General features: G+C 37.0%; 3 protein-coding genes across 3 annotated transcripts; all 3 read left to right on the top strand.

Moving 5' to 3' along the window:
- Window positions 1-10,082: 10,082 nt before the first annotated feature.
- LOC142174575 (uncharacterized) lies at window positions 10,083-10,811 on the top strand. Its single transcript, XM_075240395.1, has one exon. The coding sequence runs from the start codon at window positions 10,083-10,085 to the stop codon at window positions 10,809-10,811; it is 729 nt and encodes a 242-aa protein (XP_075096496.1).
- A 6,458-nt stretch (window positions 10,812-17,269) lies between these two features.
- On the top strand, window positions 17,270-34,727 carry LOC107806763 (putative cytochrome c oxidase subunit 5b-like). The gene is made up of 6 exons (XM_075240543.1): window positions 17,270-17,569; window positions 17,781-17,863; window positions 17,991-18,041; window positions 33,654-33,720; window positions 33,875-33,954; window positions 34,372-34,727. Exons 1-6 carry the CDS (start codon window positions 17,407-17,409, stop codon window positions 34,435-34,437), a joined length of 510 nt encoding a protein of 169 aa, XP_075096644.1. The 5' UTR covers window positions 17,270-17,406; the 3' UTR covers window positions 34,438-34,727.
- A 33,087-nt stretch (window positions 34,728-67,814) lies between these two features.
- Window positions 67,815-68,680, top strand: LOC142174867 (zinc finger BED domain-containing protein RICESLEEPER 2-like). Its single transcript, XM_075241253.1, has 2 exons — window positions 67,815-68,439; window positions 68,530-68,680. Exons 1-2 carry the CDS (start codon window positions 67,815-67,817, stop codon window positions 68,565-68,567), a joined length of 663 nt encoding a protein of 220 aa, XP_075097354.1. The 3' UTR covers window positions 68,568-68,680.
- Window positions 68,681-72,089: the final 3,409 nt, after the last annotated feature.

Raw genomic sequence — 72,089 nt, 5'->3', positions numbered from 1 at the left:
GGCATAACGAATTAAAAAGTAGTGATAGTTCAATTGCCAACCCCATAAGAAGAAAACTTAATGTATAACATCGTTTTTTTGCAGTTAAAGTGTTAAACCAAGAGTTGTAGCAGTAATATTTTATATGATATGTTATTAATTTCTCAAACTTCATGGTGGCATCTAAAATCTTCTTATCAGATTTATGACATAAATTTGCTATCTGTAACAAAAGAAAGATAAGGTGAAAGTAAGTTATTGACTTGAGATTAAATACCATCAGCGCAATGGTGAAAGCCTATTAATTGTAGGCAATTGCAACTATAAATATGAAATTTTATCTTCTAGAGGAGTCACAATTTTAACTGAAGTTGAGTGAACCGTGTTGTTGTTCCAAAAGGATGCAAACTTGTAAACCACTTGAAAGACAACAAGAGCACACATAATTCTACTGCAACTTGGAGGCTGAAATATTTATTTTGAGCAAACCAATTTGAGAAGATGAATCCTTGATGGAATTGAATATAATTAATGTAAGAGTACTAATGTCTTTCTAATAGAAGTCCTAAAACAAACTTAGTTTGAATAGAAACGATTTCAATTCATGGTTGAGGCTGATCCGCCGAAATTTGAGCATACACTTGTACTTTATATTAAATTAGGTAAAGTTGAATATTATAATTTTATCTAATATGAATTATGTTTTGGAAGAAATAATTAAGGTTTTAGGGGCATAAAAGACTGTTGATATTTTAAGGATATATTCGTCAACTAACATTTAACGTTTTAACATTCATGCTTTTAGGGGCATAAAAGTCTATGAACGTGCGTTGCTGACAAGAGGAGCAAATATTCAGTCAATAATTGATATTTCTCATTGGAGATTTATATTTTTATAATAATTATTATTATAAATAATATAACTGCATGTAAATATGTGTCAATTATATGAAGTGCATATTGATAGTAATAAACTTGCAACTGCATAGATATTCTAAATTGTTATCAAATGTATAGGAGATTCAAAAACATGTTTCGTAAAATAAAAGAAAGAATATATTATATAAATAAAACTAATTCATTGATAAATCAGGGGAGAGACAATATCTTCTTCTTTGTTTAGTTTTTTTAACAAACAACATAAAAATAAAAATAAACCAAATAAACATACAAAAGAATATCATATTATATATTTTGAAACCAAAAAAGATAATATTAAAAAATCAAGAAAAGTTCACGTACAAAACTCACGTAAGATTTAATTATTCTCTCCGAAAACCTCTAAGTCAAGAGGATATTGTTTTTTCTAAAAAAATCAAAAGTGAAAAAGAACACTCTTAATTAAGAAAATACCATTTTCTTTTTTTAATTCTTCAAAAAACTATATATGTAGATGAATATCACATTATATTAATTTATTACTTTAGTTGTTTTGTGAAAAATTGGTTTGAAAAATAATAATGGTTGGACAACAACGTTAAATTACGTAGATATGTTGGCGGCTTTACCTTAAAATATTGTAGCTATGGTTGTTTCGAGTAAAGAAAAATATATAATAGGTAAGTTGGCGATCTTATCTTGAAATTTTACAGCCACTTTACTTGCAATGGTTATTCCGATTTATAATTTAAAGTATAGACGATTCTTTAGAAGTAATTCTTTTTGGACAATGACAACTCACTACTAACATGCATAATTAAGAGGATAGAATTCTAATTCTATTTGGACAAATATAACTACTCCTACTACATTAGATAAGTAATATTTGGATAATTTGCTACTCACCGTCGGTCTATATAACCGAGAAATGTATTTGCAATATTGGTAGAACCTTTTACCGTATAGAATCAACTTTGTAGGTGGTGTAGGTATAGTTTAAATCAAAAAGAATTTTAGTCTTAGGTAATTTACAATTATATCCTTAAATTATATAAATGTTTAAGGTTATAAAAGTCGATCAATGTTTCAGGCATATTTTAGTTATTCAATATTTAGTATAAATTATTTGTGCTTTTATAATAACTAGTCTCTATACTCGTGCGTTGCACGAATATCTCAAGCCAACTATGACATAACTTTGTAAAAGATAATAAAATTTTAATTGCAATGAATTTAATATAGACTTGTTAGAATTTAAAAAATGGAACTAATTAATAAATTATCATTGTTTAAAGCGTAATTGGCTATTGCTTGTCTGTAACGACTCGATCGGTCGTTTTGAGCCCTAGCGCGTCGTTCAGCAGTTTGAGGCCATGAGCAGCTTCACTTCAGGTATTATGATTTGTGCACACGATCGGAATTGAATTCCGGGAAGTTCGGAGTTGATTTGGAAAGAGAATTCTCATTTCGGAAGCTTTAAGTTGAAAGAATTGACTAAGGTTGGATTTTTGAGTAAACGACATCGGAATCGGGATTCGAAGGTTCTAGCAGGTTTATATGATGATTTCGGACTTGGGCGTATGTCCGGACTGGGTTTTGGAAGACCCGGGAATGTTTCGGCGCCTATTGTGGAAGTTAGCATTTTGAAAGAATTTCATAAGTTTGGGTTGAAGTGCATTTCAGTGTTATCGATGTCCGTTTGGGATTCCGAGTCTGGGAATAGCTCTGTATGGTGATTCTGGTATTGGGAGCGCGATCGGAAGTGAATTCGGAGGTCCGTGGGTCATTTTGGAGTCATTTGGCTAAAGATAGAAATTTGAAGGTTTTTTAGGAGTTTGACCGGAAGTGGACTTTTTGATATCGGGGTCGGATTTCGATTCCGGAAGTTAGAGTAGGTCCGTAATGTCGAATATGACTTGTGTGCAAAATTTGAGGTCAATCAAACGTGATTTGATAGGTTTCGACATCGAATGTAGAAGTTTGAAATTCTAAAATTCATTAAGCTTGAATTGGAGGGTGATTCATGATTTTAGCATTGTTTGATATGATTTGAGGCCTCGAGCAAGTCCGTAATGTGTTTGGGACTGGTTGGTATGATTGGTTTGGGTCCCGGGGGTCTTGGGTGGATTCCGGATGGTTAACGGATCAAATTTGGAATTTGAAGAAGGGCTTAAGGAGCTGGTATCTGGTGTAACCGCACCTGCGAGGTTTTGGCCGCAGGTGTGGAGCCGCAGAAGCGGCTAGGAGGGACGCAGATACGCTGCTGGGCTAGAAGTGAAGAGACTGCAGATGCGGTCATGTAGCCGCAGAGGCGGGACCACACCTGCGGTGGTTGAGGCGCAGAAGCGGAAAGGGCGGCCTGGTGAGAAACCGCAGAAGCGGGTAGTGGGTCGCACCTGCGGAACCGCAGAAGCGGTCAAGTGACCATAGGTGCAGAAATGCTGGAGGAAGTAAGGTTCTTTTAAATCGGGGGTTGGGTTCATTTCAACCGCATTTCTTCCATTGGAGCCGATTTTGGAGCAACTGTGAGGTGCCATTTTCATCACCAAGTATGAGGTAAGTGGATTCTACTAGTTTTGAGTTAATACATTGATTATGTGCGGACTTGAGCATGAAAATTTGGTAGAAACTTGGGGTTTGAGGGGAAACTTAGAAATTTGATATTCTTGGATTTTGACCACGATTTTGGGTATGAAATTAAGAGAAAATCATATATTTGAGTTCGTGAGTTCATGGGTAAACTTTATCTTCGAAAATTTCGGAATCCGGGCACGTGGGCTCGAGGGCAATTTTGTCAACTTTTCGATCGGAGTTAGGAATTGTTATAAATTGAATTTGTAATGAGTAATTGAACATATATTAATGGGTTTGCATAATTATTGGCTAGTTTTGGAGCATTGTGCATCAATTCGAGTCTTCGGAAGGGCGTGGAATGCCGGTTATGGATCTTCGGAGCGATGTGAGTCTCCTTTCTAACCTTGTAAGAGGGAATTATCCCCATATGTGAAATAATTGGTTATGTGCTCCTATTTATGGGGGCTACGTATGCACGAGGTGCTGAGAGTCCGTGCGTAGCTACTATTATGTGTAAGTCTGGGTAGTTTAGGATCCAAAAGCATGCTATACTTGGAATATTTATAACCTTATTGATAGATGAATTGTTTAAATCCTATCGAATTGGTAAATGAATTTCTAAAAGAATTAAACTTGATTTTTATAAAATTGTTAAGAGAGAATGGGCTTTTCTTTGGATGATTGTCCCCTGTTGACTTCTTGATTGACTGTCTGTATGTGTTTAATTTCGAAGCGGGCTGAACGCCTCTGTAGATTAAATAGATGCATCTATGGTTCGCGTCATTCGACCCTCTGGCAATGCACAGTTTAAATATTGTTGGATTGGGTCGTACGACCTTGGAATGAGTTGAGCATGCTTGCATTGCTTGCCGTGAGAATTATAGATGTTGATAATTGTTCTCCCTGTCCTGAGATAAATGCTTAATTGATGAAATTGAATCTGGAAATTTCCCATTAATGAAAGAACTGTTTATTTGCCTCATGCTATTGATTTAGAGTCATTTTATGAATATTCTTGATTCACTACGTTATTGGTATACTATTATTGGATCACTAGCAAGTGTCGAAGTCGATCTCTCGTCTCTACTTCTTCGAGATTAGACGGGATACTTGCTAAGTAAACGTTGTTTTCGTACTCATGCTACACTTGTTGTGCATTTTTGTTGCACACATGCATCTCTAGTGGCCTAGTGGGCGTAGCACGGTTGATACAGAGACTTAGGTGAGCTGCACATTCGAGACGACCCGCAGCTAGCAGAGTTTCTTTCAGATTATTGTATTTACTTTCTGTCCAATTTGTATTCTGGACGGTTGTTGTATTATATTGCTTCCTAGAGATAGCTCATGCACCACCGGGTTCTGGGAGGGTTACGAGGTTGTTCAATATTAAATTGGTTAATGACATTACCTTATTTCAGTGAATTTCATTATTGTTGTTTAAAGTATAACATGAACGATTTCAACAAGTCCTAAAACGAGAATTTAATTCCACTGAGGGTCGTGACACTATCCCTCCAAAGAGTTACAATTAAAATGAGTTACATATAATTTGTAATTGCATTACCTTTAGTTATAAGGTCCAAATATGTTATTTGGTCATATATTTCTTAATATTTTTCTATTTTGGGTATATCAGTAGATGCTCTTTCATTGGTATCTCTAAGATGCTGCAACTCGTTAGTATTAGGTGATAAATCTAATATTTTACTTTGGCTATTTTGCAGGATTTACACTCTCGTAACTGCTCTTTAATTTGATGTTCTTCGTGTATACTTTAAACGTCTATTAATATATAGAACAATAGGAGAGACAACATCTTCACTTTTTATTCCTCACAACTTTAACCTATTACACATTTAAAACTTAAATATATTGCTAATGCAATTTACATTGGGACTCGTACTGTATATTGAACAAATACATAACTCATTCAAACTATAGTTACTTCAAAAATGTCTTCTGTTCCTCCTTTGTTAATCCTTCGTGGAAGAAAAAGGTCTCGTTCCTATTGGCGGTGATATTTTTTGGCAAAAAAACAGAAGAAAAAATTATCCACAAGTTAATACTTCAGTTAGATGCCCTATTCCTCTTATATTATTTAAATATAAATCTTAATAGCATTGTCATCCTTACAACACAATATCAAAGTATTAAATTATACATATATTCAAAAAATCTATCTATAATTAAAAGCAGAAGACAAAAGCACCTCATGAAGCCAAATGACAGAATAATAGAATGACACATGACATAATTAGTTATTGGTTATTCTTTTAATTTAAATATATCTAAAAAATGAAAATAATTAAAAAAACTACCATATATATCTATCTATAATTAAAAGCAGAAGACAAAAGCAGCTCATGAAGCCAAATGGCAGAACAATAGAATGACACATGGCATAATTAGTTATTAAATTAGTTATTGGTTATTCTTTTTAATTTAAATATATTTAAAAAATGAAAATAATTAAAAAAACTACCATATATATGTATGTGTGTGTATGTATATATATATATATATATATATATATATATATATATATATATATATATATATATATAATTGGTTATATATATATTAATTGGTTACTTTAATTTAATTAATAAATATAGATTTCTTATCTATATCTATATTAATAATTAACTATAATAAAAAATAATAATAAACAAATATATAAAAAAATAACTACCCATTCAAATTGGGTAGGAGTAGTTTCAAGTTGGAATTTTTAAATTATTTTAAAATCAAAAAGCAAAAAAAAATCTATCTATAATTAAAAGCAGAAGACAAAAGCACCTCATGAAGCCAAATGGCAGAACAATAGAATGACACATGACATAATTAGTTATTGGTTATTCTTTTTAATTTAAATATATATCTAAAAAATGAAAATAATTAAAAAAACTACCATATATATCTATCTATAATTAAAAGCAGAAGACAAAAGCACCTCATGAAGTCAAATGGCAGAACAATAGAATGACACATGGCATAATTAGTTATTAAATTAGTTATTGGTTATTCTTTTTAATTTAAATATATCTAAAAAATGAAAATAATTAAAAAAACTACCATATATATATGTATGTATATATATATATATATATATATATATATATATATATATATATATTAATTGGTTACTTTAATTTAATTAATAAATATAGATTTCTTATCTATATCTATATTAATAATTAACTATAATAAAAAAAATAAAAAACAAATATATAAAAAAATAACTACCCATTCAAATTGGGTAGGAGTAGTTTCAAGTTGGAATTTTTAAATTATTTTAAAATCAAAAAGCAAAAAAAATAAAGGTATAAAATAAAAAAGTAACTACCCGTTCAAATTGGGTGGGAGTAGTTTCAAGTTGGAGTTTTTAAATTATTTTAAAATAAAAAAGCTATAAAAAACGAAAAAAAGAGAAAAAAACTACCCATTCAAATTGGGGAGTAGTTCAAGTTGGAATTTTAATATAATTTTAATTTAATATACAAAACAAAATTAAAAAAATAATAAATTACCAATTCAAATTGGGGAGTAGTTTTAAGTTGGAGTTTTAAAATTATTTAAAAATAAAAAAACAAATCTATCTATAATTAAAAGCAGAAGACAAAAACACCTCATGAAGCCAAATGGCAGAACAATAGAATGACACATGACATAATTAGTTATTAGTTATTCTTTTTAATTTAAATATATCTAAAAATAAAAATAATTAAAAAAAACTACCTTATATATGTATGTGTATATATATATATATATATATATTAATTGGTTACTTTAATTTAATTAATAAATATAGATTTCTTATCTATATCTATATTAATAATTAATTATAATAAAAAATAATAATAAACAAATATATAAAAAAATAACTACCCATTCAAATTGGGTAGGAGTAGTTTCAAGTTGGAATTTTTAAATTATTTTAAAATCAAAAAGCAAAAAAAAAAATAAAGCTATAAAATAAAAAAGTAACTACCCGTTCAAATTGGGTGAGAGTTGTTTCAAGTTGGAATTTTTAAATTATTTTAAAATTAAAAAGCTATAAAAACGAAAAAAAAGAGAAAAAAAACTACCCATTCAAATTGGGGAGTAGTTCAAGTTGGAATTTTAATATAATTTTAATATAAAAAACAAAATTAAAAAAACAATAAATTACCAATTCAAATTGGGGAGTAGTTTTAAGTTGGAGTTTTAAAATTATTTAAAAATAAAAAAACAAAAATAAAGTAATAAAATTTTTTTTAGAGAAAAATATTAAATAACGTAATATGCTAATGAAACTTTCTATTAACAAAGTAATAGTATTAAATATTGAAAGATATAATAAAGAAAAATACATAACAAAAACGTTATTCGATGCGCTGCCTGTATAAGTCCCGTTAGTTTAACATAGATTTTATTCACTAAAATTTAGATAATATTATTAAGAACAACAGAATAAAATTTAAAATAAAAAAAAAATCAATAGTAATAAATTATATATCTTCTCATATATTACAAAAAGAAAGCGAATACTAAATATTGTTTAATATAATAAAGAAAAATAGAACAAAAAAGTTATTCACTGACTATATAAGTACGTTTGATTTAATAGAGATTTCATTATTGGGTATATCGTATTGACAAACAAGATGACAATTGAATTTTATTAAAGCAATACGATCTAATAGGATCAAACAAGCCTGATCATAATTTAATTTAATTAATATTGACCGCGCATCGCGCGAGTACGACTACTAGTACCAGTTAATAGTCAAGAATAGAAAATATACATAATGTTATCTTCGAATACTCTAGAACGAAACGGACTCCAACAACCTATCAGCATTAATTAAGAATAACAGATAGCTAGAAAAGATGACAAACACTAAAAAATGTTAATATCTCTATAATTTGAAATTTTCACAAATTGATAGAGCATAGAACATACAAATTAGTAGTAAATTACCAGTAAAGGCAAAGAAAAACTAATAACGGACCCAATGCAAAGAATCTGGCTAAGGTTAAAGATGCTGAAGAGAAACCTCAAAGGCTTGAATACTTATATGGCTTCCTACAAACATCAACTGAACCATGCTAGGCACAACCTTGAAGTTATTCCATCACTTGGATCAAGATTTGATTGAACAAGAAAGGAGGGCTTTGGCAGAGGCTGAAAAATGGAGCAATATAGAGGAACAGGTACTTAAGCAGAAGTCCAGAGCAAACTGGATTACATGTGGTGATTCAAACTCTAAGTACTTTCATGCTCAATGGAAGCTAAGGATAAGTAAGAATGCAATTATGTCAATCTATAAAGATGATGGAGCAAAGGTAACTGATCCTATACAGGTAGAGAATGAGTTCATCTCCTTTTTCACTAAGCTCATTTTTCACTAAGCTCATGGGTAAGAGGGGTAGTGTTCATAGATGTCCAAATACAACAGTTATACGCCAAGGTCCATGTCTTACTCTTCAGCAGAAAGAGGAACTAATCCAAGAGGTTACATTGGTGGAGATCCAAAATGCAATAAAAGACATGCCTCATGAAAAGGCCCCTGGTGTGGATGGATTTCCAATTGAGTTCTTTACTAAACACTAGCAGGAAGTGGGAGATGAGGTTTCTGATGTTGTCAAACAGTTTTTTGTAACTGGGAAGATGCATAAAGGAATTAGTAGTACTGCTGTGACATTAATTCCTAAGGTGCAAAATCCTAGTCATGTTAAAAACTACAGACCAATAGCATACTGTACAACCTTATACAAGATTATTACTAAGGTTATCACATCAAGAATAAAGAAGGTAATTGGAGGACTGGTAGGGGAGTCACAATCAGCTTTTATAGAAGGCAGATATATCACAGATAATATTTTCTTCACGCACGAGTTATTCAAAGGTTACAACAGGAAAGGTATTTCTCCAAGGTGTGTTTTAAAAGTTGATTAGGAAAGCTTATGACATACTAGAATGGACATTCCTGAAAAGGGTTCTGTTAGACATGGGTTTTCCTTATAAGTTCACAAGTTGGATTATGGAATGCATCTCTTCAGTAACTTATTATTTGAATATGAATGGTGGGTTAACTAGGCCTTTTAAAAGAAGAAGGGGGATAAGACAGAGAGACCCAATGTCACCCTATTTTTTGGTGTTGGCTATGGAATACTTACAGAGGGAATTTACACAGCTGATAAAAAATAAAAATTTCAAGTTTCATCCCAGATGTCAAATGTTTGGAGTGGTGCATATTTGTTTTGCTGACGACCTGCTCATGTTTTGCAGGGCTGACTTGCAATCCATTAGATTGTTAAGGCAGACTTTCCAAAAGTTTGTTGAAGCCTCAGGTCTTCAAGCAAATGCAAAGAAGAGTGCAGTCTACTTAGCAGGTGTTTCAACAACCCAGAAACAAGATATATTACAAGAATTGGGGTTCTCTGAAGGGATATTACCATTTAAATATTTGGGGGTCCCTTTGGCATCAAAGAAACTTTGAGTTATTCAATGCTGGCCTTTAGTAGAGAAGATCACACAGAGGATCAATTGCTGGACATCAAGACTTTTATCCTATGCAAGGCGAGTGCAACTGATCAAGTCAATACTATTTGGAATACAGTCATACTGGGCACAAACTTTTCTACTACCAAAGAAAGTAATGAAGATGGTTGAAGCTATCTGCAGGTCATTTCTGTGGACAGGTTCATCAACGGTGTCAAAAAAGGCTTTGGTTTCCTGGGAAAAAATTTGCTTACCACAAGGAGTAGGTGGTCTAAATGTGATAAATTTGGTGTTCTGGAATAGAGCTGCTGTAGCAAAGCACCTGTGGACAGTGGCAAAAAAGAAAGATTGCTTATGGATCAAGTGGATTCATACATTCTATATAAAACATCACACGTTAGAGCAAATGTCAATACCCAAGAATGCAGCTTGGGTGGTCAGAAAAATTCTGGAGTCAAGGAAATTCATTGGTGATGTTCAGGGTATCCAAAGTGATCTTATGAGCAAGTTGGATCAGCTACAAAAAGGTAATTCCTTTAGCATTAGGAAGTTGTATCGACTGCAATTCCCTCAACTCCCAAAGGTTCCTTGGAAAGGCATTGTGTTGCAACCAAAAATGCATCCCGGATTTAAGTTCATACTATGGTTAGCATTACAAAGGAGACTAGCTACAGTGGACACACTGTTGAAGTTTAGTGTTCAAATTCCTCAACAGTGTATCCTCTGTAAGCTTACTGATGAAACCTTCGATCATCTATTTTTTGAGTGCTCTGTGACGAATGAATCGTGGTCGAGGCTATTGAAATGGCTGGGACATTGCAAAACTATTCGAGATTGGCAAAGTGAGGTGGCATGGATAAGTCATATTGCCACAAAAAAGAGTGGACACTAAGAAATTGTTACTTGTATTTTTGGTATGATGATTTATACCATATGGAGGGAAAGGAACAAAAATCGATTCCAGGGGGATATAGTAAACGTGAATAGCGTGTGCAGAAAGATAACAGTTCATATACACATGAGAGGGCAAGAAATACAACATTGGAAATGAGCTCTTACAACTCTCAATTAGTATCCGTAATAGGGACATTTTATCCTTTGATGTATTCTTGTTTTGATGTATTAGATTTAATCCGCTGTTAGTTTTGTTGGGTCACTTAGATATAGTAATGAATTCACTTAGTCTATAGGCTCAGGCTGTGTATTTAGGGATGTAGATGGTCTGCATCTACCTGTTTTGTAAAGTTTTTTTTGGAATAAAATAGATAAGCTATTTACCAAAAAAAAAAAAAACTAATAAAAGTATAAGTATCACCTTATTCTTGAAAATCCAAAACTAAAACATGAAAAATAAAGCAACTTAAAGAAGCATGCTTTGATCGAGATTTGAGATACAAAATTAGCACCGACGAGCTAAGGAAGAAAGTATCATCTTTGGTGAATAGATATGACAACAACCAAATACACAACAAATTGAGCCCTTTTTATAAATTCACTAGTATTACGATGCGCGCGTTGCGCGTGTACTCTATCTTAATAACTATAATTTTCTTAATTATATAAATATTGTATTAGAATTATATTTAAACTAAAAAGGTAAACAATATTTTGCAATGCATTTTAAAAATTATTATTAAATAAAATAAAACTAAAAAGGTGTGAGTTCTTAAAAATGATTAATATTGATTGGATTAGATAGAAAAAAATTCAGACATACAGGATTCATATAGATAGAAAAAAATTCTGACATACAGAATTCACAGACATATAATGTAAACATTAATAGAAAAAAAATTTAAAATAAAGATTTAAATATAAATATAAATAACACATACATTTAACCCATATTTAGATCAACACATACCTTCTTCCTTCACGTCTCACAAGAATGTTATAATCAATTCAAATATGAAGAGACATAGTACATCACTAATCTATTAAATTTTAAGTGGAAACAACTCTACTTGAATTCAAAGATCACTATAAGCTAAAACCTAAATATTAGTAGAACAACTAATTATTTTTCTTGCCTAAAAATTATATCGAGCTTTTTAAATACAATATTTTATTAATTATGGTTAATGAACTATTATCGTCTCCTTCACAAAAAGGCTCTAACTTTGATTTTGTCTTTGAGCTTGTTACCTGAACTAAACTTTACAGAATTGATGATATCTCCATATTTAAATCTCAGGCCTCTGACAAAACATATGTTTTTATATAGTATTTTTTTCTGAAACTACTAATTTTCCCTCAAATATCCCTTCATATAAAAGTTTGAGAAAAAAAGTGTTCTTTTTTCTTTTCTTTCAAAAGATGCAGATTCTCTTTTGTATTTTTGGTTAATAACTAATATTATAATAACTTTTAAAAAACTAGGCTAACGATAGTAACATCTAAAACGAGATTCAAATATCGTATTCATTTGGAAAGCAAAACAGAGATTGAGAACCTAAAATATCCTTAAATATAGAAGGAGTGTCAATTGATATTATCGATTTTAGTATCAATTAGTTCTTAATTATTCTTTGTGCACATTGCCATTTTTGGTTTCCTTATTTGTCATTATATCTAAACTCATTTTTCTTTTGAATTGACAATATAATAATTTTGATTAAATTTATTAGTCAAAGCAGGAAATAACATATCTTGATATTCTAATTTTTTTTAAGTCAAAGCAAAATTATTAAAACAGGTGCAACTTAGTTTGTTCATGTTCATTGATCATGATTGTTAGATCTTGATAAATAAAAAATTGAATTTATAATTTTCTTTTTCCTTTTTTTTTTGGATAAGAATTAGACCAAGGTGCTATATTTATTTTACGCAATTGAAGATGTTCATGTAAGCAAAAATCTTATTCGATTTTGAATATAAATATTAGGAGTTTCTTCTTATAATAGTACAAATAAGAAAATAATAATAATTTTGTAGTTAATTTTAAAGTTTTAAATATTAAGAATTTATTAAATGGCAATTGTATATAATATAAAATATAATGTACGTGTTATTCGTCACGAATGATTAAACCTTTTATATTAAAAATAACAAATTTATAGGTCATCTTAAACTCTTTCTGCATATGTGAAAAATTAGAATTAACATTACTCATATGGTCCAAAAAAAAAATCTATAAAATATTAGAATTTGAAAAACATGCTTAATAATAATTAAGAGTTTAGCTCTATAAAATTATAACGAAAAAAGATTTGGAAAAATGTTTTCATTACATTACCATTCCTAACATGGAAAAATCAGATTTAAGGAAACAAGGAAAAGTCAACAACTTAGAAACGTGGATTTTTTTAACTAAAACTAGTATTTTAAAAAATATTAATTATGTCCAACGATGGTCTGACTTTGCTTAGCATATTAGATCATATTATTTTAACAAAATTCTCAGCCGTTATTTTGTGTTTTAATGCAGTGTACCCAAAAATAAAATAGTAAAATTAAAGAAAACTAATTATATAGCATTTAATTAACTTTGTGTTTCTTATTTTAATTTTTTACATTATCAGCTATTTCGTATTATAACATTGATATAGAAGTATTTATTAATGACTTAGTATCATTGTCTATTACTCCATTTTATATATCATCGATATATATTTTTCTTTCTCCTAATTTTTTTATTTCTAAACTTTTCTAATAGTGTCAACAGTTTTTCGAATATTTAAATATATCAATAATGATTTTGCATTTTATTACTTTATTTTATTTTAAAATTAATATCCTAGCATTTTCTCTATCGCCCATTTTGTATATTTTTTGTGCTATGATATTTTGACTTTTCTCATTTATTTTTATCTAAATTTTTAATAATTTTTTATTTTGTATTACGTCTATTAACGAAATATTTTTCCTTTTATTTTATTTTAATTATTAAAAACTTTGTATAAGATAAAGTTCATTATATGTTTAAAATTTTACTATGTTGCTCATAAATCTTTTATTATTCAATTTTTTTTTATTTTTTACTTATTGAGATTCGAGTTATGTTATGTTATCCACTGTCTGTCGTTGCTAATCACAAATAAAAAATAATTCATCTTCTCAAGCTAAATTATGTCATATTCTTTAAACCTTTTAAACCATGTTAGTTCGCTGTTGCATTATGCAATACTTAGTTTAATTCTTAAATTTCTTCACTCTTATTTTATAGCTAGAAATTCATCCATCGTGTAAAATTCAATCAATTCAAAAGGTGAAAAAAGGGAAGCCCGTTACACTAAGCCCCCGTTATGAGTGAGGTCCAGGAAAAGGCCGGACCACAAGGTCTATTACACAGTCTTACCCTGCATTTCAGGAGGTTAAAAATTGGTAATAAGTAGAAGAAAACTAAGTTTAGCTATGACAAAACAATACAAAATAATATTTATTTAAAAGTAATTTGACCTTTCTTTTTGAAGATGTATAATAATTTTTTAACTGTTAAAGTACTACTATTTAAATTTAAAAAGTAGTAAAAAAGAAAATAAATACTCTGAATAATTGTACTCATAGCATACCAAATAAATAACAGCTTTGTTGACCAAAAAAATAAATAAATAACAGCTTTTATTATTTGCAAAAGCAAAAAAAAAGTGCATAAAAATGATTGAAGATAAGCAAATGAGAATTAAGTCATAGTAAAGACGAAGTACAACTCAATTTGACATCCTTTCTAGATATGCATACCATTTCAAATCATGTTCTTTTGATGCACACACTAATGAGAAAATGACTCAGGAAACAGTCAATACCATCTTATATTACAAAGAAGCTCTCTTTTATTCATCCTATTCTCGATCCTTGGTATTCTACTTTAAAGAACAACGTATCAAATGGATCCAATCAGTTGAGATAATTATCACACAAAGATCATGGGTGTATACAATTGTAGCTATTAGTACCATTTATTTGTAGATATTCTTCGGAGTATTTTTTTATGTTCTTTAATCGAACAGGAAACCTGTTGGAATCAAAGTAATCAAATAAATGAAAGATGATATAATAAATTATTAGAAATTTAAATATAATAATTACCTATAATTACATATAGCGCAAACATATGATCCAATTATGAACATTGAAGAAATCCTTCACTTTATATCAACTTGATGAACCTTACAATATTCAAATTCACCAGAAAATCATACTAATTACTTTAAAAAGCTAATGATATACTTCTAGAAAATGAATGAATCTTTAAACATTAAGAACAATATAATATAATGGTTACATATTTTTTTCAAAGTTTCATAAATAAGAAAGAAAAGGAGAATTCACCGCACCACTTCTTCAACGGGAAAAGGTAATACATTAGAGATTGCTTAACTTTTACAAGGATCTGACTTGGTTTTTCATTCCCATAGAGAAGAGTATATATACATGAGTTTAAGCTCAGTCTCCCTAAAATCTCTCCTAAGAATTTTCTAAAAATATTATATTCTTATAATATCATATAATATCACATCGCTAACAAATATAGATACACAACATATAATTACTATATTTACACATTTAAAGATTTTGTTTCATAAAAGCAAATCCAGGTCTCTATAGATTTAACAATGAAGCACGAAGAGGTCCGCTATTTTTTTTATAGTATCATAATGTTTCTTTCAATTCAAACTTGAATTTTAATCTCAATTCAAATAAAAAAAATTATATTTCAATTCAAATATTTTTATCCTTCAATTTAAATTCAAATTATTATTTTTATCTCAATTTAAATATGTTTTTATCTCAATTCAATATTTTTATAATAATGTTTACTAACTTTTACTTTTACTTTTTCTTATCACACCACTTGATGTGGTTGATTACCTTGTTATTCTTAATTAATTATCTGAATGATTTATTTAATTCTCTATTTCATTAAGAATAACAATCTAAAAGATACGTAAGAGATAGTGCAGTTTTAGGAGTCTTTTTTTCCCCTTAAAAAGCATTTTTTTTTAAAATATTTGCAAGATTCATTTCAATAAAGTTAAACCTTATCAAATAAAGTTTGCATTAACAAACATTTGGCATTCAATAATTTAATTAAACCACATGTTTATCAAAAAGAGTTTTTGATCTAAAGTAAAATTCAAAGATTTTAATAGCAGGGTGTCGTTGGATATGAAACTATCGGTTCTGCCGAGGTATAATAATATTTTCTTATATTATTTTCTCTAGTTAATGTTATTTTATTTCCTCACTTTGAAGGAAACCATGAAAATTCATTTCCTTTTGTTCTTTTCTCTAATTAATGCTTACTTTATAATTTTCTCACTTTAAAGGAAACCATGAATATTGTTTGTCATATAATATTACTTCAAATATGGTAATATAAGTCATAGACAGCTTTTTTATTAATGTTATACAAATATAATCCAACAAATTAAAGCTTAGATTAGCAGTAGATTTCATTAATTATAAAGCTTGATCAATTAGCGGTGAATTTTCATTAGTTATAAATATGTATATATAAATATAGATATATAGATCAGATTTGTCTAATATCTATTTAGATTATGTATAAAATTTATTAAAATACTTCCATTAATTATGTTTCTATTTATAATTTTTAATTATTAATATTGTCTTAAAATTGCCAAGTGGCTTCTTTTTAGCTTGCCACTTGGCTTAACCACATGCTTCACTACTCTCCTTTTAATATAATATAGATAGATATTATTTAATTTTAGATTCCTAATTATTAGGAGTTTTTACATAGTTCAAATAAGGAAATATTTTCTATATAGAATTTGACTAATTTTAACGTCCTAAATATTAGGAAAATAATTACATTATAATTACAATTTTATCCAATGTGAATTATATTTTTAAAGGGTAAAAAAAGCAAACGATATTTTGCTAAGAGGTTTCGTGCTTTTAATATAATATAGATTAATGTGCCAGATATTCTTTAAACATTCAGTAGTAGTTTCACGGAAGGATTCAACCTGTTGATCAATTTCATTGTTATTCATACTCGAAGGACTCGTAAATCTAATAACCTTGCGGATATAGAATTTGTTTTATAGACGTAAAATTAGACCGTCTTAAAATATGACATCACTATCCCACAGGAAATTATAGTTACAAAGCAATAATTTTATTTTTAAAGGGCATAAAAATCGATTAATATTTCAGGGATATTTTTGTCGTTCGACATTTAGTGTATAATATTCGTACTTTTATAATAATATAGATAGATATAGATATAGATAGATATGGATAAAATTTTTATACAGTGTTTTATTTTAACCAAATGATTACAAAAAGTTAAAGAAAAAAGAGAAAAATCATACACACGTGGGAGAAATTCTCGCACGAGCGAGTCAACCTTGGCCGAAGCCGTCGCCCTTCGGCCAGTGCCACCCTTATTTGCCATTTTCATTTCCAAAAAAGTTGTGGAGACAACAGAAGCGAAACAGAGAGAGTGATAAGAAAAGCTTTCGTCTCTCGATCTGCGGACGCAAAAGGGGCTGACCTGAGGAAAGAACACACACACTATGTGGAGAAAACTCTCTTCGCAGCTTCGTACCCTACGACTAATTCGATCCACTCCTAAGTCCAATCCAACCGCCTCCGCCGCCACGTCGATTACTTCTCCATCGCCGGCGGCATTCCGTTCATCGGTCGCGTCCTTCTCTCGTCAATTCACTACCGCATCCGGTATATTTTCACACTTCTCTCTACTCTGAACCCTAATTTCATCAGATCTCACGCATTTTTACACAAAATCATGTGTTTGAATAGAGTCGAATGGATACAGAGGGTACTTTAGTGGATTGATTGACTGATATACGTGCCTTATGTAATGTTCTATTATTGTTTATTTAATTTTTGGTTGTGATGAGTATGGATTATTTGTTGTGTGAAACAGAGAATGCTGTTAAGAAGAGTGTGGAGGATGTAATGCCAATTGCAACTGGCCATGAGCGCGAAGAGCTTGAAGCTGAACTCCAAGTGAGTTTTTTACCATGTTCTACATATTTATAGCATTTTTAGCCGAGATATTTAGGTATATTAATTCAATTGTCTTTGATAGATGTTACTCCGTGTGGCTGAAATTTACATTTGATGTGTGCTTTAGGGAAGGGAGCTTCTTGACATTAACTTTCCTGAGGGTCCTTTTGGTACAAAGGTCAGTGTGGATTTTCAAGTAATGATTGGTGCTAGTACACACTCGTTATTCTTGTTGCTTTTGTCGCAATGTATTGTTGATCAATAAAATTGTTTTATCTTATATTCAGATTGGTTATTCTCGTCTGATGCATAATGATTATATGGCATAATTGATTGTTCTCTTATTAACATGGGTAACATGCATTTAGAGTAGGAAATGTTGGAAATAGCCGTTGTTTTTAGGTTTTCTTGTGAGTTTATGGTTCTTCTGATAATCCAATTGAAGACAAAAGCAAAGAAGATAAAAATGAGCAGCATACTGTTTATTCTCTTATATTAACATCTGATGTTGGGAATATGTTTTAGTTTGCAACTACTGATCCAGAAGGATTATTGAGTTTTACTAAGCTTAAGACAACCTGGATCAATCTTACCCCAGGGCTTTGGTTCAAATTCAATATTGTTAGAGATAGCTATGTAATTGTCCCACATTGGAATAGGAGTAGTATCCCCTTTGTATAGAGTAGCTATAAATAGCACCTCTTGTATTGCATCACACACAATATCAATATATCATATTTTCTCCCGTGCCTTCTCACATGGTATCAGAGCTATCGTGAGAGATTTATCGCTGTGCATAAATTCCAGCGATTCCGGGAAGTAAAATCAGTCACCGGAACCCTTTTTTTCCGGCGACTTTCAAAGTTGTTTTGCGTTTGCTTTGTTTCGGTCAGTGTTGTGCACAAAATCCAACACTACCACAAGAGTAGTCACTGTCTGGCGACCAAATCCCAGTGAAAATCTCCGGCGGTACTGTAGCTGTACAAAGAAAATTTTCCGGCGAAGTTCCAACGTTGCGTGGGCCACCTTCCGGCCATTTTTTGGCGACGACTCTTCAGGACAGATTGTTTCCCTTGCAATTCCGAGCCTACCCATCCAGGTTACACCAAATTCCGACCACTTTTTTATTTTTCCGGCGTGAATAGTGATTTCAAAAAGTTGACTTCCGGCCATTTTTTGAAAAAGTTCCTTCAGAACAGTTGGGTCTTCTGGTAATTCCGATCCTACCCTTACTGTTTTTATTTCATTCCGACCACTTTGAATATTTTCCGGTTGCAACAGTAACTTTCCTACTGCTACAGTAGTTTACTATTCTGGTTCAGTGTTCCTTACTCTATTTTCAGTGGATTACAGTTGATTATTTCTCTTATTTGGTAATAATTTACAAGATGTCTTTGGGAATGGATGTTTTTGGGTCTAAAAGCATGAGTTCTGGAAACTCTAATGTTATGATTACCTCGGAACCTTTAATGGGAGGTTCAAACTACTTAGCTTGGGCTTCATCTGTCGAGTTGTGGTGTAAAGGTCAAGGTGTGCAAGATCATCTGATTAAACAGTCTAGCGAAGCAGATGAAAAGGCGATAGCGCTTTGGGCAAAAATTGATGCTCAATTATGTAGCATCTTGTGGCGTTCTATTGATTCTAAGTTGATGCCTTTGTTTCGGCCATTCCAGACATGTTATTTGGTTTGAGCAAAAGCTCGTACGTTATACACTAATGATATATCTCGCTTCTATGATGTGATATCACGGATGACAAACTTAAAGAAGCAAGAATTAGATATGTCTACTTGGGTCAGGTACAGGCAGTGAGGGAGGAATTTGAGACATTGATGCCAGTTTCTGCTAGTGTGTCAAAACAACAAGAGCAGCGACAGAAAATGTTTCTAGTTCTTACACTCGTTGGACTTCCTCATGATCTTGATTCAGTACGAGACCAGATTTTGGCGAGTCCGACTGTCCCTACAGTTGATGAATTATTCTCTCGATTACTTCGCCTTGCTGCAGCACCAGGTCACCCAGTGATTTCATCCCAGATACTTGATTCCTCTGTTCTTGCATCCCAGACAGTGGATGTTCGGGCATCTCAAGCTATGGAGAATAGACGAGGAGGCGGTCGTTTTGGGAGATCTAGACCCAAGTGTTCTTATTGTCACAAAACTTGGACACACTCGTGAAATGTGTTATTCCTTAAATGGCGTCCACCCAAAAATGCCTACGTTGCTCAGAGCGAGACTACAGGTAACCAGGGCTTTTCTGTATCTAAAGAAGAATATAATGAGCTCCTTCAGTATCGAGCAAGTAAGCAAACATCTCCACAAGTAGCCTCAGTTGCCCAGACTGACACTCCTATTGCTGGTAATTCTTTTGCTTGTGTTTCCCAGTCTAGTACTCTTGGACCATGGGTCATGGACTCAGGCGCTTCTGATCATATCTCTGGTAATAAATCACTTTTGTCGAATATTGTATATTCACAGTCTCTTCCTACTGTTACTTTAGCCAATGGATGTCAAACTAAGGCACAAGGAGTTGGACAAGCCAACCCATTGTCTTCTATCACCCTAGATTCCGTTCTTTATGTTCCTGGTTGTCCTTTTAGTCTTGCATCTGTTAGTCGTTTGACTCGTGCCCTCAATTGTGGTATATATTTTATTGATGATTCTTTTATTATGCAGGACCGCAGTACGGGACGGACAATTGGTACAGGTCGTGAATCAGAAGGTCTTTACTACCTTAACTCGCTCAGTCCTTCCACAACATGTCTAGTTACAGACCTCCAGATCTAATCCACAGACGTTTAGGACATTCGAGTTTATCCAAACTTTAAAAGATGGTGCCTAGTTTATCCAGTTTGTCTAGATTAGATTGTGAGTCGTGTCAGCTTGGGAAACATACCCGAGCTTCCTTTACGCGTAGTGTTGAGAGTCATGCAGAGTCTGTTTTCTCCTTGGTTCATTCTGATATATGGGGTCCTAGTAGAGTCAGTTCAACCTTGGGATTTCGTTATTTTGTTAGCTTTATTGATGATTACTCAAGATGTACTTGGCTTTTCTTAATGAAAGATCGTTCTGAGTTATTCTCTATATTCCAGAGTTTTTGTGCTGAAATCAAAAACCAATTTGGTGTCTCTATCCGCATTTTTCGCAGTGATAATGCCTTAGAATATATATCTTCTCAGTTTCAGCAGTTTATGTCTTCTCATGGAATTATTCATCAGACATCTTGTCCTTATACCCCTCAGCAAAATGGGGTTGCAGAAAGAAAGAATAGGCACCTTATTGAGATTGCTCGCACACTTCTAATTGAGTCTCGTGTTCCGCTGCGTTTTTGGGGCGATGCAGTTCTCACAGCTTGTTATTTGATTAATAGGATGCCTTCATCTCCCATCAAGGGTCAGATTCCACATTCAATATTGTTTCCCCAGTCAGCCTTATACCCTCTTCCACCTCGGGTTTTTGGGAGCACATGTTTTGTTCATAACTTAGCCCCGGGGAAAGATAAGTTAGCTCCTCGTGCTCTCAAGTGTGTCTTCCTTGGTTATTCTCGTGTTCAGAAGGGATATCGTTGTTATTCACCTGATCTTCATAGGTACCTTATGTCAGCTGACGTCACATTTTTCGAGTCTAAACCTTTCTTCACAACTGATGTCACTTCTGCTGACCACCATGACATATCTGAGGTCTTACCTATACCGACTTTTGAGGAGTTTAGTAATCCTCCTCCACCTTCAACCACAGAGGTTTCACCCATACCAACTTTTGAGGAGTCCAGTGTTATCCCTCCTAGTTCCCCAGCCACAGGAACACCACTCTTGACTTATCATCGTCGTTCGCGCCCTACATCAGGCCCATCTGGTTCTCGTCCTGCACCTGACACGGCTCCTAATGCGGATCCTGCTCCTAGTACATCGATTGCACTTCTAAAAGGTATACGGACCACACTAAACCCTAATCCTCATTATGTTGGTTTGAGTTATCATCGTCTGTCATCTTCCCATTATGCTTTTATATCTTCATTGTCCTCGGTTTCCATCCCTAAGTCTACAGGTGAAGCATTGTCTCATCCAGGATGGCGACAGGCTATGAGTGACGAGATGTCTGCTTTACATACAAGTGGTACATGAGAGCTTGTTCCTCTTCCTTCAGGTAAATCTACCGTTGGTTGTCGTTGGGTTTATGCAGTCAAAGTTGGTCCCGATGGCCAGATTGATCGACTTAAGGCACGTCTTGTTGCCAAAGGATACACTCAAATATTTGGGCTAGATTACAGTGATACCTTCTCTCCAGTGGCTAAAGTGGCATCAGTTCGCCTTTTTCTATCCATGGCTGCAGTTAGTCATTGGCCCCTCTATCAGTTGGACATTAAGAATGCCTTTCTTCATGGTGATCTTGAGGATGAGGTTTATATGGAGCAACCACCTGGTTTTATTGCTCAGGGGGAGTCTCGTGGCCTTGTATGTCGCTTGCGTCGGTCACTTTATGGTCTAAAGCAGTCTTCTCGAGCTTGGTTTGGTAAGTTCAGCACGGTTATCCAGGAGTTTGGCATGACTCGTAGTGAAGCTGATCACTCTGTGTTTTATTGCCACTCTGCTTCAAGTCTATGTATTTATCTGGTAGTCTATGTTGATGATATTGTTATTACGGGCAATGATCAGGATGATATTACTAATCTGAAGCAGCATCTCTTCCAACACTTTCAAACTAAGGATCTAGGCAGATTGAAGTACTTTCTAGGTATTGAGGTTGCTCAATCTAGCTCAAGTATTGTTATTTCTCAAAGGAAATATGTGTTAGACATTCTTGAGGAAACAGGGATGACAGGTTGCAGACCTGTTGACACGCCGATGGATCCGAATTCTAAACTTCTGCCTGGACAGGGGAGCCGCTTAGCGATCCTGCAAGCTATAGGCGGCTGGTTGGTAAATTAAATTATCTCACAGTGACTAGGCCCGACATTTCTTATCCTGTGAGTGTTATAAGTCAGTTTATGAATTCTCCCCGTGATAGTCATTGGGATGTAGTTGTCCGCATTATCCGGTATATAAAATCGGCTCCAGGTAAAGGATTACTGTTTGAGGATCGAGGTCATGAGCAGATCGTTGGGTACTCGGATGCTGATTGGGCAGCATCACCTTCTAATAGACGTTCTACGTCTGGATATTGTGTTTTAGTAGAAGAAAATTTGGTGTCCTGGAAAAGTAAGAAACAAAATGTAGTTGCTCGGTCTAGTGCAGAAGCAGAATACCGAGCAATGGCTATGGCAACATGTGAACTAGTCTGGACCAAACAATTGCTCAAGGAGTTGAAATTTGGTGAAATCAGTCGGATGGAACTTGTGTGCGATAATCAAGCTGCACTTCATATTGCATCAAATCCGGTGTTTCATGAGAGAACTAAACACATTGAGATTGATTGTCACTTCGTCAGAGAAAAGATACTCTCAGGAGATATTACTACGAAGTTTGTGAGATCGAATGATCAACTTGCAGATATTTTCACCAAGTCCCTCACTAGTTCTCGCATTGATTATATATGTAACAAGCTCGGTACATATGATTTATATGCTCCGGCTTGAGGGGGAGTGTTAGAGATAGCTATGTAATTGTCCCACATTGGAATAGGAGTAGTATCCCCTTTGTATAGAGTAGCTATATATAGCACCTCTTGTATTGCATCACATACAATATCAATATATCATATTTTCTCCCGTGCCTTCTCACAAATATCAAATGTAACACAGCAAGGGATGTGTTATAAGCACTCGTTACAATTTTGAATTCTACTGGTAAGCAAGTTTGTTTAAGAAGAGAAAGGTAGAGGGTGGCCCATTATTTACTGAGCTTTACGGTGTCTGTATCTCTTATCCAAAAGAAAAAAGGGGGGGAGGGGAGACCTGGATCAATCTTGCTATTTCACACTTCCTTACTAGTCATTATATGTGTTTCCTTCAAGGAAGAGGAGGACTAAGAAGAGAAAGGGGTATGATGGATAGGTGAACCTGAATTTTGACTTGGGCAACTCAAGGACCAGGTCCTTGGAAATTAGTTTGTTCAGCATAGAAAAAGTGACATTGGGTCCAACTTGGTTACCCCGACAAGATTCATTTGCAAGTACTCTTTTCCACCTCTTCAAACCTTACTCCGTAATATTTCGATGCTGGGTATCTGGATCACTTTTGTATTGTAATCATATGCTCTAAATTCAAAGGAATGTCACTCCTAAAAGGCTAAAACTAACTTCAACAAAGTTAAAAAGAAATAAAACTTCAGGCTCTTTATTGTAACATTTTTTTAAACTATTTTTACTTCCATTCACGTTGGTTGTACGAGTGGAAGAGAAGTAGATGACATTTACCTCTCTTCTTAGTTTAAGTTGGAAGGCATTAAAAAAGATTAGAAGGAACTGCAAAGTCCCCCATTTGCAATTCCTAATGTAATAGGGAAAAAATACCTTATCCCTTTGGTACACAGTTATAGAGGATGAGAGACGAGCAGCTTAAGATATAGAGAAGAAGGTCGTGCACTCTTCTTAGTTTAAGTTGGAAGGCATTAAAAAAGATTAGCAGGAACTGCAAAGTCCCCCATTTGCAATTTCTAATGTAATAGGGAAAAAAATACCTTATCCCTTTGGTACACAATTATAGAGGATGAGAGACGAGCAACTCAAGATATAGAGAAGAAGGTCGTGCAGATTCAAGAAGTTAGTTACACAGCTGGAAAGTTAGTTACACAGCTGGAAAGTTAGTTAAGGCAGTTAGAGTAACTGAATTCTGTTAGAAGAAGATTATGCTGTAGCAATAGTATTTCGATACAATGTAATCAGTACAAATAGGACTGTAATATACATTTTCGAACCATCAGTCAATACACACAATCTTATTCTAAATCTTCTCTCTTTTCTTCTTCTCCCTTCTTCTCTTCTTCTGCAAATCCTCTCTTCTAATTGCTTTCTCGAGTTCATTCCTGAAGCGGTGCTGTGATCCTTGAATTCACTTTTGAATTCCTGCAAGATTCTAAAGCAATTCAAAAGTGAATGGTTATATTCTAAAGCAAGACATCATGGGGGCTTTAAACCACTTTCATCAAAATTGTTATATGGTTGGATCTTGTGATGCCTCTTTCATAGCACTGGTTCCTAAGAGGAAGAGTGCTATTGAGCTCAAAGATTTCAGGCCTATAAGCCTTATAGGCAACATCTACAAGATAACAACTAAGTTATTAGCCGAGAGACTTAAATCAGTGAGAGGGAAGCTCATTTTAGTGAATCAAAATGCCTTCATCAAACAAAGGCAGATTACTGATGCAGCTTTGATTGCCAATGAGATGTTGGATGGAAGGCTAAAGAGTGGAATTCCAGGCATCCTATGCAAACTCGACATTGAGAAAGCATTTGACCAAGTCAATTGGTCATACATGTTTTCAATGTTAAGGAAAATGGGATTTGGTGGCAAATGGATCAGGTGGATAAATATAGCTTGACCACAGTCAAGTGTTCAATTCTCATCAACAAGAGTCCAGTTGACTTCTTTTCACCTAAAAAAGGATTAAGGCAAGGTGATCCCTTGTCTCCTTTCTTGTTTATCCTAGCTATATGGAGGGTCTTAGCAAGATGTTGGACAAAGCAAAGCAGCTGTAGTAGTTAGATGATTTTAGTGTTGGGAGACATCAAACGAATGCAGTCTCAATCTCACACCTGCTCTATGCGGATGACACATTAGTTTTCTGTGTAGCTGGAATATCTCAGGTTCAATATCTTAATCTAACTCTACTCATTTTTGAAGCTATCTCTGGACTACATATCAACATGGCAAAAAACATAATCTACCCTGTTAATGAAGTTCCTTACGTGGGAGATGTAACTGATATTCTTTGTTGTTGTACTGGTTCCCTCCCTACAACATACCTGGGCCTTACATTGGGAGCTAAGTACAAGTCTACTGCAGTATGGAATGGTGTGATAGAGTAGGTTGAGAAGAGATTGGCAACATGACAGCTGCAATATCTATCAGTAGGAGGCAGAGTAACCTTGATTAGTAGTGTGATGGACAACATACCGACCTATTACATGTCACTATATCCTATGCCCAGCAAAGTACTCAAACAATTGGACAAACTTAGAAGGAACTTTCTCTGGAAGGGGAACAGTGAGGGTCACAAGTTTCACCTGGTCAAATGGGCCAAAGTAACTCAACCAAAAGACCTTAGTGGACTTGGAATAAAAGACTTGGTAAAACATAACAAGAGCATGCTAATGAAATGGCTTGGGAGATTCAGGGAGGAAGACACCAGCCTATGGAAGGTGGTATCTGCTAGACATGGACAACAAAGCCACTGGTGTACTAAACTAAGCAGGTCTCCTCATGGTGTTGGCCCATGGAAATACATCAGTAGCCTTTGGGAGGATTTTTCACGGAATATTTTATTCAAGGTGGGCAATGGGTTACATGTTAGATTCTCGAAAGATATCTGGTTGGACAGTTGCCCACTGGAAGAGAGCTTTCCACTACTGGTTCAGATTGCTTGTGATCCCAACTCTACAACAAGTCAATACAGATCAGGAAACTCATGGGTCCCACTTTTCAGAAGGAATATGCATGACTGGGAGTTGGGTAGTTTGTTTACATTGCTTGGTAGACTGAGAACCTTCACTATGAATGAGCAGATCCCTAACAGAATCAGATGGGTTGGTTGTGACTCAAGTTCCTATTCAGTGAAGATGGGCTACAGAAGCATGTGTGAGCATAATGGAATCATTGACTCGTGGCCATGGAAGCTCATCTGGAAGACAAAGCTTCTAATAAAGGTTATCTGCTTTACTTGGACTGTACTCAAAGAAGCATGCCTAACTCAAGACAATCTCTGCAAAAAGAGCTTCCAGCTAGTAAATAGATGCTACCTATGTCAGCAAAGTTCTGAGTCAATCAACCACCTATTCTTACATTGTCCAGTGGCAACAAACATGTGGTATATGTTTCTTTGTATCCTGGGAATAAGTTGGACATAACCACAAGGCATCAGTGAATCAGTGGAAGGTTGGAGCAGTTGGAAAGTTGAAAGGGCCATCAAGAAAGTCTGGAAGATGATCCCAACATGCATTTTTTGGTGCCTTTGGCAAGAAAGAAATCGCAGATGCTTTGATGGCATTTCAACTTTTGTTGTAATAGAGCTAACTCAATCCTTTCTTGTAACTTTGCATCTTATGGATGCCTGCAATGAAGAATCTTATTTCATAAAAAAAAAAAAAAATTCCTGCAATTGTGTAACACCCTTCCGGTCCTTCCTTTTCATGATTCGGCAACTTTGTGAATTTTGTTTCGGAAACAACCTCTCTACTCTTTCGGTGTAGGGGTAAGGTCTGCGTACACACTACCCTCCTCAGACCCCACTAGTGAGATTTTACTGGGTTGTTGTTGTTGTTATTGTTTTGAATATACAATAACTATGCCTAAATTCAAACTGAGTCAGTTATATGAACCCTCTATGATTGGGACGAGTTAATAAGGATACCTAATGAATAGCAAATTAAGGGTTCTCCAAACCTAAAGGTTCTGTAAATTTTACACTTATCTTTACACTAACAATTAAAAAGTCCCTTAGTGCCAAATCTAACATAAGTGTAACGTGACTAAGGAATTATTATTGGTTATGGATCTTTTGCTACCATTATGTTCTGTTTATTGTGTTGTGCTATGCGCTATGCTAGTCAAGAGATTGTAGGCCATTTTGATAACCTTCTCCATATTAGGTCAACCTTTTTCTCTTTTAACACCTCAAAATCATATTGTCGCACTTAAGGATTGGTGTATATAGATGTGATATCATCGTAGGCGACATTTGCTTATTTTATTGTGTCACTTATACCTGCCGTGCGATGTGATCTTTTCTTAACCTTGTCTCATCTTAAATACTGTATGTCCTGTCAACATCTATCTGCAAATTTTTAACAAGCTTCTTGTGGATATGTTCAACTCTCTTTTATAATATTGCTAGTTTCATAATCGTTTTATAACACACTTGCCTTTTGCTTTGGTAGGCTTATATTTTTTTGATAAGGTAAATTATATTAATCAAAAGGGAGAAAACTCCGTATACAAGAAGTATACCAAAAAGTAGAGAATTTATATCAGAACATGATTCTCTACCAAAGACGCCCAATCTTCTATACAAGTAGGGGCTATATGACTGCACCAAAAAGCGATCAAAGATAAAAGACTATTCTTAAGATGTGAAAAAGGAGACTCAATCCCCTCAAAAGCTCTCCTATTTCTCTCCCCCCAAACTATCCACATGAGCGTAACGGGGCGAACTTCCATGCCTTTTGATTTCTTCTTCTGCGGAAACCAACCCAGCTATACAACATTTCCTTTACAGTGCTTGACATCACCTATTGAACACCATAAAGATTTAGGATTGCCCTCTACAAACCCGAGGACACAGGGCAATGCAACAAAAGATGTTCAACTTCTTCCCCTAAGCTTTTACACATGTAGCACCAACTAACAAGTGTAATTCCTCTCTTTCCCAGATTTTCAGCAGTCAAGATCACTCCCCTCGCCGCTAGCCATGCGAAAAAGCACACCTTCGTGGGCGCCTTAGGAATCCAGATCAAGGAGTATGGAAAAGTTGGCCTCCGATCTCACCAACATACTCTGGTAAAAGGACTTTACTGTGAATAAACTATCGCCACGCAACCTCCATCTCGAAGAATCACAAGATAATTGGGGCCTGTCTTACCCATATAGCAGTGCCAACAAATCTTGGAGCTCCGCAATCTTCTAATCTTGCATGTTCCTTTTAAATGGGAGGTTCCATACTACCCCCTTCATGCTCCTTGCGGATCTGTTGAACCATCAATTCCTTCTGGTTTAAAACTCTGAAGACGTGGGGGAAAGAGACCCTTAGAGTATCCTCTCCACACCACCTATGATTCCAAAAGTTTATCCTCCTTCCATTTCCCACCCTGTAAGTGATGTTGCCATTGAAGGCTTCCCAATTCTTCATGATGCTCCTCCACATGCCACACCCGAAAGGTGTTGTGATTGCCTTGGTCCTCCAATCCCCTCCCGTGAAATCGTACTTTTCTACTATGACCTCCATCCATAGAGAATGCTCTTCTACCCCGAATCTCCACAGCCACTTCCCCAACAAAGCTTTGTTGAATACCCTAAAATCTTTTACTCCAAGTCCACCCCACTTTTTTGGAAAAGTGACTGTGCCAATTCACTAAATGAAACTTTCTAGTTCCATCCGTCGCATCCCAAAGAAAATTCCTTTGAAGCCACTCCAGTTTTTTTGTGATGCTCACATGAGCTTGCAACATGGACAAGTAATAGGTGGGCATACTCGATAAGATGCTTTTAATAAGAACTTCCTTACCGCCTTTTGACAAGTACCGTTTCTGCAAGCTTGCTAATCTTTTTTCAACCCTTTCAATCACTGGATTCCAAACCGCAGTATCCTTATGCGAAGCGCCCAATGGGAGACCCAGGTAAGTAGTGGGAAGAGAGCCCACCTTACATCTGAGAACATAAGACAAAGCATCGATGTTAGCAACCTCACCCACCGGAAAAATCTCACACTTGCTGAGGTTGATTTTGAGCCCTGATACTATCTGAAACCACTGCAGGACCTGCTTCAGGTAGGTCAACTGATCCATATCTGCATCATAGAAAACCAGGGTGTCATCGGCAAAAAGCAAATGTGAGACTCTTCGGGCACTGAGCACCCCGATCGAAGCTGAGAATCCTCTCAAGAAGCCTCCGCCCGCAGCACGATCCATCATTTTACTCAGAGCATCCATCACTAGAATTAATAGCATGGGGATAGGGGGTCAACCTTGCCTGAGACCCCTGGAGCTGCCAAAGAAACCACACGGGCTACCATTAACTAGGACAGAGAATCTGATTGAGGAAATGCATAACTTGATCTATCCCCTCCATCTTACCCCAAACCCCATCCGCATCATAATGAAATCCAGGAACTCCCAATTGACATGGTCGAAAGCCTTCTTAAGGTCCAACTTGCATAGTAAGCCGGGTTCTCTATTTTTCCTTCTGGAGTCTACAAGTTCATTTGCCACCAAAGCAGCGTCCAGGATCTGCCTACCTTCCACAAACGCATTCTGGGAGGACGAAATAAACTCGTCAAGAACCTTCTTGAGTTTATTGGATAGCACTTTAGAAAAAATCTTGTAAATGCTTCCCGCGAGACTAATAGGCCTGTAGTTTCTGATACAAGATGCATCTTCTTTTTTAGGCACAATGGTAATAAAAGAAGCATTGATACTTCTCTCGAAAACACCATTCACGTGGAAGTATTCAATGGCTTCCATCAACTCCCCCTTAATGGTGTCCCAACAGAGCTGGAAGAAGGCCAAAGAGAAACCATGAGGCTCGGAGGCCTTATCACCAGCACAGCCTCGTGCACATCCTCCTCCTCGAAAGCCCTTTTTAGCCACTCACTGTCTTCCTCCTCTATGTGGTTGAATTCTATTCCTCCCTCCCCCCTCCCCCCTCCCCCCCAAGTAGGCCTCCAACTAACTTCCTCGTTGTATAAGTTCTCATAAAACCCCACTATCGCCCCTTTTACCTCCTCCTCTCCCTCAATCCTCACCTCATCCACAACTAAGGACTCTATGAAGTTTCTCCTTCGATTTGCAACCGCAACCCTGTGGAAAAACTTGGTATTCGCACCCCCCTCCTTTAACCAGAGCGCCCTCGATTTTTGCTGCCAACTAGTCTCCTGAGCTATTGCTAACTCGACTATTTCCCTCTTAATCTTCCCTAGTCTCGCTTTCTTAGATTCATCTAGCTCCCTCGCCCCTTCCCTTCTCTCTAATTCCCCAAATTCATGCATAAGCTCCCTCATTTTAACCTTTACCCTCCCAAAAACCTCCTTATTCCACCTAATAATATCTCCCTTGAGCAATTTAAGTTTCTTCGAAAGACGGAATGAAGGTAGACGGAATGAAGGTATCCCTGATACCCGTAGCTTGTCCACCATTCTTTCACTTTGTCACCAAATCCTGACACTTTCAACCACATGTTCTCGAATCAGAAATGAGCACGCACCCCCTCCCTCCGCGTCCATCTAGCAAGATAGGCAAATGATCCAAAGTCAGCCTAGGTAAAGAAATTTGCAGCACATTCGGCACCAGCTCATCCCAAGAGGGCGATATCAGAAATCTATCAAGTCTAGATCTTGAGTTGGAATCCTCCGCCCTGGCCCAAGTAAACCTTTCCCCTGACAGAGGAAGATTAATGAGAAAGTGATCATTGATGAAGTTAGAAAACTCCTCCATGGCCCTCGAAATCAGACTACACCCTAATCTCTCCTCCTGGATTCTAATAGTGTTAAAGTCTCCCCCTAGAACCCATGGAATTCCCCCTTAACATTGGCCAGTTCCTCCCAGAAAGACACCTTGGACCCTTCTCCTACCGGTCCGTACACTCCCCCAAATCCCCATTCCACCCCACTCACTCTATCTTTGAAAAAACTGCTAAAGAAAAAATTCCCTTCGTAATCTTTTTACCTTCTCACATTAAATTATGCTACAACATTTAATTAAGGGTAGTTTAGTCACACTAACTATTTTGTCTAGATTTCTGGTAGGCTTATATTTATAGTACTTTTGTAGCACTTATCATTTTGAGGGATCCTACTTTAATTTTATATGTATCATAGCATTCTCATGGATACTGAGGCTAGATATCTCAATTGTCTGTGCTGGGCACCATGGTCTTGTTTAATCTTTATCTCAATCTCATTATATTAAATGGTTGAACCTACCGTTCTTATTTCTACTTGTCCTAAAACATCTAGGGTCGTTTAATTGGAGGATTAAGAAAATAATCTCAACACAAATTCCCGCATAAAATAATACTCCCTCCGGTCCACAATAAGTGACCAATTTGCTTTAGGCACGCACATTAAAGAAATACTAAATTCTAGACAAAAATAGTTAGTGCGACTAAACTACCCTTAATTAAATATTGTAGCATAATTTAATGTGAGGAGTAAAAGATTTTTTAGGGATACGTACATAAGGGTAATTTTGGAAAAACAAATTGAATATTTTCTTGATTATATAAATGGACACTTATTTTGGATCAAAATAAAAAAGCAAACAAGTCACTTATTGTGGACTGGAGGGAGTACAATATTTGGTTGGCTGAAAAGGAACAAAAGATGCTTTGAAGATAAGAGGACCGAGATTCCTAGGCTAAGAAATAGTTGTTGCAGGATCTATATTTTTGGTGTAAGGAAAGGGTAGTAGAAGACTTGGTGCAGTTATTAGATTTTATGTAATTGTAGAAGCTTTATTTGTAATTGCTATCCTATGACGCTTTGCTTGTACTTTTTGGTACTTTCTTGAAGTTTCTTAATAAAAGTTACCTTACCTGGTTAAAAGAAGAAAAAAATTGTCTCCGCATAACTAATGTGGCATTTGGTTGGCTACATAAGATAAAATAATCCTCTATAACTTTATGCTACTTTGGGTTGGCAGTATTGGTTGGCCGTATTAAATAATACCTACACTGAGTTATACGGGACTTTATGTATTATTTTATGCAGGATAAAAAATGGAATAAGAATACATGTATTAGTAATACAAAGATAAAAGAATTGTAAGACAATAATGCCGCTAAAGTAGGTAATCCCTACATAACATTCTCTATATTATTATTCAGCAGTCAGCACATACTAATCTCTACATTATTATTCATCATATAACATTCCCTTCATTATCGTTTACCACATAAACAATCTGGTTATATAATTCCCTTATAAGTAGCGTCTGAACCAAACAACCCCATGCTTTCTAGAATGTTTCTTCATAATTCAAGCTTTTGGTTTACTCTATGAAAATGCATTGTGAATATGATATGAGTAAATATGTCTGAGGTTGTAGTTTCGTCCTGTTTAAAAAGTTTACCATGCCTAGTTACTCTCCATATCTTAGTATAAATTCTGAGTTGTTAGGGCCTATTCTTTTTTTGAGAATGAAAAAAAAGGGGAATAGGCCCTAACAACTCAGAATTTCCATACTAAGATATCCAGAGTAACTAGGCCTATTCTTTAGCTGACTCTTTCCCTCACTTTTGTACTTCTTGCATCTTCTTGATGCCTTTCTCTATAAAACTCATTACTTCATCAAAAAAAGGATGGTCTTATCACTTATATGATGGAGGCCATTTCCTTTCAAATATTGATGTAGTTCAGGTCCTAGCTTGTATTTTGATGCTCTTTGAATGCTGTTAAAAAAGAAGTCTTTTCTGTTTCTGTTATTAACTTGTACATTTATATAACATATGGTCTCTTTGGTAAACGCTCATCGATGCAGTTGATTAGTATTGACCTCTTCTTTTCTCTTTGAAATTTGTCTGTTATTCCTTGCATTATAGGTGTTGCTGCGTCTTGAGATCCTAATTGCCATATCTTGTAATCCTTCACCAGTGAAAAGAGTTGTACTTATGTGTATGCAAGTACGGGGAATGTGCAACTTAATTTAATCTTAGTATTGTATCTTGTTTCGGTGGTTTAGTTACAAATTATTAAGTCTCCACTAGCCGAATTATTTTTTTTTCCGTGTGATCAGTAATCTTCTCTTCAATTCTGTGTTTCTTTTTAACCTTTGGTGCACACCAATTTTATTATCGTTTATCTCCTAATGATGAATTTCTAGTTACAACTTCTTAAATAAATCTAGTTTGTGATTGCTTATTTGTTATCAGTTCTATTTCAAGTTTGATGCATACGAGTCTGATCAAATCATCTATGTTTTGTATTATAGGAAGCGCCAGCTGTTGTCAAATCCTACTATGACAGAAGAATTGTAGGATGCCCGGGAGGTGAAGGAGGCAAGTCTCCATTATCTATTTATAAGTCTCCATTATTTATTTATTAGTTGATAGTGTTTCCATCAAACATTCATTGCTCTAAGCCAGTTGACTTCAGTCTCTTAAGTTGGTTTCTATTAATGTCCACCCGTGTTTTCTTTGTCTGATTTTACAGAAGATGAGCATGATGTTGTTTGGTTCTGGCTTGAGAAGAGCAAGCCACATGAATGCCCAGTATGCTCACAGTATTTTGAAGTAAGTACAGAATATCCTTTAATTCAGAGTTAGTTGTATGATATATTATTGATTAAATCTAGGTTAATTTGTAGGCTGTTGAAGAATAGCTAGACGTGAACTCCCAGCTTATCTAAATTTAGGTTAATTCGGAGGCTGTTAGTGAAGTTTGTAGATGTGAAGTTGTCCTTGCTGTTGTATATGTCAAAAAAGTGCATTAGCATATTAACCAGGTGTAAATTCACATTTCTTCAGCAAATAAAGAGACTATTTTCCCCCTACGTTGGCTATAGCAAAGCAAATTGATTGCTTAATTCAGATGTTAGGGCATTTCAGCGTGCATGAATTGTGCAAGTCCAATTTTGAATTGTTCCATGCAGAATTTGATGGCTTAAATGAATTACTTATTATCATACTGAGTGGTTTCTTCTATTGCAGTTGGAAGTGGTTGGACCTGGAGGACCTCCTGATGGACATGGCAGCGATGATGAGGGTCATCACTAAGTCTCTTGCAATTTTTGCCGGAATAAATTTGGTTTAAGACGATATGACTCAAAGATCTGTGTTCTTTCTTTGCCTTTACTGGATTATTGTTCTTATTGTTGCTGCTGTGGCAGCTGTGAAGTTGAATATTTTTTGCATTAATATTTTATACACTAGACTTGGCTTGGTCTACTGGAAATATAGACTGAGTTTCTTCAAATGCACAGTCAATAATCAATGGCTACAGATTAAATCTGTTGTAATGGTTCTTTTTGTGTTTAGTCGAAGTGCTCACGCTGAAGTTCCTCGCACTTGAGACTGATGATGTCGCTTTACCGCTAACTGTCTCTACATACTTTTGGAATACCAGTTAACAATAGCTCGTTCCTACTTCCTGTGTTTCCTAAGGGAGGAGTTCAGAAATTGGAGAGTTAAAAGCCCACGTTATTTTTTCTCTTTTCTAACTTTTTCCGGAGGTGGTATTGGTAAAGGAGACGTAGATCAGGAGCTCTTATAAACAATTAAATTAGGACCTTTCCATCTACCTAAGCCTTGATCGACATAGTTATATCCTAATATTTGTGATTGTATAAGATAGCAGGTACCCGTTGAAATAATCGAGGTGCATGCAAGTTGGTCCGGCACCACCGTTATAAGAAATTCCAGTCCTTACACCATTATATTGAATTTTTTTTATAAGGACACATCCCAAAGATGAAGAGATTGTAGTTGACACTAGCAAGCATCCAAATTTGGATTTATTTTCTATTTTTCTGAAGAAACTGAAAGACTTTAAGTTGGGCTTCTTGCTTTAAACTTTTAAGGAGTATGATTTATGAATGGGGACTCATTATTTAATCAAGTACCATTTTTTATGTTTGTTGTAGCAAACAATATATTACGATAACAACAACAACAACGACGAGCCAGTAAAGTCCTATTAAGTGGGGTCTGGGGAGGATAATGTGAAAACAATATATTATGATAGTATGAATTATTTAACTTCGTAGTATCCCAACTTTGGCTTCCCGGACACTCAAAGATCGTATAGCGAACATCTACCAAACTCAAAAGGGACAAGGGGTATGAAAAGAAAAAGGAAATAAGAATATTAAGTATGTTACGATGGAATGTGGAAAAGAGCTGATAGGGAAAAAGTTCTTTATTTTAGAAAAAGGAAATAAGAATATTAAGTATGTTACGATGGGATGTGGAAAAGAGACAGGGAAAAAGTTCAACTAAATAAAGACGAAATAAAAGAATAAATGCTTTCTACACTGATATGGACATCTTTCCTAGTAGTAGAAACACCATATTATTTCCGAAACAGTATATAAAAGATCCTATGTCTTTTTTGTTGAAGCATAAAGAATTAGCAATATTAGAATAGTACTATTATTTAAAATAAGTATGTTTACAGTAATTTAAAATAACTATGTTTACAGTAAATTAATGGTAACCAACGTGATTATAAACAATGATTTAATTAATTTAATTTGATTAGATCAGGCGAAATGATTAAAGACCATCAGAATAGAAATATCTCAGAGAGAACAATTAAATAATTAAGAGATCACAATTCAAATTATAATATCACGATTTAAATATCATCTGTCAAGTGTCAAGGGCCACAAATATAAATATATATTCTGTTCATTGCTAGGAGAACTACTAGCTAATACCTAGCATAAAAAACTTACCAATAATTATATAACAGAAAAACAAAAGTATTGCTCTATAATGTACTGTTGTGAAATAAAATGGAATAAAGAGAGGGAAATGCATGACAACTTTCTATGTATGTACCGCTATAAATTATAACAACTCCCTCTCCCACCTTTGATTCCTTCTACCTGCAGTGACAGATGTAGGTTTATACAAAGAGTCAAACTAAACGAACTGGATCCAAGATTTAAAGTTTATAAGTTTTTAGGCTTGACTCGATTTTGATATTATAATAATAATAACTGGGTACGTACACTGTTAATTACTATTTATAAATATTTAATAAATTATATATATATATATATATATATATATATATATATATATATATATATATATATATATAAAAGTTATTAAAGTTATTACGTTCACGTATACGTATATCTTTCCAACGTACTGATTTTAAAATCTTGAATACGTCTTTGTTTATTGTTCATCTATCTTTAGAGTTCAGCGAGTCTAAATCGATCAAGAATAATATTGTATTCGATGAATGTTGCCATATTGTTATGGCATCTTTTTATAGGTCTTTCTTTTTCCTTCATTTATTTTTGTTTAAACCATCAAATCATAGCTTTTATGGATTTAGAAAAATTCTATTGTTCTCTTTCCGCGACCTTTTGTTAATACACCTGGTGAATTATGAATTTGCAGTATTACTATGTCGCCGAATCTTATATGATAGAGGGTACGAATTTGATAGAAATATATATATATTTTACAAGTTTTACATTTATTATATCTTAATACAAATTGAGAACAATGGGTGTACCGTCGACTACTGCAATATATAGTGCCCTAAATATGTGTACCTCTACGTTCAATGCCTCAGTGTAAATTATATTTGGCTCTAATAATCCTTTCAAAAACTAGAAGGGACGCATAATTCATGCAGTGGTCAGATTACTACACTAATAAATACTCCTTAATTATAGTAGCAAAGTTAGAAATTTCGCAAAGGGTGTTCAAGATTTAATATACTATGTATAAGAGTAATTTTGATTGATTCAGTTAATATAATTTTGTATATACATAATATTATTTCGAGCAAAAGGTATTTAACTGACCACCGTTCAATCTTTGTGATTCCGCCACTGCTAATTAACCCAGGAAAAAAAAGAAAGAAAAAAGACGAAAAAGGAATTGGTTCTTGGAATAGTATTATCCTGCCTACTTAACATTTATTCTTTTCCTTGGCGCTTAATTATCGCACTTAAGCAGAAATTGTTAAAAATATTATGAGTTCGGACTTGGGAGATGCATCTCTTTTAGTTTTTTTTTTTTTGGTTAACATTTATTCTTTTCCTTGGCGCTTAATTATTTCACTTAAGCAGACAGTTTTAAAAATATTTAAGCTAATTTGACGGGGCATTTGCATCTATACTTGCTTTTTGGGTCACGTTTTAACTTGTGCCCGCTTTGCAAAAAAAATTGCAAGCGTACCCACTTTTTCACGTAACTTCAGCATACGAGGCTGAAGTAGCAAAGACAATCACGCAAAACTTCAGCATTCTAGTAGACGAGACTGAAGTAGCAAATGTACTGAAGTTTTTGTTTGTAATTACTGAACTTAAGCATAGTAGCTGAAGTTTTGTTCTATATTTGCCGAAGTTTTTGTTTTTGTAACTGACGAACTTCAGCTCTAGAGCTGAACTTTTTGTTTTGTAACTGGCGAACTTCAGCTCTAGAGCTGAAGTTTTTGTTTTTGTAACTGGCGAAGTTTTTGTTTTGTAACTGGCGAACTTCAGCTCTAGATTTGAAGTTTTTATTTTGTAAGTTTTTCTGATTTGCTCGTCTCACACATGAAAATGTGTAAGCATCTATAGTCATCTCTAATTATTTGTTTCACAGTTCCATCTTACGAACTTTCATATTACTTTATGTACTTCCTATCAATGTTTCAAAAGTCAGTCATAAAGCAATTAAGCAAAGAAGTAAAATAAAATCAGATAAAAGAGGATGGAGCATATTACGTGCAATCGTCAACTCTTGGATAACATTGGGTGTGTCCTGAAATAGGGGAGGCAGGCTCTTATATTATGTCAATAGAACCTGCAACATCGAAAGAAGATAACTCAATATTAAGAATAAAGAGAACAATTAACGAAGAAAGAAGAAGAAGAAGAAAACGAAGGAGAAGAAGGAGGATGAGAAAGCAGGCTGAAGTTGTTTAAAAAGTGGGCACAAGTTAAAACATTTTAAAAAAATGGGTATAGGTTAAATGGGAGAGACCAAATAGGGCGCCCCGTGCAATTTTTACTAATTTGACTAGCTTTTTGTTGGAGCCCATGAAACATTACACAAGCCCAATATAGAAGAGGCCCACTTGAAGAAGTTGCAGATGATGAAGCAGCCCCTTAATAGACCCGGTTTATTTTTATTTAGTTAGACTCGATTCATTGTAAATATATACATACAGAGTTTCACATTATTTTGTACAGACATTACATATTAATAAAAGATCTCTCTTCAGCTCAAGTTCTTTTCTCTTCATACGGACATTTCATCTTAGGGTTTCTCGTATGAATCTTGTTCGAGTTCATGAAGAATTCGACCGTTTTCTTGGTATCAGAGCAGTTGATCATATTGTTCTTTTGTCAGAATGTTGCCCCCAATGTCAAGTTGAATCACCTTGGAGCTCTCAGAAGCAGAGTTATCAACAACTCTCATGTCAGGTGGATCAAAAACTTGAGCAAATGCAGTTTACCTTTTGAACTTGGAACCAAAACTTGGAGGGTACCCATGCAACTTGTAGCTGTTTTCAATTAGATGTCCAGGCTTCTTACAATATCGGCACATTAAACTAGAATTCCCCTTCTTAGTAGGATCAAAATTTATCCTTTGAGTGAAAGGCCTTTGAACTCTGGCACTCTCCCTAGTAGTATCAAATTGCATCCTTGAATTCATAGGTTTCTAAACATTTGTGCTAAAGGATGCAGATTCTGGACTAAAAATTGAATTTGAAATTTGAACTTCAGCTTGATTTTCATCCTTAATCAGCATAGCATACACACTGTCAATATCAAGCAAAGGTTTCATTAGAAGAATATTTCTTCTAACCCCAATGTAGGTTTCATTTAGCCCCATCAAAAATTGATGAACCTTTTGCTCATCTTCGATCTTCTGAAAAGCCTCTTTACAACCACATGTACAGTTTGGTGATTGAATAAGCCAACTCATCCCAAGGCTTTTTAATGCGACTGAAATAGGAAGCAATGTTAGAGGATCCCTGGAAAATGGAAGCAAGACCCTTCCTGATTTGAAACACCTTAGTCCCATTCACTTTCCCATATCGTTGTTCGATTTCTTTCCAAAGTTTTTGAGCAGATTAAGTATACATCACACTTTCTCTAATCTTAGTGTCTAGACTATTTAGTATCCAAGCAGTCACCATGTTGTTACAACGAACCCAGGGTTCAAACAACATAGAGTTTTCACTAGGTTTGAGGATTGTCCATTGATTATCCCCAATTTAATTTTACATGACAAGCCAATCAACATGCTTCGTCTCCAAATCCCATAACCCATGCCATTAAAGGTCTTTGTGACTAAAATTTTGCCAGGCGAATCACACAGGTACAGGTACAAAGGGTGAGACGGTTCAACAGAAGAAGAGGTAGTTGAGGTTGAAGAAGTAGTGGCAGTAGCAGTAGACGAATCATCAATAGGAGCCATTGATATGCAATTGAAAATTTAGGTTTGAAAAAATAAGAAGAATTAGGGCTTTCACAAAGTCAGTCAATTTTCACAGCACTGATGAGAGCTATAACGTGAAACAGCAAAACAACTACCAATTGAAAATCGAAACTGAAGGAAAAAACACTTAGCTTCGAAATTTCTCTCGAGACCGAAAGAAAACCTCAGCAAAAAAGGAACAAATATGATGAAATCCCAGAAAATTGACGGAATCAAACTCTAACCAAACTGAGTGAGGGTACCATCGATCGATGCGGAAACACAAGATCTACAAGCTCCCGAGCTCTGATACCAAGAATAAGAGCAGTTCTCTTTTATATCCTTCTGTGTGTGCTAATATTTCTACTTCTGCCTTGTCTATTGATCATGCATGGCATTTGAGGTTAGGACATGCTCCTTTTGCTAAAATGAAGTATATTTCTTTTCTTTCTGATAAATTGCCTCCCAAACAATCTTTCATTTGTTCCATTTGTCCCATGGCTAGGCAACAAAGGTTACCATTTCCTGAAAGCACCATTCACTCTACTACTCCTTTCCAATTGATTCATATAGACTTGTGGGGACCCTATCACACCCTAACTTATAATGGTTTTAAGTATTTTTTGACCATTGTAGATGATTTTACTAGGGCCACTTGGACCCACTTGCTTTCCTCTAAATCCAATGCCTTCTCTATTTTGAAATCCTTCATTGCTATGGTCAACACTCAATTTTCCCTTCCTGTTAAAAATGTGAGATCAGATAATGCTTTTGAGTTGGGAGGAAGTAATGAGGCTAAAACCTTTTTCTCTGCTTAAGGTATCCTTCACCAGACTTCCTGTTCCCATACACCATAACAAAATGGTGTAGAGGAGAGGAAACACAAACACCTACTTGAAACTGCCCAGACATTCCTTTTTCAATCAAAATTGCCTCTCAAGTATTATGGTGAGTGTGTTTTGACTGTCACCTATCTCATCAATAGGTTTCCTTCCCCTATACTTCAACATAAGTCTCCTTTTGAGTTGTTTCATGGTCACTCTCCTTCATTTGCACATTTGAAAGCTTTTGGGTGCCTATGTTTTGCTGCAGTCCCTAAGCCTTACCGAGATAAGTTCAAATCTAGGACTATTCCATCTATTTTTATTAGATATAGTTATGGGAAGAAAGCTTATAAGTTGCTCACCTATCCAGCTCAGTCATTTTTCACTCAAGGGATGTGGTGTTCCATGAACACATATTTTCGTATTCTGATGCATCTACTTCTGCTCCTTTGTTTCCTCCATTCCCTCATTTTTTTATGCCTGAGCATGTACCAATGCCTGACCACATTCCTGCTACTATTCCTGTTTCTACCTCTTCCTCTATTTCTTATTCTCATGCTCCATCCTGTGATCCTAATCCTCCTCTTAGAAGATCTGATAGGCCTTCCAAAACTCCTGCTTATCTTAATGATTATGTATGCACATTTGTTTCTGGTTCTAATGTCTTACCCTCTTATGATGTTAATTGCTTATTGGAGCCTCAATTTTATCATCAAGTTTTGTCTAATCCTGCTTGGAAAGAGGCCATGATGAAGGAGTTTCAAGCTTTAGATACTAATAACACCTGGACTATAATGCCCTCTTCCATCAGGGAAGAAAGCTATACCTTGTAAATGGATTTACAAGATAAAACAGCGGACTGATAGTTCCATTGAGAGATACAAGGCTAGGTTGGTGATTCGAGGGGATAGTCAACAGGAATGAGTAGATTTTACTGAAACTTTCTCTCCAGTGGTCAAGTTGACCACCATTAGATGTCTATTGTCCATAGAAGCTAAGAGACATTGGACAGTCTTCCAACTTGATGTTAACAATGCCTTTCTACATGGGGATCTTGATGAAGATGTATTTATGAAAATAAAATACCTCACAGTCTAACTGTTCAATCCTCTCCTTCTACTCCCCCTTTAGCATGTAAGCTTAATAAATCGCTCTATGGTCTTAGACAGGCTTCTAGACAATGATATGCTAAGCTGTCTTCAGCTCTTCAGTCCAAGGGTTTTTATCCTAGTGTTAATGACTATTCTTTGTTTCGAAAATTGCATAGGAATTTCTTGACCATAGTGGCTGTTTATGTTGATGATATATTGGTGACTGGGGATGATTTAGGTGAAATTGCTGCCTTGAAACAGATTTTAGATGATCAGTTTAAGATAAAAGATCTTGGTGAAATTTATTTTTTTCTTGGACTTGAGGTTGTCAAGCAAGAAAATGGTTTTTGGTTAATCAACACAAGTTCCTTGTGGAACTTCTTTCTAAGTTTCACTGTTCTGCTGTTACTCCTGTTGTTTCCCCCTAGATCCTCATGTTAAGTTGTCAGGTGATTCTGGAGAATTGTTTCCTGATCCCTCTATCTATAGAATGTTGGTAGGGAAATTAAATTTCTTGCAGCATACTAGACCTGACATTTCATTTACTGTTCAACATTTGAGTCAGTACATGTCTGTCCCACGGCTGGGCCATTTGGATGTTGCTTATCATGTATTGAGGTACTTGGTTGGCACACCCTCACTTGGTTTATTGTTATGTGATTCTCCTGATTTTACTCTCCAAGGTTACTGTGATTCAGATTGGGCAAGCTGTGCTGATTATCGTCGGTCTGTTAGTGGCCTTATTGTCTTTCTTGGTGGCTGCCCCATTTCCTGGAAATTTAAGAAATAGCCCATAATTACTCTATCTTCTGTTGAGGCTGAGTACAGGGCACTCAGGTTGTTGGTTGCTGAGGTTTCATGGGTCCTTCGACTTTTGGGTGAGCTTGGTGTGGCTGATCTTGTTCCTATTGATGTTTCTGCGATAGCAAATCTGCCATATACATTACCAAAAATCTTGTTTTCCATGAACGTACTAAGCATATTGAAGTGGATTGTCACTTTGTTCGGGATGCCTTGAAAGCTGGGCTCATTACTCTGCACTCTATTTCTACTCATTCTCAACTGGATGACATTTTTACTAAGCCCCTTTTGGGTAGCAACCAACAAACCTTTATCTCCAAGCTTGGAATGGATTCCCTCCAGCTTGAGGGGGGGGGGGGGGGGGGGGGTGGGGGTGTTGGAGCCCATGAAACATTACACATGCTCAATATAGAAGAGGCCCACTTGAAGAAGTTGCAGCTGATGAAGGAGCCCCCGTAATAGACCCGGTTCATTTTTATTTAATTAGACCCGATTCATTGTAAATATATAAATACAGAGTTTCACATTATTTTGTACAGACATTACATATTAATAAAAGATCTCTCTTCAGCTCAAGTTCTTTTCTCTTCATACGAACATTTCATCTTTTGGTTTCTCGTGTGAATCTTGTTCGAGTTCATGAAGAATTCGACTGCTTTCTTTTAAACCAATCCAAACATCCTCTTAGTTTCTTTCCTTTTGATTTTTAATCCGTTGTCAAATACTTGCTTTGGATCTCGACTAATTCGAATTCGCATTACATAAGATACATTATAAGGAGAAACTTTCTCTACCTTATTTTTTCTTCGTTTCAAGAGCTAAAACTCGAGATCTCTGATTTAAGGTGGAGAGAACTATTCATCCCGACAACTCTCGTGGTGCATCTCTTTTAGTTACCACCGTTCTGAATGGCATATGGAATAAAAGTTACACTACAAGAACTGAAACCGCGTACAATACAAACATACCAAAGAAAAGGGAAAAAGTGACAGAATTATGCAATTTTACCCTACAACCTATAGAGATTCAATTTCACTGAAGATCCATTCTTTTATCATTTTGCCTGTTAAAATTGTTTAACTATCTCGTCTAAAAATTTAAGTTACGAGAGCAATAATATTTATATGTATATATTTTCGCCTTAACACCTGATCTACACATTAAAAAGAGAGAAAAAAGGGACAAGAATCATTTAGATGTAGAAAAGGCATTTTCTATTTGGGGCCATTTTCTTTCTCTTTTTCAAAATGTATTATTTACAACTATTAAACAACTAGTACTAATTTGTTAAATCTGGACAAATTAAGAAGCTAGTGCCAACAGAATATCTTGCATTTAAGTTTAAAATTATCCCCACACAAAGCTTGAACCTGAATTTCATCAGTAGATAGAATAATTATCTAAAATAATAGTATTATTATTAATGGATTCTTCTTTCTGAGTGGGGTAATAGAGTTGACATTCAAAATTTTCATTATAATAACCCCCTCATTCCCTCCAAAAGGTGGGCAGAAAAGGTCTACACAAAGTTGTTTTTCACTTGAAAAGATTGTCGACACCCTTTCTCAGAATGTCCAAGGATATTAATATTCCACATCCCAATAATGTTTTTCAAGTTTTATATCAACTGGGTTAATCATTACCTGATACATATAATGAAGTAGGTAGGTAGGGGCACACACAAAATTTTTTCTAAGCGGTGTGGATATTAAAATAAATAAATAAATGAATGATTAGTATAATATCATATTTTAAAAAATTGCAGTGAAAGTATGAATACTTTTTAAAAACTAGAATTTCAAGTATGCTGAAATAATTCTTCTCTCAAATGAACAACGCACTTCAAAATTAATTGTTGACTTTTGCCTTACATATTGATCCTGGTCCGTATGGTTTTACCTTATAGGAGGTCTAAGGTTCGATATTGCCTGACATCAAATTTTTCACAAAAAAAGCTTAAAAACATAAAAGCATCCATTCTAGCCTCAATCAGGGGCGGATTTATAGCTCTAATTATGAGGCATGTAAACTCATGGTCTCGTCAAACTCATGGTCTCGTCAAACTAGGTATTTTATGGGCGTATTTTCTAGAATTAGTCTAACATAAACTATTTGTTGCGGAAGCCAAATGTATATAGTGTGAATAAGTCACAACTACTATACCAAAAATTATGACAGTCACCAAATAATAAATAAGACAATAAAGCAACAATAAAAGGAACACCAGAATTTACGAGGTTCGGCTAATTTTGCCTACTCCTCGGACACAACCAATATTTTATTCCACTCCAAAATACAAGTGAAATAATACTAAAGAGAGAAGATACAAATGTCTTAAGAAGATAAGAAGGCAAATGAGAGGTGTGTCTAAATCCTAAACACTAGGCCTTCTTTTATAGAGGGAAAATCCCCCCCAAACTCAAGAGCCCACCGATGCGGGACAAAGAATTTGCCAAACTTCAACAAATCTCCACCTTGGTAAAATTCCACATCTTCAATTTTCTCTCAATAACAAATTTCAAATTTTTGATTGTGTCTAAATCTTCAATCTTCAGTGTTCAACAATGTTGATCAAATCCAAACAATGTTGAAACTTGATCGCAGTCACCACCTTTGTCAGCATATCAGCAGGATTCTCCGTAGTATAAATTTTCTTTACCGTGACTCCTCCTTCATCTATGATTTCTCGTACGAAATGATACCGAACATCAATATGCTTCGTCCTTGCATGATAAACTTGGTTCTTCGCTAATTGAATAACACTTTGACTATCACAAAAAATTGTGATACCTTTTTGTTTAACACCAAGCTCCTTTAGCAATCCTTGAAGCCAAATTGCCTCTTTCACAGCCTCTGTAATAGCCATGTACTCTGCCTCTGTTGTAGACAAAGCAACTGTTGACTGCAAAGTAGACTTCCAACTAACTGGTGCCTTTGCAAAAGTAAACACATAACCAGTAGTTGATCTTCGTTTGTCCAGATCACCCGCAAAATCTGAGTCACAATATCCAACTACAGACTGATTGTCTTCCTGCTCAAAAACTAACCCGACATCTACAATATTATGAATATACCGTAGAATCCACTTCACAGCTTGCCAATGCTCCTTCCCTGGATTGTGCATATATCTGCTAATAACTCCAACAGCTTGTGAAATGTCAGGCCTTGTGCAAACCATTGCATACATCAAGCTACCAACAACATTTGCGTATGGTACCTTTGACATATACTCTCGTTCAGCTTCATCCATTAGCGACATAGTAGTACTTAGCTTAAAATGGGAAGCAAGTGGAGTACTAACTGGCTTAGTCTTGTCATCTATGCCAAAATGTTGAAGTACTCTCTTCAAATATTCCTTTTGAGATAAACAGAGTTTCTTTGAACGTCTATCTCTAATTATCTCCATGCCAAGAATTTTCTTTGCCTCACCCAAATCCTTCATCTCGAACTCCTTCTTCAGTTGAATCTTCAACTTATCAATTTCTTCCGAATTCTTGGAAGCTATCAACATATCATCAACATATAGGAGAAGATATACAAAGGAACCATCTTTAAGCTTGTGCAAATACACACAATGATCGTATTTTCTTCTCTTGTACCCTTGCCGCAACATAAACTCGTCAAATCGCTTGTACCATTGTCTAGAAGATTGTTTCAATCCGTACAACGATTTTTCAAGTTTGCACACCATATTTTCTTTTCCAGCAACTTTGAATCCTTCTGGATGAGTCATGTAGATTTCCTCCTCCAAGTTTCTATGTAAAAACGCAGTTTTTACATCCATCTGAACTAGTTCCAAATCCAATTGTGCTACCAAAGCCAACATAATTCTAATGGAGGAATGTTTTACAACTGGAGAAAACACTTCATTGTAATCAATTCCCTCCTTTTGAGCATATCCTTTGGCCACCAATCTTGCTTTGTAGCGAACATCTACTTGGTTAGGAAATCCTTCCTTCTTTGCAAATACCCATTTGCACCCAATTGCTTTCTTTCCCTTCGGGAGATTGGCCAATCTCCATGTATGATTATGATGAAGGGACTGTATTTCATCATTCATGGCAATCATCCACTTATCTTCTTCTGAACTTTGGACTGCGTCTTTATAAGTGGTAGGAACATCATCAGCTACAATTGAGGTTGCACAAGCAACCGTCTCTATGAGACGAACATGTTTCGTTATTGTTCTTTTTGGCCTGCTGGTTGCTATTGATTCAAGTTGTTGTTGAGGTTCCTGAGTTGGAATCTCCTCTACTGGCTCTCCTTCCAGAGGGTAATCTTCATTTGTTTCCTCCTCTGCTTCTTGTGTAGGAAAAATAAATTTTCCCTCAAACTCCACCTGCTTAGAAGCACCTTCATTTTGTTTGGTATCTTCTGTTACCTTATTTACCATAGCAGATTCATCAAAGGTAACATCCCTGCTGAATATTACTTTCTTTGTCATAGGATACCATAAGCGATATCCTTTGACTCCAGAAGTAATTCCCATAAAATAGCCTTCTTTGCCCTTGGATCCAATTTTGACTCTGTCACATGATAATATGCAGTTGAGCCAAACACGTGCAAAGAGTCATAATCTACAGCAGGCTTTCCATACCATTTTTCAAATGGTGTCTTGCCATCAATAGCAGCAGATGGTAGACGATTAATGAGGTGGCATGCATATGTAATTGCCTCAGCCCAAAATTCTTTGCCCAAGCCAGCATTGGACAACATACACCGTACCTTCTCCAGCAAGGTCCGGTTCATACGTTCTGCCACTCCATTCTGTTGTGGTGTATGTCTAACAGTGAAGTGTCGGACGATGCCATCATTTTCACAGACCTTATTGAAATGATCATTTTTGTATTCACCTCCATTGTCTGTGCGAATACACTTGATCCTCCTGCCTGTTTGATTCTCCACCATCGTCTTCCATTTGAGAAAAATTCCCAGCACTTCATGTTTGCTTTTCATTGTATACACCCACACTCTTCGGGAAAAATCATCAACAAAGGTTACAAAATAGTGCTTCCCACCCAATGAAGGTGTTTTGGAAGGACCCCAAACATCAGAGTGTACATAATCCAAAATGCCTTTAGTATTATGGATCGCTGTACCAAATTTAACCCTTGTTTGTTTCTCTTTGACACAATGCTCACAAAACTCCAAGTTGCAAGCCTTTACTCCTTTTAACAATCCTTGATCTGATAGAGTTTTCAAGGATTTTCCTCCAGCATGTCCCAAGCGCATGTGCCATAGCTTGGTTGCTTCTGCCTCTTTGTCGTCACTGGATGTCACTGTCGCTGTCCCAATAACTGTACTGCCACGATAGCAGTACATATTATTATTCTTCCGATTAGCCTTCATTACCACTAGTGCACCGGAGCATACTCTTATCACTCCATTTTCTGCAATGATTTTGAACCCTTTTGATTCTAGGGCTCCTACAGAGATGTGATTCTTCTTCAAATCTGATACAAATCGAACATCTGTTAATGTTCTGATCATTCCATCATGGTTCCTTAATCGTATTGAACCAATGCCATATGAGGTAAGAGGGATCTTATCCGCTGTGTGGATGACTCCATATTCTCCTTCTTGAAATTCCACAAACCAGTCCCTATTGGGACACATATGATAGCTACAAGCCGAGTCCATCAACCATATGTCTGATGATGTTGATGATTCTGTTGTAACTAATGAGAAGTCTGAATCATCACAATCAGCTACATTTGAATCCATAATGGCCTTTCCATTGTTATGTTTGGCCTTATTCTTCAACTTCGGACACTTTTTTCCAGTGTCCTTTTTCTCGACAAAAGACACATTCATCTTTGCTGGGTCTGGATCTTGACTTGGATCTTCCCTTCTTTGTCCTCGTTTGATTTTGAGGACGACCCCTCACAAATAGTGCTTCTCCTTCTCCGCCCTTCTGTTTTTCTCGCTTTCTTTGTTCATAGCTGTACAAAGCCGAACAAACTTCTCTGAGAGAAACTTTGTCATTTCCATGGAGTAGAGTAGTTTCAAGGTACTCGTACTCATCAGGAAGTGACGCCAACAACATCAAGGCCAAGTCACCATCATCATAAGTTGTATCCATATTTTGCAAATCTGTGACCAACTTATTAAAACTGGTGATATGTACATTCATCGTGGTACTAGGAACATAGGTGAAGTGAAACAGTATCTTCTTCATGTACAATTTATTTTGACTATTTTTCTTCAAAAATTTATCCTCCAGTGCTTTCCATAATTTACTTGTAGAAGTTTCCTTTGTGTATGGATATTTCTGCTCTCTAGCAAGGAAGGATCGAATGGTACCGCAAGCAACACGGTTGATAATTTTCCAATCTTCTTCTCCAATAACATCTGGTCTCTTTTCTTTAATGGCAAGATCTAGCCCTTGTTGAAAAAAGACATCTAGAACCTCGCCTTGCCACATCCCAAAATGCCCAGACCCATCAAAAATTTATACCGCAAATTTCGCATTTGACACAATTCTTGTCATAAGCGAAGATGCCAATGATGACGTATTGTTGACACTTGATGTAGATTCTTCTTGTTTATTGTCTCCCATATTTGACACAAATATTATTTAATAGCTGACGACACAAATCAAGATTATTTCCTTTCTGATGTAGAAGATCAGACTAAGCTGCAACCACAGAGCATACTCAGACAGAACCTTGACTCAGTTACCAAGATAAATCTTTTCTGATGTGGAAGATCAGACTATGCTGCAACCACAGAGCATACTTAGACAGTATCTTGGCTCTGATACCAATTGTTGCGGAAGCCAAATGTATATAGTGTGAATAAGTCACAACTACTATACCAAAAATTATGATAGCCACCAAATAATAAATAAGACAATAAAGCAACAATAAAAGGAACACCAGAATTTACGAGGTTCGGCTAATTTTGCCTACTCCTCAGACACAACCAATATTTTATTCCACTCCAAAATACAAGTGAAATAATACTAAAGAGAGAAGATACAAATGTCTTAAGAAGATAAGAAGAAAAATGAGAGGTGTGTGTAATCCTAAACATTAGGCCTTCTTTTATAGGGGGAAAATCCCCGCCCCCCCAAACTCAAGAGCCCACCGATGTGGGACAAAGAATTTGCCAAACTTCAACACTATTGGCACCTATGCTCCAAAAGATTAAATGGTGCACTTGATTGAATATTAAATTATTTACCTAACAAGGATCAATTACCACTTAATACTTTCTTTTTTCTATTTTTTTTAGTGGTGCACCCATGTCCAAAAACTCGTAGATCCGCCTCTGTCCCTAACTGAGTATCAACCCCTCAACCTCTCCTAAATGAGAGAAGCCCTTGACCAGCGAACTAAGCAAGAACGTTTGTTCAGCAGGGTCATTTTAATTAAATATAGAAACGCAATAGGTTATTCTTGCATGCAATTTATATGTATATTTTATGAAGTTTCCGGCGAATTGGGGTCGGATGACACCGCTTCACATAAGGTAGCTCTGCTCCTGTAGGTAGGCAAATAGTTCAATAAATATTAGATAGAATAATTTAGGTTTGCACAAGCTGACTCGAACATCGTTATCTAAAAAGAAAAAAAAGTCAACTAATTTAATCATGTTATACCTTTTTGCTCCTCATACAAATCAATATCTAAATATGTAATCTGCAGTTTTCAGAAGTATTATCATGATCAGGTCATTATAGTCTCCAGATTTAGCTTTTGACTCATTAATAATGCATTTTGCACTTTTTTAGGTAGAGGTATCAACTATGGGACTGCCCTATTGGCAGAGCTTAGCCGAAGAGGCGAAAAATAGGCCGAGGAATCGATACCTTTTGCCGGGGAGTGCACGGTTAGCTATTAATAATACATGTATTTATTTTTACGTCACTGTTTAAAATGTTTTAGTCTTTAGCCACTGCTTTAATAAACTTTAACTGCCCGGACGAAAATACCCTTCTGCTCATGTCCTTAACTTTTGAACTTAACTTCAGGACTACATGTCCTTAACTTTTGAACTTGGAACGCTAAGTTCAGGACTTCAGGACTACATGTTCTTAAATTTTGAACTAAACTTCAGGACTTGAGGACTACATGTCCTTAACTTTTGAACTTCTAACTATAAGTTCACCACCAAGTGTCCTTAATTTTTGAGTTGGTTAGTCTAAGTTCAGGACCGATTGTCCTTAACTTTTGGGCTTCTTAGCCTAAGTTCAGGACATATTGTCCTTAACTTTTGAGCTTGTTAGTCTAAGTTCAGGACTTCAGGACCTATTGTCCTTAACTTTTGAACTTGTAACTGTAAGTTCAGGACCTATTGTCCTTAACTTTTGGGCTTCTTAGCCTAAGTTCAAGACCTATTGTCCTTAGATTTTGAGCTTGTTAGTCTAAGTTCAGGACTTCAGGATCTATTGTCCTTAACTTTAGAACTTGTAACAGTCACGACCCAGATTTCCTACCCTCGGGAGTCGTGATGGCGCCTACTCGTAGAATCCAGGCAAGCCATGAACTTAGAAATCATTAACTCCTTTATTTTAAAAATTCTTACCAATTATAATAACAAGGAAATAAACCGTTAAATAACAGTGAGATATGAAATTTAGCGGAAGTCTTAAATAAATAGAAAACGAAAATGTCTTAAAGATCATCACGTGCTTCTAACTAGAGCCTGGTGTCACAACATCCACAGACTACTAAGAGTACTAAATACAACTGTTTGAAAGAAATATAGCACTGTTTGTCTCGAATACATGAGATAACAAAATATGAAATAAGATAGAGGAGACGTTGGGTCTGCGGACGCCTGCAAGGCTACCTCGGTGTCTTGGTGGACTGAAGGCTGGCTCCCGAGCTACTGCTGCTAACCAAAAGCTACTCCGGTATCTGCACAGAGTGCGGAGTGTAGTATCGGAGCACAACCGACCCCATGTGCTGGTAAGTGTTTGGACTAACCCCGGCGAGGTAGTGACGAGGCTAGGACCAAACTCCAGATAAACCTGTGCAGTTATATAATATATGGTGGAAAAAGTAAACAGGTAATAAGAAATCAAAGCTGGGGAAAGGGAAACATGCTTTGGGGGTAGCAGATAAAATAGAATATCAAAGAATAATAGGGAAACTACAGCTTAACTTCTAACACGGATAAAAAGAAATAAGGCAACTTTCACTTTCAGTTTCATCTTGTTGCAGGCGTGCAACCCGATACCATTTCTCATATCTTGTTGCAGGCGTGCAACCCGATCTCATTTCTCATATCTTGTGGCAGGCATGCAACCCGCTCCCATTTCTCATATCTTGTGGTAGGCGTACCACCCGCTCCCATTTTATTATATCTCGTGGTAGGCATACCACCCGCTCCCATTTGATTATATCTCGTGGTGGGCGTACCACCTGCTCCTATTTCATTATATCTCGTGGTAGGCGTACCACCCGCTTTCATTTCATTATATCTTGAGGTAGGCGTACCACTCGCTCCCATTTACAAGTCATCAAAAAATTACAAGAAATCCCGGCAAGGAAAAAAAATAATATAATAACTTCCTGGCAAGGGAACAACAAAATCGAAATAGTCATCCCGGCAAGGGAAAATCAACTATAACCAAATCCTAACTCATTTTGTACTCAACTCAATTAATGACAATACTCAATCATAACTAAGATCTACGAGGATAAAATCAATCTTTACTCAATATAGGAGATCATTAATTAAAGCATCCGAAGTGCCATCTAAGAGCACAACAACGTTCAAATTTAGGACTCATGGTCATGCTCGACAACAACGTATAGATACTCGTCACCATGCCTATACATCGCACTCAACAAGAAACAAGTAGCAAATAGGACTCAACTCCTAATCCCTCAAGCTTAGGTTAGACCGAACACTTACCTCAAACTTTCACGGCCAACTCAATCCTCGAACACCGCATTTCCTCTCAAATTCGGCTCCAACCCAATCGAATCTATACATAATTGACTCAATATCATCAATAAGTCCTAAACAATCCAATTCCAATGTTCAATTATAACTTTCCAATCATTCTTCCCAAAATCCAAAAATCGACCTCTGGCCCGCTTGGTCAAAACACGAGGTTCGGACCAAAATCCGATCACCCATTCGCCCATGAGCCCAAATATATAATTTTTTTTTCAAATCCGACCCTAAAACGAGGTCTAAATCACAAATAATCAAAAAGCTCTAATTCTACCCAAATCCCTAATTTCTACCCTTAATTACATATTTTAGGCCTAAAAATCTAGTAGGTGTTGATGGAAAATGAAGAAAACAAGTTAAAGATTACTTACCTAAGAGATTATGATGAAGAGAAGCTTCAAAAATCACCTAAGAGCTTTGGAGAAGAAGAGGTTTGCGAAATTTTTATAAAATCCCGAAAGTGTTCTGTTTTTGGCCTTTTTAAATCACTGGGCAAAAATGCCCTTCGCGTTCGCGACAGACCCTTTGCGTTCATGATGGGTCAGGCCTACAGACCTTCGCGTTCGTGTGAACGGGCTCGCATTCGCGGAGAGTCATCTCCTCGAGCCCTCGCGTTCACGTCCAAAGGGTCGCGTTCGCGTAAGACAATTGCCCCACCCCCGCTCAGGCTCGATTGGCCTTCGCGTTCGCGTGGCCAGGACCGCGTTCACGAAGGGATATCCCCCCAGTTCCTCGCGTTCGCGACCTGAGCTACGCGTTCGTGTAGAAGGAAATTCCTTCACCAACAATTAATACATCGCGTTCGCGTGGGTTCTCCCGCGAACGCGAAGAAGAAAACATCAGTACACCAGATCAGTTGTTTCTGCAATTTTTCTTAAGTCCAAAACTTTTCGAAATGCCTCCGAAACACACCCGAGCCCTTGGGGCTCCTAACCAAACATACGTACTAACTCAACAATATCATACGAACTTATCCGTGTGATCAAATCGCCAAAATAACCTCAAAAACAATGAATCAAACCTCAAAATCAAAGGATTTTTCTCAAACTTCGTAAAACATCAACTTTACCAATTTAGGTCTGAATCACGTCAAACGGACTCCGTTTTAACCAAATTTTACAGAAATGACTTAAACCATATATAAGATCTGTACCGGGTGCTGGAACCAAAAGACGGGCCCGATACCATTTCTTTCTAATCAGATTACATTTCAAAATTCCTTAAACATTTTCAGAAAACAATTTTACTTAAAAATTCATTTTTCGGGCTTGGGACCTCGGAATTCAATTTCGGGCATATGCCCAAGTCCCATATTTTCCTACGCAACCTTAGGGACCGTCAAATCACGAGTCCGGGTCCGTTTATCCAAAATGTTGACCGAAGTCAAATTTATTCATTTTAAACTCAAATTTCATCATTTTTCACAGAATTTCATATTTAAGCTTTCCGGCTACGCGCCCAGACTGCGCATGCAAATCGAGGAAACTCTAAATGAGGTTTTCAAGGCCTCGGAAGCACATAATGCAATTAGAAACAGGTGATGACCCTTTGGGTCGTCACATTCGCCACCTTTAAAACAACCGTTCGTCCTCGAACGAATAGAAGAAGGAAGTACCTGAGTCGGGGAAAAGATGGGGATAACGGCTCCGCATATCGGACTCGGACTCCCAGGTCAATGCCTCAGGAGGCTGACCTCTCCATTGAACACGAATAGAAGGGAAACTCTTCGACCTCAACTGACGAACCTGCCAGTCTAGAATAGCCACCGACTCCTCCTCATAAGACAAGTCCTTGTCCAACTGGACAGTGCTAAAATCTAACACGTGGGATGGATCGCCGTGATACTTCCGAATCATGGACACATGAAACACTGGATGCACGACTGATAAGCTTGGCGGCAATGCAAGTCTATAAGTTACCTCTCCCACTTGATCAAGAATCTCAAACGGGCTAATGAACCTAGGGCTAAGCTTGCCCTTCTTTCCAAATCTCATCACGCCCTTCATAGGCGACACCCGAAGCAATACTCGCTCACCAACCATGAAAGCTATATCTCGAACCTTGCGGTCTGCATATCTCTTTTGCCTGGACTCAGCTGTACGAAGCCTATCCTGAATGATTCTGACCTTGTCCAAGGCCTCCTGAACCAGATCCGTACCCAACAACCGAGCCTCTCCCGGCTCAAACCATCCAACCGGAGATCAACATCGCCTACCATACAAAGCCTCATAAGGAGCCATCTATATGCTCGACTGGTAGCTGTTGTTGTAGGCAAACTCTGCTAAAGGCAAAAACTGATCCCACGAGCCTCCAAAATCAATGACACAAGCTCGGAGCATATCCTCCAGAATTTGAATAGTCCGCTCGGACTGGCCGTCCGTCTGGGGATGAAATACTGTACTCAACTCCACCTGAGTGACCAACTCTCGCTGAACTGCTCTCCAGAAACGCGAGGTTAACTGCGTACCTCGGTACGAAATGATAGACACAGGCACACCATGAAGACGAACAATCTCCCAGATATAGATCTCAACTAACCACTCGGATGAATATGAGACTGCCACAGGAATGAAATGCGGTGACTTGGTCAGCCTATCAACAATGACCCATACTGCGTCGAACTTCATCCGAGTCTACAGGAGCCCAACAACGAAATCCATAGTGATCCGCTCCCACTTCCACTCGGGAAGCACAATCCTCTGAAATAATCCACCAGGCTTCTGATGCTCATACTTAACATGCTGGCAATTTAAACACCGAGCCACATATGCAACAATATCCTTCTTCATTCTACGCCTCCAATAATGCTACCGCAAATCCTGATACATCTTTGCGGTGCCCGGATGAATAGAGTACCTGGGGCTATAGGCCTCCACTAAAATCAACTCTCGAAGCCCATCCATATTAGACACACAAACTCGACCCTGCAATCTCAAAACTCCATCATCACCTAAGGTAACCTGCTTGGCACCTCCACGTTGCACCGTGTCTCTAAGGACACACAAATGAGGATCATCATACTGTCGATCACGGATACGCTCCAATAAATAAGAACGATTGACCGTGCAAGATAATACACGACTAGGCTCAGAAATATCCAACCTCACAAACCGATTGGCCAAAACCTGAACATCCAAGGCAAACAGTCTCTCACTGACTGGAATATAAGCAAGACTGCCCATACTAGATGACTTCCTACTCAAGGCATCGCCCACCACATTGGCCTTTCCTAGGTGATATAAGATAGTGATGTCATAATCTTTCAACAACTCCAACCACCTCCTCTGCCTCAAATTCAACTCCTTTTGCTTGAACAAATATTGAAGACTCTTATGATCCGTGAACACCTCACACGCCACGCCATACAGATAGTGCCTCCAAATCTTCAATGTGTGAACAATGGCTGCCAACTCTAAATCATGAACCAGATAGTTCTTCTCATGAATCTTCAACTGCCTCGAAGCATAGGCAATGGCCTTGCCATCCTGCATCAACACTGCACCAAGCCCAATATGAGATGCATCACAATAAACTGTATAAGGCCTTGAACCTGTAGGCAAAACCAACACCGGTGCCGTAGTTAGAGCTGTCTTGAGCTTCTGAAAGCTCACCTTACACTCGTCCAACCATCTGAACTGGGTACCCTTCTGGGTCAACCTGGTCATCGGGACTGCAATAGATGAAAACTCCTCCACAAACCGACGATAGTAGCTTGCCAATCCCAAGAAACTCCAAATCTCTATAGCTGATGCTGGTGTAGGCCAGTTTTTGACTGCCTCAATCTTCTTCGGATCAACCTGAATACCCTCTGCTGACACAACATGACCCAGGAATGCAACTAAACTCAACCAGAACTCACACTTTGAGAACTTAGCATATAACTGACTATCCTTCAGAGTCTAAAGAATCACTCTGAGATGCTGCTCGTGCTCCTCCTGGCTATGGGAATATATCAAAATATCATCAATGAAGACGATCACGAACGAGTCCAAATAAGGCCTGAACACTCGCTTCATCAAATCCATAAAGGCTGCTGGGGTATTTGTCAACCCGAATGACATAACCAAGAACTTATAATGTCCGTACCGAGTGCGGAAAGCTGTCTTAGGGACATCGGAGGCCCTAATCCTTAACTGATGGTAGCCAGATCTCAAGTCTATCTTTGAAAATACCTTGGCACCCTGAAGCTGATCGAATAAATCATCAATACTCGGCAATGGATACTTATTCTTGATTGTAACCTTGTTCAACTACCGGTAATCGATACACATTCTCATTGACCCATCCTTTTTCTTAACAAACAACACTGGCGCACCCCACGGTGAAATACTGGGTCTAATGAAACCCTTCTCAAGCAAGTCTTACAACTACTCCTTCAACTCTTTCAACTCTGGCGGGGCCATGCGATACAGCGAGATAGAAATGGGCTGAGTGCCCGGAGCCAAATCAATACAGAAGTCAATATCCCTGTCAGATGGCATCCCCGTTAGGTCTTAAGGGAATACCACAGAAAACTCGCGAACAACAGGCACAGAATCAATAGAGGGAACCTCAACACTAGAATCACGAACATATGCCAAATAAGCCAAACACACCTTCTCGACCATACGCCGAGCCTTCACATACGAGATAACACTACGGTTAGAATGACCATGAGTCCCTCTCCACTCTAAACGAGGCATACCCGATAAAGCTAATGTCACAGTCTTAGCGTGGAAATCCAAGATAGCGTGGTATGGTGATAACCAGTCCATCCCCAATATAACATCGAAATCAACCATGTCTAAAAGCAACAAATCTACACGAGTCTCAAGACCCCCGATCACCACAATATAAGAATGATGGACTCGATCAACCACAATAGAATCACCTACCGGTGTAGACATATAAATAGGATCACTCAATGAATCACTAGGCATGATCAGATACGGTGCAAAATAAGACGACACATACGAGTACGTAGACCCTGGATCAAATAGCACCGAAGCATCTCTATCATAAATCGGAATAATACCTGTAATGACTGCATCTGAAGCTTCAACCTCGAGCCTGGCTGGAAGGGCATAACATCGGGGCTAGGCCCCACCACCCTAAACTAACTCTCTGGGACGGCCTGCTGCTGGCTGGCCTCCACCTTTGGTGGCCTGAGCTCTACCTCTAGGACCTCTACCTCCACCTCTAGCACCTCTACCCCCACCCCTAGCTGGCTGCGTGGCCTATGGAACACCTAGGGCCTGAACCATAGCACGAGAACCCTGATGCAGAGAACTGCTCGAAGCTCGAGGGCAATACCTAGCAATGTGCCTCGTGTCGCCACAAGTAAAACAAGCCCTCGGCTGCTGGGGCTGATGACCTTGGAAACTCTGAAGCGGTGGAGCACTGATAGGTGCTGGTGGTGCACTGAAGGACTGCTGATCAGAATACTGCATCAGAGGACCACGACTACCTGAGGCACCGTAAGAAATCTGAAGAACTGACTGAAAGGGCCTAGGAGGATGGCCTCTACCATATGAATCTCTACCTCCAGACGAGGTACCACAGAATCTGCCTAAATGACGGGGCCTCTTATCCGACCCATGACCACCTCCATGCGACAGAACCATCTCAACTCTGCGGGCCATATTGGTTGCCTCCTGAAAGGTGATCTCACTCCCAGTCTCCCTAGCCATCTGAGGACGAATCGGCTGAATCAGACCATCAATAAACCTCCTCACCCTCTCTCTCTCAGTAGGAAGTATGACAAGAGCATGGCGTGCTAAGTCAATGAACTTGGTCTCATACTGGGTAACGGTCATGGAACCCTGCTGGAGGCGCTCAAACTGCCTCCAATAGGCCTCTCTCTGAGTAATGGGGAGAAACTTCTCCAGAAACAACACTGAAAACTGCTCCCAAGTCAAGGCTGGCGAACCGGCTAGTCTAGCTAAGCAATAATCCCTCCACCAAGTCTTGGCGGATCCAGACAAATGAAATGTAGCAAAATCAACCCCATTTGGTCTCAACAATACCCATGTTCCTAAGAACCTCGTGGCAACTATATAGAAAATCCTGGGGATCCTCAGAAGAAGCACCGCTGAAAGTAGTAGTGAAGAGCTTGGTGAACCTATCCAGCCTCCACAAAGCATCGGTAGACATGGATGCTCCATCGCCGGTCTGAGCTACTACACCCGGCTAGACTGCCCCAACTGGCTGAACTGTTGGAGTCTGAATCTGAGGAACCACCTGCTTTGGAGTGCGAGTAGTAGGAGTCTGAGCCTCTCCTCCAGCCTGAGAGATGGCTGGTGCTATAGGAAGCAAACCTGCTTGGGTGACACTCTCCATGAGGCCCACTAATCGGACCAGAGCATCCTGAAGAACTAGGGTAGCAATAAACCCTTCCGGGACCTGAGTTGGGCCCACCGGAACCGCTGGGGCCGGAACCTACTCGTCAAAATCAACCTGAGGCTCCGCCACTGGAGCTGCTGCTCGGGGTTGAGCTTTGCCCCTACCTCGGCCTCTAGCACGACCTCGCCCTCTGCCCCTCGTAAGAGCTACTGCTGGGGGCTCGGGCTGCTGAGCGGTAGATGAGGAAGTGCATGTCTTTGCCATCTACGAAAGAACAGAGTAGGAAGGCAATCGGTATTGAGAAACAAAACCGCACAACATGAAAGAACAAATGTGAAATTTTCCTAACTCTGTAACCTCTAGGGATAAATACAGACGTCTCCGTACCTATCCCTCAGACTCTACTGAGCTTGTCCGTGAATTTTGAGACCTATATAACCTAGAGTTCTGATACCAACTTGTCACGACCCGAATTTCCCACCCTCGGGAGTCGTGATGGCGCCTACTCGTAGAAGCCAGGCAAGCTATAAACTTAGAAATCATTAACTCCTTTATTTTAAAACTTCTTACCAATTATAATAACAAGGAAATAAACCGTTAAATAACAGCGGGATATGAAATTTAGCGAAAGTCTTAAATAAATAGAAAACGAAAATGTCTCAAAGACCATCACGTGCCTCTAACCAGAACCTGGTCACAACATCCACGGACTACTAAGAGTACTAAATACAACCGTTTGAAAAATATATAACATTGTTTGTCTTGAATACATGAGATAACAGAATATGAAATAAGATAGAGGAGACGTCGGGCCTGCGGACGCCTACAAGGCTACCTCGATGTCTTAGTGGACTGAAGGCTGGCTCCCGAGCTACTGCTGCTGACCAAAAGCTACTCCGGTATCTGCACAGAGTGCAGAGTGTAGCATCAGCACAACCGACCCCATGTGCTAGTAAGTGTCTGGCCTAACCCAGACGAGGTAGTGACGAGGCTAGGACCAGACTCTAGATAACCCTGTGCAGTTATATAATATATGGCGGAAAAAGTAAACAGGTAATAAGCAATCAAAGCTGGGGAAAGGGAAACATGCTTCGGGGGTAGCAGATAAAACAGAATATCAAAGAATAATAGGGAAACTACAACTTAACTTCTAACACGGATAAAAAGAAATAAGGCAACTTTCACTTTCAGTTTCATCTTGTTGAAGGCGTGCAACCCGATCCCATTTCTCATTTCTTTTGGTAGGCGTACCACTCGCTCCCATTTCATTATATCTTGTGGTAGGCGTACCACCCGCTCCCATTTCATTATATCTCGTGGTAGGCGTACCACCCGCTCCCATTTCATTATATATCGTGGTAGGCGTACCACCCACTCCCATTTCATTATATTTCGTGGTAGGCGTACCACCCGCTCCCATTTCATTATGTCTCGTGGTAGGCGTACCACCCGTTCCCATTTTATTATGTCTCGTGGTAGGCATACCACCCGCTCCCATTTCATTATATCTCGTGGTAGGCGTACCACCCGCTCCCATTTCATTATATCTTGTGGTAGGCGTACCACCCGCTTCCATTTACAAGTCATCACAAAATTACAAGAAATTCCGGCAAGGGAACAAAAATAATATAATAACTTTCCGGCAAGGGAACAACAATATCGAAACGGTCATCCCGACAAGGGAGAATCAACTATAACCAAATCCTAACTTATTTTGTACTCAGCTCAATTAATGACAATACTCAATCATAACTAAGATCTACGAGGATAAAATCAATCTTTACTCAATATAGGAGATCATTAATTAAAGCATCCGAAGTGCTATCTAAGAGCACAACAACGTTCAAATTTAAGACTCATGGTCATGCTCGACAACAACGTATAGATACTCTTCACCACACCTATACATCGCACTCAATAAGAAGCAAGTAGCAAATATGACTCAACTCCTAATCCCTCAAGCTGAGGTTAGACCGAACACTTACCTCAAACTTTCACGGCCAACTCAATCCTCGAACACCGCTTTTCCTCTCAAATTCGGCTCCAACCCAATCGAATCTATACATAATTGACTCAATATCATCAATAAGTGCTAAACAATCCAATTCCAATGTTCAATTATAACTTTCCAATCATTCTTCCCAAAATCCCAAAAATCGACCTCGGGCCCGCTTGGTCAAAACACGAGGTTCGGACCAAAATTCGATCACCCATTCGTCCACGAGCCCGAATATATATATTTTTTTTTCAAATTCGACCCCAAAACGAGGTCTAAATCACAAATAATCAAAAAGCTCTAATTCTACCCAAATCCCTAATTTCTACCCTTAATTACATATTTTAGGCCTAAAAATCTAGTAGGTGTTGATGGAAAATGAAGAAAACAAGTTAAAAATTACTTACCCAAGAGATTATGATGAAGAGAAGCTTCAAAAAGCGCCTAAGAGCTTTGGAGAAGAAAAGGTTTGTGAAATTTTTATAAAATCCCGAAAGTGTTCTGTTTTTGGCCTTTTTAAATCACTGGGCGAAAGTGCCGTTCGCGTTCGCGACAGACCCTTTGCGTTCATGATGGGTTAGGCCTACAGACCTTCACGTTCGTGTGAACGGGCTCGCATTCGCGGAGAGTCATCTCCTCGAGCCCTCAACTGATGAACCTGCCAGTCTAAATCCCAAAACTCGACCCCGGGGCCGCTTGGTCAAAACTCGAGGTTCGGACCAAAAACCGATCACCCATTCGCCCACGAGCCCGAATATATAATTTGTTTTCAAATCCGACCCCAAAACAAGGTCTAAATCACAAATAATCAAAAAGCCCTAACTCTACCCAAACCCTAATTTCTACCCTTAATTACATGTTTTAGGCCTAAAAATCTAGTGGGTGTTGATGGAAAATAAAGAAAACAAGTTAAAGATTACTTACCCAAGAGATTATGATGAAGAGAAGCTTCAAAAAGCGCCTAAGAGCTTTGGAGAAGAAAAGGTTTGTGAAATTTTTATAAAATCCCGAAAGTGTTCTGTTTTTGGCCTTTTTAAATCACTGGGCGAAAGTGCCCTTCGCGTTCGCGACAGACCCTTTGCATTCACGATGGGTTAGGCCTACAGACCTTCGCGTTCGTGTGAACGGGCTCGCATTCGCGGAGAGTCATCTCCTCGAGCCCTCAACTGACAAACCTGCCAGTCTAAATCCCAAAACTCGACCCCGGGCCCGCTTGGTGAAAATACGAGGTTCGGACCAAAAACCGATCACCCATTCGCCCACGAGCCCGAATATATAATTTGTTTTCAAAATCCGACCCCAAAACAAGGTCTAAATCACAAATAATCAAAAAGCCCTAACTCTACCCAAATCCCTAATTTCTACCCTTAATTACATGTTTTAGGCCTAAAAATCTAGTGGGTGTTGATGGAAAATAAAGAAAACAAGTTAAAGATTACTTACCCAAGAGATTATGGTGAAGAGAAGCTTCAAAAATCGCCTAAGACCTTTGGAGAAGAAGAGGTTTGTGAAATTTTTATAAAATCCCAAAAGTGTTTTGTTTTTGGCCTTTTTAAATCACTGGGCGAAAATGCGCTTCGCGTTCGCGATAGAACCTTCGCGTTCGCGATGGGTCAGGCCTAAAAACCTTCGCGTTCGTGTGAATTTGCTTGCATTCGCGGAGAGTTATCTCCTCGAGCCCTCGTGTCCAAAGGATCGCGTTCGCGTAAGACAAATGCCCCACCCCCGCCCAGGCTTGATTGGCCTTCGCTTGGTCAGGACCGCGTTCGCTAAGGGATATCCCCCTAGTGCCTCGTGTTTGCGACCTAACTTCAGCAACAATTAATGCATTGCGTTCGCGTGGGTTCTCCCGCGGACACGAAGAAGAAAACATCAGTACACCAGATCAGCTGTTTCTGCAATTTTTCTTAAGTCCAAAACTTTCCGAAATGCCTCCGAAACACACCTAAGCCCTCGGGGCTCTTAACAAACATACGTCCTAACTCAACAACATCATACGAACTTATCCGTGTAATTAAATCGCCAAAATAACCTCAAAAATAATGAATCAAACCTCAAAATCAAAGGATTTTTCTCAAACTTCGTAAAACATCAACTTGAGCAATTTAGGTCTGAATCATGTCAAACGGACTCCGTTTTCAATCAAATTTTACAGAAATGACTTAAACCATATATAAGACCTGTACTGGGTGCCGAAACCAAAATACGGGCCCGATACCATCACTTTCTAATTAGATTTCATTTCAAAATTCCTTAAATATTTTCAGAAAATTATTTTACTTAAAAATTCATTTCCCGGGCTTGGGACCTCAGAATTCGATTCCGGGCATACGCCCAAGTCCCATATTTTCCTACAGACCCTCCGGGACCGTCAAATTACGGGTCCGGGTCCGTTTACCTAAAATATTGACCGAAGTCAAATTTATTCATTTTAAACTCAAATTTCATCATTTTTCACAGAATTTCATATTTAAGCTTTCCGGCTACGTGCCCAGACTGTGCACGCAAATCGAGGCATTTCTAAATGAGGTTTTCAAGGCCTCGAAAGCATTAAATGCAATTAGAAACAGGTGATGACCCTTTGGTTCGTCACAGTAACTGTAAGTTCAGGACCTATTGTCCTTAACTGTGAGCTTGTTAGTCTAAGTTCAGGACCAAGTGTCCTTAACTTTTGAACTTGTAATTCGAAGTTCAGGACCAAATGTCCTTAACTTTTGAACTTGAAACTTGAAGTTCGAAGTTCAGGACCAAGTGTCCTTAACTTTTGAACTTGTAACTGTAAGTTCAGGATCCATAACGTAGCAGAAAACCAAACGTTATTTGTATCTTTTCACAAAAAAATAAAAATAATAATAATTGCAATTTACATATAAGATTGATGTCAAATTACACAACATAAAGCTAGTAATAAAAATAAACAACTAAAAGAATAAAAGACTACAGAACCTTCATTTTCTCTTTCATGAAATATCTTCTAAAAGACATTCATGGTATTTTTTGAGACGCAAACACATGAATTAAAAGTCACTTTATATAGAAGGAACTAATAAGTTATAATGCATTTAAGTAAACTTAGAATAGCTTGGCTGAAGGGCGAGTTTAAGATTAGAGACATAACCATGTGTTACTGAGAGAAAAAATGCACAGAAGAGATTGAGAGAGAATCACACATAACCAGCCACTTTTGTACAGAGAGAAGCGAGGGTTTGGGAAGAAAAGAAATGGAAGAAAGGGTAAAAATATCTTTTCAAAATAATTTTAATAGAGTAGTGACTATTGTTGCTCAGCATTAAAATTGGTGGATAAAAAATAAATACCACCTTATTTAGTGGCTACCACACGGCATTTACCCCTTTTTTGGCAAATGCAAGTACACCTTATTCTTTAATTTTAATATTTTTATTTTGTCTTTTATGTCATTTCCTTATAAAAATGATGACATGTTTGAGATCACAAGCTTTAGTTTTAGCTAGCGTTTGGATATGGATTTGATTACAACTTGAAAAAAGCATTTTTGAAGTTGTGTTCAAAAATAATTTTTTAAAGTTGAAGTTAAGTCTGTACATGCATTTTATTTGAAGAAAAGTTGAAATTTTGTGAGTGGAAGAAAAATTTTCACCCAAAAACTGCCATAAACCAGTTTTTGAGAACTTGAAATTTTTTGAAGTTTTATTTCTCAAAACATAATCATATTTCATAAACAAACAATGTTTTAATTTTGTTTTTGAAAAAATTAAAGCCACAATCTATGACCAAACGGGAGCTTAATATTTTGGTGTAATACGAAATGAAACAAAAAAATACTTTGTAAATTTGAAGCGCGAGAGCAAAAAGCAAATGAAAAAGAGAAATTCGAAGCCCGAAGGAAGAAGAAAAGTAATCTTTCTTTAGGCTGAATGGGACTGGCCACACATGTAGACATGATTATACTTTTTGGATACTCATGAATTTTCTATAGCGGCATATTTATCTCCCTTTGATTTTTTCTCAAGAGACTAGTTTCCTTTTCTTTCAAACATATGGGCTGTAGTATTAATTTTTCTTAAATTATTTTCTTTTAAATAATTAACTTAATTAAGTTGCTTTTTGGGACTTGACCCTGGGCGGAGCACTTTCAAAACACCTTGGAGTAGGGGTGGGCATAAAATCCGAAAAACCGAATTCCGAACCGAACCAAATTAATTTGGTATTTCGGTTTCGGTTTTTTCGGTATTTCAGTCTAATTCGGTACTTGAATTTCGGTATTTCGGTTCGGTTTTCGATTTTATAATTGAATTATTTCGGTAAACCGAAATACCGAAATTTGGTAATATTAATACAGCCCAAACCCCAAAGCCCCAAACCCAATTATCTATTTTATTTGACTTTGGGCCACAGCCCATACGCCCACACCCAGGCCCAGCTGCGCCCCAAACCCAATTCTATCTTAGAGTCTTAGACGTTTTCCCAACACTCAACAGTCCAACACTCAGAGTTTTGGTGTTAATACACTTGGGGTCTAGGGCTGGGAGTCGGAGATATCATCGAGAATTCGAGATCGAGATAGGGTATTAGGGTTTGCTTACTGCTTCAGCCTTCAGTGCTTAGGAGATATCATCGAGAACGAGAAGAAGAAGATGAGAATCGACTGCGACACTAGGATATCAGTCTGCGAGTTGAGTTACGACCAGTCGACATTCGAGCTCGAGTCTCATCTCATCTTCACCGGTTAACTTCACTACTTTTGTAAGTTTTGTAAGTCTCATCTCATTCTCATGATCTCATTCCAGTACTTGACTACTCTCTGAGGTTTTTGTTGAGATTTAATTTCTGATTTTCTGCATCAAACTATTTTAGGGTTATAGGCGGCGATTTCCAGCTCGATTCGATTCCGGGCAAACGAAGTGTCGAAGACACTGCTGTCCTGTTCCAGTCTTCCGAGCTCGATTCAATTTCAATTTCAAAGGTATGTTTCGCTTTCTTTTGGTTGTATTGCTGATTGAATGAACTGATGTTCCGAGCTTTTCCCTTTAGTAGGAAAATATCATCTGTATCACGTTCATACTCTTTCTTTTGGTTGTATTACCTTGTTTAGGTCTGATTTTTTGAACTTTACCATATCATATTCATATGAGCAACTAACAATAGCAGACTCCTCTCTTTGAAAATCATGAAATACAGTATCTTCTAGTATGTTGGCTTCTAGAATTTCAAGAAAAGATTTAGTCACTCTCTTAGCTTCTCAGCTGAGCTGGAGTTCTCAATGGTGTTACATCAGCTCTATTGTCACAATTAAGATTGATGTAATCAAGACCTTAGAAACTATCAAGAATAATGTTTCTACAACAAATTCTAAGTTACAGGAAATTGTTATTGATATTCAAAAAGTCAGAAAATGATAATACTTGAAGATAACTAAATACCACTGAAAATGCTAATCCTAGACTTATAATGTGCACACATAAGAAAACTCATGTTACTTTGGTAGCAAGGTAGATAATACTTGTATTTGTTTAATTTTGTAAGGTAGCAAGGTACTTAATTTGTTGATTGTTATTGATAGCAAGGTAGTTATTAGTTAATTTGTTGATTGTTAATTTATGTTTATATTTGTTTAATTTTGTATAGATGGAAGATACAAGTAAAGTAAGTGATGTTGGTTCTACTGAAAGTTTACCTATTACGGTAGATAGTAACACCAACACTATTGATAGTGAAGATTCCAAGAAAAGGAAAGCAATGCAACCTAGGTCTGTCGTTTGGAACCATTTTGATAAATTTGAGGTTAATGGGGTTGGGAAAGCACGGTGTCGATATTGTAAACAAGCTTATGCCGCTAATTCATCTAAGAATGGAACAACAGGATTGAAGAATCATTTGCTTAGATGCAAAGAATACCCACTTAAAATTGCAGAAGATAATAGTCAAACAAAGATAAATTTTCAATCTTGCCAAAATGATGAAGGATCAATTTGGAAATTTGATCAAAAAGTGGTTAGGATGGACTTAATTGAGATGATAGTTACTGATGAACTACCATTTAGCTTTGTAGAAAATGAAGGCTTTAAAAAGTTTATGAGAAAAACTCAACCACTATTTCGTATTCCTTCTCGTAGAACAATAATAAGGAACTGTTATGAAGTTTACGGTGAATTGAGGTAAAATCTAAAAAGTTCTTTCAGAGAAGCACATCCAAAAATTTGCCGAACAACAGACACTTGGACTTCATTACTAAGAATAAATTATATGTGTTTGACAGCCCACGTCATTGATAGGGATTGAAAGTTGCATAAAAGAATACTTAATTTTTGCCCTATCACTAGTCATAAGGGTGAAGAGATGGCTAAAGCTATTAGGGATTGTTTGCTTGAATGGAAATTAGACAAGGTTTTCACTATTACTGTGGACAATGCTTCTTCAAATGATGTAACTGTCAAAGAATTGTCTAAACAGTTAGATATGTGGAAAACTAATATGATGAGTGGTAAACATCTTCATGTGAGATGCATGGCTCATATACTAAATCTAATTGTGCAAGATGGTTTGAAAGAACTTGATGCTTCTGTGACACGTGTTAGAAATATTGTGAGGTATGTGAGATCTTCGCCTGCAAGGACCTTAAAGTTTAAACAGTGTTGTGCACATGTAAAGGTAGAATGTACCAAAACGTTGTGTTTGGATGTTCCTACCAGGTGGAATTCCACCTATTTGATGTTGGATACAACACAACAATTTGAAAAAGCCTTTGACAAGTTGCATCTCTTTGATGATGGATTTTCTGCATATCAATGTTCTCATCTTTGTGAAGATGGTGGTAATGCAGGTCCTCTTGAATCTGATGATTGGGTGAATGTGAGGAATGTGATAGAGTTTCTTGCAAGATTTCACGAGCTAACTAAAAAAGTTTCAAATTCACGTTATGTCACTTGTAATTCTCATTTTGAGGATGTATCTGAACTTTATTGTCATTTGAAAATGTGTTTAGCTAGTGAGGATGGGCATTTGAGAAAAATGGCTGAGCAAATGCAAGAAAAGTTCAAGAAGTATTGGGGTGAGCCTGAAAAGATGAATAAAATGATTTTTATTGCTTCCGTCTTGGATCCACGTAACAAATTTGAATATGTTGAGGGAGCACTTGAAGAACTTTTTGGGGAGAAAAAAGGGAAGAAAATAAATGTTGAGGTGTATGCTTATATGAATTCTTTGTTTGGAGAGTATCTAAAAAAGTATTCAACCGATTCTTGTCCTCAATCTCCATCTAGTTCTACTTCATCTAACAACACATCTAATACACCTAGTGGGAGTGTTATAAGTGCATCAAAAAATAGGACTAAGCTTAACTTAAAGAAACAAAAGGAAGACAATGGAAGTGGGGGTGCTAAATCGGAGTTGGATAAATACATTAGTGAAGAACAAGAGCCTTTTAGTGAAGAATTTGATATCTTGAGTTGGTGGAAAACACATGCTCCTAGATTTCCTATTCTTTCGGAGTTGGCTCGTGATGTGTTGGCAATTCCAATTTCTAGTGTGGCGTCGGAATGCGCGTTTAGCACTGGTGGCCGTATTCTTGATTCATTTAGGAGTTCATTGACTACTAAATGTGTGCAAGCTCTTATTTGTGTTCAAGATTGGATTAGAGAAGAGAAGAATCCTATTAGTGTTGAAGAAGACTTGAAGTATCTTGAGGAACTCGAGCTTGGTAAGCTTTAATATTTTGTGTGTATTTTAATTCAAAATAATATATCATGCCTTTTCATTTGTATGACATATTTGGTCGTATTATCTTTAGATATGGAAAATAATGGAAGCACTACTAGCATTGTTTGATGTATAGTTGCAACTTGCATCTTGAGTGGTAAGTTTAATACTCTATTTGTTTGGTGATAATGATATACTTAATAGTTTGTAGTTTTGTTTTATTATCATCAAACTATAATATTCTAACATATGATTTATATTTTTTTTAGGTTCAAGTTCAAGTGCAATCATGCCCCGTGCTACTGCTCAACGCTCCGATATTTGGGAATACTTTGTGGTGAAAGAAGATAACGGAGAAGTTTGCAAGTTTGATTGCCAGATCTGGCGTGCAAGTTTGCATCTGCAGTTGCCAGATTGTGAAGTTGTTGTCTGCAGACTGCAGTTTGGACTGCAGTTTAGCATCTGTAGACTGCAGTTGTGCAAGTTAGCATCTGCAGTTTAACTGTTTAACGGTTTTAAGTGTTCAGCTGCCATGTGTTTAAGTTTGGACTGTGTTTTTAACTTTTTATTGCACTGTCAGTGTTAAGTGTTAACTATTTAGTTGATTGCCAGATCTGGCGTGCAAGTTTGCATCTGCAGTTGCCAGATTGTGAAGTTGTTGTCTGCAGAATAATATGTTATTCTTGTTTCAGGCTTTCAGCCATGAGCCATGTGCAGTTGTGCAGTTGTGCACATTGTGCAAAGTGCAAACACTTTAGAATTTCGATTGTGCAAACTCTGCATTTGTTGGACTGTGTTTTTATTGCACTGGGTTAATGTGTTTAGCATCTGCAGACTGCAGTTGTGCAAGTTAGCATCTGCAGTTTAACTGTTTAACAGTTTAAGTGTTCAGTTGCCATGTGTTTAAGTTTGGACTGTGTTTTTATTGCACTGTGAGTGTTAAGTGTTAACTATTAAGTTGATTGCCAGATCTGGCGTGCAAGTTTACATCTGCAGTTGCCAGATTTTGAAGTTGTTGTCTGCAGAATAATATGTTATTCTTGTTTCAGGCTTTCAGCCATGAGCCATGTGCAGTTGTGCTTCCTCTTCCAAATTTGTGCAAAGTTTTCAGTGTTTTCAGTGTGCAGGCTTTTCCGTATTTTCAAACTTGTGCACATTGTGCAGTTGTGCAAAGTGCAAACACTTTAGAATTTCGATTGTGAAAACTGAAAACACTGCATTTGTGATTCCTCTTCCAAGTTCCAATTGTGCATGACTGCATGTGCAGTTGTGCACTGTTAGGTTAGGCGTTAGCATTTAGCAATTTAGCATTGATTATTCAATATTCATTGATTGTTAAACCGAAACCGTACCGAACCAAAAATAGTAAATACCGAACCGTACCGAAATATTTCGGTATGGTATTTGGTATACACAATTGATAAACCGAATACCGAAATACCGAACCGAAATTCTTACATACCGAACCGAAATACCGAACGCCCACCCCTACCTTGGAGTTCATATGTAGGGTTTAGTTCCTCTAAACACGCCTAATGCTCAACGCTCAATACTCGCCTAACAGTTAGTTAATTTTAAACACATGAGTAGATTTTAAAGAGATACTACTTCCTCATGAATTCTATCTTAAATTAAGATCTTTGGCTCAACTTTATCCTAGTTTTGCTGAGGGAGGAACCTCATTTTTCATCTTGAATTGATCAAATCATCAAAATTTGTTGGCTTTCTTACTTTTTGTGGAGGATTATATAAAGTTCAGGTGATAAGGAGGTCAAAGGGTGATTGTATTGAATCTGATAACAAGCCATAAATACATAAATTACAATAAACTAGAGCTAAAGTAAAGTTAACTATTTGCTACAGAAGCTCCTATATAATAGGAAATAATATCTACTCCTAAAGATGCTCCAAATCATGAGGAGACTTATTCAAACTGTACCAATCAGTAACAAAGGATAAACAAGATAATATTCTATGACTTAGTCAAGATAACTATACGATGAGATGATTAATACACCCTCTCAAGTTAGGCATGGTGTAATAATGCCCAACTTGGAAGGACACCTGGCAAAGGCTAGTTTAGGTAGTAGCTTGGTGAAGGTATCATCAAGTTGATCACAAGCATGCGTATGCTTAACATGAACTTGATGACCTTGAACTTGGTCGCGGACATATGCGAAATCTACAGCAACATGTTTCATGTGGGTATGAAATACTGGGTTGTGAGATAAATAAGTAACTCCAACATTATCACAGGAGATTATTGACGTCTTCGGAATGGTGACATGTAACTCACGGAGTAAGTTTCGCACCCAAGTGAGCTCCGAAAGTGCATTGGCAACTGATTTGTACTCTGCTTCGATGGATGAGTGAGCTACGACATGTTGCTTTTTTGATGACCAACTGACTGGATTCGGACCAAAGAAAAGGATATAACCTGATATAGATATTCTGTCATTGGGGTCGCCTGGCCAATCGGCATCAACATACACATACAAATTAGAGTTTGAGCTATGAAGGATGTGAATGCCTGAACTTGCTGTTTCTTTGAGATACCGTAGTATTCTTTTAACCGCTTGCCAATGTTCATCAGTCGGAGCATGCATAAATTGCGATAATTTATTGGCTGCATAAGATATATCAGGCCGAGTGAAGGACAAATACTGCAATTTGCCAAGGATGCGTCGGTGGCGCGTTGCATCAGTAGGGAACCATCGACCACCCGAAACGGTTGAATGGAACACATAGGAATAGAAACACCTTTACAATTATCCATATCCAATTCGAAAAGCATGTCCAGAATATATTTGGATTGAGAGAGAATGAGACCATCTGGTACTTGCTTAACTTCAACACCCAAGAAATAGTTTAAATGGCCAAAATTCTTCAATGAAAATCAATCTGCCAAGGAACTAATAACAGATTTAATCGATAGTGGATGATTTCCAATGACCAAAATATCATCAACATAGACGAACACATAAATAGTTGCAGCCAAATGCCTCAATGCAAATAAAGAGGTGTCAGATTGACATTTAACAAAGTCCATTTTCTATAAATGTTCACGCAAAGCAGTATACCAAGCCCGGGGGGCTTGTTTGAGGCCATAAATAGCCTTTTTCAGTTTGCAAACATGGTATAGAAATTGGTGATTAACAAAGCCTCGGGGTTGAGACATAAAAACTTCTTCATCCAATTTTCCTTGCAGGAAAGCATTATTGACATCAAGCTGATAGATTGGTCATCTGTGTTGCACAACTATTGATTGCTCTAGCCTTACCGTTGTCGGTTTAACAACGAGATTGAATGTCTCATGAAAATTTTAAGCCAGGACGTTGCGTGAACCCTTTTGCAACTAGACGAGCTTTGTAACGTTCTATGAACCATCTGCTTTTCTTTTGATTCATACAACCATTTGCAGTCCACAACATTTGTAGATGGATCTCGCGGTACCAATTCCCAAGTCTGATTTTCCATCAAAGCATCATATTCGGCTTTCATTACATATCTCCACTCTTCATGTTTGTCAGCTTGTTTGGATGTTATAGGCGTAGGGGACAAATGGGTCATAAAAGAGAATGTTCTTTTGGGCTTGAAAATATTGTTCTGAGATTTGGTTATAATGTGAGTTGGTTCTGGTGGTATTAGAGG

Source organism: Nicotiana tabacum, chromosome 20, assembly GCF_000715075.1.
Source record: "Nicotiana tabacum cultivar K326 chromosome 20, ASM71507v2, whole genome shotgun sequence".
Taxonomy (NCBI): Eukaryota; Viridiplantae; Streptophyta; class Magnoliopsida; order Solanales; family Solanaceae; genus Nicotiana; species Nicotiana tabacum.
This window is presented reverse-complemented; position numbering and strand designations above follow the sequence as displayed.

Coding starts and splice junctions, on each gene's coding strand:
- LOC142174575 (XM_075240395.1), top strand. CDS start 10,083: ATGGTTGAAGCTATCTGCAGGTCATTTCTGTGGACAGGTTCATCAACG.
- LOC107806763 (XM_075240543.1), top strand. CDS start 17,407: ATGTGGAGAAAACTCTCTTCGCAGCTTCGTACCCTACGACTAATTCGA. Junction 17,864..17,990: donor AGCTTGAAGCTGAACTCCAA/GTGAGTTTTTTA, acceptor TGTGTGCTTTAG/GGAAGGGAGCTTCTTGACAT. Junction 33,955..34,371: donor TATGCTCACAGTATTTTGAA/GTAAGTACAGAA, acceptor CTTCTATTGCAG/TTGGAAGTGGTTGGACCTGG.
- LOC142174867 (XM_075241253.1), top strand. CDS start 67,815: ATGATTTTTATTGCTTCCGTCTTGGATCCACGTAACAAATTTGAATAT. Junction 68,440..68,529: donor TCTTGAGGAACTCGAGCTTG/GTAAGCTTTAAT, acceptor TATTATCTTTAG/ATATGGAAAATAATGGAAGC.